Source organism: Neolamprologus brichardi, chromosome 6 (assembly GCF_056152115.1).
Source record: "Neolamprologus brichardi isolate AB-2024 chromosome 6, ASM5615211v1, whole genome shotgun sequence".
NCBI classification, from domain to species: Eukaryota; Metazoa; Chordata; class Actinopteri; order Cichliformes; family Cichlidae; genus Neolamprologus; species Neolamprologus brichardi.
Window position 1 is genome coordinate 31,860,034 of NC_142109.1, and position 70,242 is coordinate 31,930,275.

At 39.9% G+C, this 70,242-nt stretch overlaps 6 protein-coding genes across 9 annotated transcripts in view; 1 reads left to right on the plus strand and 5 right to left on the minus strand.

Annotated features, from left to right (window-relative positions):
* Positions 1-14,628: 14,628 nt before the first annotated feature.
* crybb1l2 (crystallin, beta B1, like 2) lies at positions 14,629-18,878 on the minus strand. The gene is made up of 6 exons (XM_006790579.3): positions 18,800-18,878; positions 17,930-18,030; positions 17,390-17,508; positions 16,785-16,917; positions 16,532-16,674; positions 14,629-15,397 (listed from the first exon to the last, which is right to left on the minus strand). The coding sequence occupies exons 2-6, from the start codon at positions 18,023-18,025 to the stop codon at positions 15,226-15,228; spliced, it is 663 nt and encodes a 220-aa protein (XP_006790642.2). The 5' UTR covers positions 18,026-18,030; positions 18,800-18,878; the 3' UTR covers positions 14,629-15,225.
* A 5,890-nt stretch (positions 18,879-24,768) lies between these two features.
* cryba1l2 (crystallin, beta A1, like 2) lies at positions 24,769-33,815 on the plus strand. Its single transcript, XM_035907692.2, has 6 exons — positions 24,769-24,841; positions 25,073-25,149; positions 25,240-25,358; positions 29,887-30,028; positions 30,250-30,392; positions 33,203-33,815. Exons 2-6 carry the CDS (start codon positions 25,075-25,077, stop codon positions 33,348-33,350), a joined length of 627 nt encoding a protein of 208 aa, XP_035763585.2. The 5' UTR covers positions 24,769-24,841; positions 25,073-25,074; the 3' UTR covers positions 33,351-33,815.
* Positions 33,816-34,376: 561 nt separating this feature from the next.
* Positions 34,377-54,189, minus strand: unc93b1 (unc-93 homolog B1, TLR signaling regulator). Its single transcript, XM_006790577.3, has 13 exons — positions 54,007-54,189; positions 50,919-51,035; positions 50,622-50,763; positions 50,361-50,514; positions 50,116-50,277; positions 47,875-48,004; positions 47,684-47,780; positions 43,825-43,949; positions 42,407-42,589; positions 41,961-42,234; positions 41,763-41,884; positions 41,549-41,671; positions 34,377-37,483 (listed from the first exon to the last, which is right to left on the minus strand). Exons 2-13 carry the CDS (start codon positions 51,033-51,035, stop codon positions 37,238-37,240), a joined length of 1,875 nt encoding a protein of 624 aa, XP_006790640.1. The 5' UTR covers positions 54,007-54,189; the 3' UTR covers positions 34,377-37,237.
* Positions 54,190-55,249: 1,060 nt separating this feature from the next.
* LOC148102607 (uncharacterized) lies at positions 55,250-59,925 on the minus strand. 3 transcript variants are annotated; one of them, XM_087842099.1, is made up of 11 exons: positions 59,680-59,925; positions 58,646-58,741; positions 58,351-58,485; positions 57,971-58,119; positions 57,736-57,872; positions 57,543-57,636; positions 57,284-57,407; positions 56,948-57,165; positions 56,684-56,867; positions 56,322-56,446; positions 55,250-56,150 (listed from the first exon to the last, which is right to left on the minus strand). In XM_087842099.1, the coding sequence occupies exons 2-11, from the start codon at positions 58,677-58,679 to the stop codon at positions 55,815-55,817; spliced, it is 1,536 nt and encodes a 511-aa protein (XP_087698225.1). In that variant the 5' UTR covers positions 58,680-58,741; positions 59,680-59,925; the 3' UTR covers positions 55,250-55,814. The 3 variants fall into 3 exon arrangements, with proteins under 3 accessions (XP_087698225.1, XP_087698227.1, XP_087698228.1); XM_087842101.1 differs by lacking the exon at positions 58,351-58,485 and having other exon boundaries at positions 59,680-59,913; XM_087842102.1 differs by lacking the exons at positions 58,646-58,741; positions 59,680-59,925 and having other exon boundaries at positions 57,971-58,070; positions 58,351-58,414.
* Positions 59,926-63,520: 3,595 nt separating this feature from the next.
* Positions 63,521-67,178, minus strand: timm10 (translocase of inner mitochondrial membrane 10 homolog (yeast)). The gene is made up of 2 exons (XM_087842622.1): positions 66,958-67,178; positions 63,521-64,583 (listed from the first exon to the last, which is right to left on the minus strand). Exons 1-2 carry the CDS (start codon positions 67,026-67,028, stop codon positions 64,388-64,390), a joined length of 267 nt encoding a protein of 88 aa, XP_087698748.1. The 5' UTR covers positions 67,029-67,178; the 3' UTR covers positions 63,521-64,387.
* Positions 67,179-68,011: 833 nt separating this feature from the next.
* Positions 68,012-70,242, minus strand: part of LOC102786758 (uncharacterized) — a 9,688-nt gene continuing 7,457 nt past the window's right edge. For both annotated transcript variants that reach the window (XM_087842624.1, XM_087842623.1), the window contains exon 6: positions 68,012-68,876. In XM_087842624.1, the coding sequence (XP_087698750.1) occupies positions 68,566-68,876 (311 nt within the window). In that variant the 3' untranslated portion in view covers positions 68,012-68,565. The remainder of the gene's footprint in view (positions 68,877-70,242) is intronic.

Sequence of the window (70,242 nt, forward strand, 5' to 3'; positions counted from 1 at the left end):
AGCCATGTTAATCCACCGCTCAGTTCTTGTGTTCCTGTAAATTGTGACAGTTGTCTTGCAGCATGTTTCAGTGGCCTGGTTATTAAATTGCCAGCTGTAGAATGTGTCTGAAGTCCTTGAAGAGGAAACTCGCTACGGTTGTTGTTGCTTTGTGAATGTAGCATGTAGCATGACATCACTCACAGCACTGTAGCAAGCCTGGAGAGAAGGTCGCTGGAAGAAATGGTATCAGTCATAGATAATCCAGACTACACACTGCACCGTTTACTGAACATGTAGAAGAAAACTTTCACACACTTTCTCAGTTCCACTGGCACAAGGACGATATGGGAAATGTTTATTGTTTAAATTGCCTACTTATTATTTTTCTCGTGATGATTTTATTAAATATGTTTCTCTATTTAATTGTGTTCCTATCTTTTGGGTAATTTTTACCTTATTGAGCCACTTGGTCTTTTCATCCACCCAGTGTATCCAAATCAGAATTATAGTGCAAACGTCAGGTACGCTGCAGACAGGTCAACAATCCTTCACAAGACTAAATATACAGAGATGCAACTTATTGTCATTTTAGAATCACTAGTTAACCTAGATAGGACGTACTATATTTTATTTTAGCAAGATATATTCTAATTTATTTAAGTAACTTTGTTCTAGGCTATTGTAGCACTTGAATTTTCCAGCTCCGGGATTGATAGATCACATCTCATCTTTTCTAATCTTATATGGTAGCACTTCTGGGTCTGGGCTATTTTTATATTGTTAGAGAAGACTATCAAAAAAAAAACCATGCTTATCCCTGTAGTGAAGAAAATTTTGAACCCTTGGCTTGTGTCTAAGCCCCACCTTGCAGGTCACACCCAAATTAGTTTTTTCCAGGAAATGTCTCGTTTGTCAATGAGATTATTGCTGAGCAGCAGTGGAAGCTGTCTTTTAACAGAGCTGTTTTTGACACACTGCTCTGCTTTGCTAGCTTTATCAGTTACATCTGATTCCCACAGGGCATAGAGGGTATCGCTATGCCCTGTGGGGCATATGGTAATCAGATCCAAACAAACAGTGGGTCAAAGTGTTCATTTGTGTTAGATGATGTGAGACAAGGTTGCTTGCACTCAGAGGAAGATTTCAATTTTGATATATGTAACATAAAGAACAAACATGAATAATTGATTCAGTTGTTATTTAGGATGCTTTTGTTGCTCCTAATTTAGGATGGATTTCAATATGCAGGCATCCATTCATGTGGATGTTAATGTTTTGCTGCCTTCATTTGGCAGCAAAACATTAACCTGCACTTATGATAACAGCAAGTCCTTGATTTCTGGATAAAACAAAGGCTTTACAAACTAATCTATCCTACAGAGCTGATTTTTAAAAACTAGAGTCAGTTCAAAGACACAGATAAAGTTTACCTGTTCATGTTTATGCGGACTGGCCATGCAATGGAGGCTTGAATAAAAGCCCTTCAAGTAGTTCACCAATACAGTCTTTTTTCTGATTTAGATGTTGCAGAAGTGGATTATTTCCCCAAATTTACAGTGTGGATTAATTGGTCGAGCCAACAATAAAGTCTCAAGATCTCAAGAATATGACTGAGGGGAAAAAATTAAAATTAACAAAATGGCATTTAACAACTACAGAAACTGTCTTACATAATGCTATAGCTGATGGTCTGAGTGTGCGTCAGACCATCAGCATGGTCTGACGCACACTGTTTCTCAAGATGCTGCTTTTATAGTCTGTGGCTGCCAATCTAGCACTAAACTAATTTATAGCAGTGCTTCAAAATAAATTTATAATAGTTTGGTAGTGGAAAAGCATATGGTAAATGGCCTGTATTTGTATAGCGCTTTACTAGTCCCTAAGGACCCCAAAGCGCTTTACACATCCAGTCATCCACCCATTCACACACACATTCACACACAGGTGATGGCAGCTACATTGTAGCCACAGCCACCCTGGGGCGCACTGACAGAGGCGAGGCTGCCGAACACTGGCGCCACCGGGCCCTCTGACCACCACCAGTAGGCAACGGGTGAAGTGTCTTGCCCAAGGACGCAACGAGCCGTGGCTCGAACTAGCAACTTTCCGATTACAAGGCGAACTCCCAACTCTTGAGCCACAATCGCCTCCATATCTAGTCATACTAGGGGAATGTTAATCTGTCTGTTTTCAGTCTGCCTAAAATCAACACATTCTGCAAACATAACCCTCCCTCTGCCCTGAACCCAGATTTCATGAGTGATGGGGTCATATGACACACACTCCACGTGTCAACCCTGCTGTGGCCTAACCCTGCTATAGATGAGGTGCTGAATCACTTTTAACCCCTATCCTGTGCGCAGTCAGGGAAAATGAGTTACTAACCTAGTGTCCAGTTAAGGTACTGAATACCTAAACAGCGCTGGTTTGTTTGTGCCATTCCCCATGCTAATGTTGTGGTTCAGTTGCTGCAGGGATACTCAACCAGATTGAGTAATTTTTTATTTATGACCCCATTTCCAGTTCAGAAGCTGTGTAAAATGTAAATTTAAAAGAAAATGCATTGATTTTCAAATCCCATATACCCATATTTATCCACGGTAAAACACAGAAAACATGTCAAATGTTAAAATGAAGAAAATGGACCATTTTTGGGTGCATACATCACAAATAATCTGTAAATGTCTGGGAAGACAAGAATGAGAGGAAAGTTGTCTCATTTGTGTCTGATATATGATGCTCACCAGTCATATATCATGTTTTGTTGTTTCATGATGCACCAAATGTTTTGAGTTGGTGAAAGTTCCAGTTCATCCTCCGACTCTTATAATAATGTAATAGATGCCTTATGCAGTTTAACATATTTGCAGATGCAGTTCATTGCAGATATTTGCTTCTGAGAAAGTCTGCCTCTCTGAGATGCTCTTTTTATACCCAGTCATGTTACTGAACTGCTGCCACCCACTCAAGCGAAATTATTACTACCAATTGTCAAAGGAGCTTGCAAAGAAAAGCGTCTGGACTTACATTCACATTCACATTTTGGACAGAGAGGACAGATGGTTTGAAAGAGGAGTGAAAGAAGCCATCTATGTCCACTGTGAGCGACCATCTTTGAACAGAGGCGGTGGTTTACGACACCAACTCTCTGCCATCTATAATCCAGTTTTGAGATCCCTTCCCAGACGCCTTAACGCCCACTCACATCCTGGGCCATCTGACCTCAGGAATTCGCATGATAAGGTGGGGCCAGGTTTCACAATGAACTCACCTGAAACTCTGGCTGATTGGGACCCACACCCAGTTTCACACCTTGGCTCAGGCGATTAGAGGATCATCAGGGGGTCCTTCTGTCCCTCTGTGGGGGAAACTCCCACTAGGTTTATATCTGGGACTCCCCACCATTTGACCTTAGAACTGAAGAAGCTTCTCGGATGAGAGGTGAAACGTCTTCAAGTAACTCAAAGAAGTCCAGACGCTTTTCTTTGCAAGCTCCTTTGACTACGATGACCTGGATGACTGAGAACCTTCACAGACATTACTACCAATTATTAAAAATTTCCTTTAGCTGTTTATTTTTAGTACCGCTTATTTTTCACTTTCCTGATGCCAGTTCCAAACTCAAAGGTCCAGGTGTGCCTTTGACTTTTGTGAGAACCATACATTGTTACTCCAGTTTACAACTACGGAGAAGATTACAAACGAATGGTACATTTACTATATCAGGACTTTGCACATTTTATTTATTATGTATTTATTATTTTTATTCATTAACAAAAAATCCTTAAGGAAAAATCCTTAAGGAAGCCTTAAGGAAGCCTTTCACAAGGCTTCCAGTTTGTTTGCACAGTTAAGAGGCTGAGGCAGTAATTAAAGCATAACTCATGAAAACCCCTAACTGATGCTGTGGAGCCCGAGTGTTTCCTCTGCTGAGAGACGTTGCTGAATGCTAACCTGCTGCCAAGCAAACTAAAGATGCAATTGGACACCAATCCTCCCTTTGGAGAGAAACTTGGCAAAACACTGATCCAAACCAAAAACAGCACCATAGAGTTTTTTGGATTGTGTGAAATTGTCTAATAAAGCAAATGAGGAAAGGTTAGCAGAGTGGCAACACATTCAGGTGTAAGGCTAAGTCAAAACACTGCAAATAGGAAAGGTGGCATGTCAGGTTTGAAAGTTACTGGCATATTGCATATATATTTGCTAACATTTTATACAGAAGAAATTACCCAAAGCAACCGGAAAGCTCTGCTATTCTGAGATCTGTTGCCCTATGAGGTTTGAACAATGTAGATTGCTCAGCTCCTTGCATTCCTTTTAGCATGAGTCATCCTATTCATACCACAGTCCCATTCAGGTTTAAGCAGATGAGAAGTTATACATGTAGTTATTGTCCATGAGACCAAAGGAACGACTCTTACAGGACGAGATGTTCCACTTCCTGAGGTCATGGGCATGAATTTGTTTATATAAGGTCTTGAGAGTAGGTGTATTTATTTATACAGTCATCTTTTGGTTGCACAGATTAATTTTGTAGCTTATGTTATTATGTGCACTTTGAGGTCGATACCTACGTGACCCTATCCTTATAGAAGAAATGAGATGAGGAACATTCTTGGCTATCAAAGTGCGAGCACACATCTTATATTCTACATCAGCTTCTAATGATTTATTCCTTCTTCTTAATTCTTTTTCTTCTTCGTGTTTTGGCTGCTCCCCTTTTAGGGGGTTGCAGCAGTGGATCATCAGCCTCCATCTCACCCTATGCCTAGCATCCTCGTCCGTCACACCGAACCTTCTGCATGTCTTTAGCTCATAATGAATTTTCCAATGCTTACTGATGCGAGTGATAAGATAAGATAAGATAACCTTTATTAGTCCCACACGTGGGAAATTTGTGAAGGACTACCTGTGCAAGCAGCCAGCCAGGCAGTCGACATTAAATCCCAATACGGAGTAAAAGTGGAGCTTTACAAACAGATAGTAGGAAAGATTTGCTGAACATGAGTGTATCTGTGTGTGCATGTTAATCCTTTGCTCTCTTTCACTCTTCCCATTATTTAGCAGCATTGTACCTCAAGGAATCATTAAGCTCTCATAAGCCTTCCCATAATCTGCTGCTGAGACAGTCCCAATTCACAGAGTGACATCAGAGGCAGGGCTAGAAATAAGAGTAGCCTCATGTGTGTGTGTGTGTGTGTGTAAGAGAGAGAGAGGAAGCGAAAGTGTGAGAGTGTGTTAGAGTGCGTGCGTGCATGTTTGTGTGTGTGAGGGCCAGCTTGCGCTCTGGTCTACTCACATGTGAAGGCCCATATGTGTGTGTTAACTCGTGTGTCTGTGCATGTGAGTGCGTGCGTGTCAGTCTGACGTCAATACTCCTCCGATCCATATTTAACTGCATAGTGAGGAATGCTCACAGCACCTTGTAGGTGTCTTTTCTTAGTGTATTTATAGAACGAACTAAACTGGGTGCTACTGTGACAGGTGAAGTGTGCCTTTCCCCCCATTATGAATGCTAAAACAAGAGTGTTTATTTCTGGAATGGGTCTGCAAGGAAATGCGTTCTGGTAAAAATGGGTATGACCCTTTTTTTTACATAGAAGTTTGAGTGAATGTTAAAAATATGAGGAAAGTGCATCATCACTTATTAAAATAACTCTATGAAGCCATTTAGCCACTACAAGAAAAAACTCATCCATCAGATGAGGATTCACACGTGTCTCCAGTCTTTCATGTTCCCAGGAAAAACTTTTTTTTTTTTTAAACCAAAACAACTCAAAGTGAACTTATTCATTGAGCTCATTGGATGTGTCTTTACGTGGAGATATATTCACTTTCAGTCAGCTGGAAAACTTCTTCCCATTGGTTTTGCTATTTTTGTTGCTTTTTCCACCTACATGTTAGTGTGGTGATGACTTTGTGCTACATTCATTCATTCTGAGAATTCTCCATTGATTGCACAATATGCATTCATATAATAACATATGATATAATAATTCCTGATGGCTGCTATTACAAATGTAATAATGCTAAATGTATATTTTAGAATAACTAGTTCCAAAAATGACTATAAAAATATTTTTTCTCAATGTTTCTTTTAGCAAGCAAACCTGCATTTGCAGCATTAGTAAATGTCCAACCTAACCTGCTCCACAGAATGTTAGGTTCTAGGTGACATATACAGAATCACTGCTTACTAATGGATTCGTTCTCAGGGGGAAACCATGTTAGAAGATCCCTCAAACCTTAGTGTGTGGTTAGTAATAAGGTCTACAGTTTTAAAAGACTGAAGGTTTAGAAGATAAAAGTACTTGCAATCAACTGGTAAACGTGAATGTGCTTATAGCCAACACCGTGGATTGACTAATCAAATAGATGACCACTTTCACTTGACCGCTTAATCCATTTGGGATGAGTGAAGACAGATAAGGAAAAGGCATCCTGATATCTCTTTATTATTCATGCCCCAGAGGTCCTTATTTGTAATTGCTTTTTAATCTACATTATATTAAATTCAGGAAAAGTAAAGTAGCTTCCGGTGCTACTAATGGAGTAACAAAGCAATTAGTTTTTTAATCAGGCATTTAAGGCAAAAAGGAAAGCATCAACTACCAGGTGGGCAGGGCTTGGCAGAGTCGACCATTTCAGTGAGTAGTATTTTCACATAAATGCATCTGTCCCTAACGTAAGGAAAGGTCATTTGGAAGAACTGAACATATTTTATTGTCATACAGAATATGATCAATCATCTATTTGGTGATCAGACTCTAATGAACCATCATAGCAGGAGTCCCAGCAGTTATAGAAATTAGGACAGGAGCCTTTGGAGTCTTGCTAATGGTGGTGAAGATGAAAATGAAGGCTTGAATCAGGCTTTGAATGACCAGGGTGAGGCAGAGCTGGGGAGAAGGCGGGTTGTACTAATAAGAGTCTGAAAGGCAGAATGACAGAAGAGCACTATTATTCATTTGGAATCACCCAGTGATGAGCCAAAATATTTTATAATAGATTAAACTTGTTAAGTCACATGCTATAGCATTGTTTACAATTAGTATGTTGTCAGGTGGTTGCTAGGCAACACAATGACTACTTAACATCATGCCTAAAGCAGTTTTGTGTTTGTAAACTAGTTATTAAGTTAGGTTCAAACTGATATGAATCTTTTATAAAGAGTTGAGTACACATGGATCAGTTTTGCCCGTTGGTAGGTTTTCTTTTAGTTAATATGTTGAAATATCATATCTGATACATATAAGAACCTTACACATATCAGATTATGAAAGGAGAATGTTGTGGCCGCCATAAAATCTGGTTTATAAAAGTTAGAAAACTTTTTTTAAAATGTGTTTGATAATATTGACACATAAAATTCAGTCCATCTTTCTAAAAAGAAAGATTTGGGCTATAAATTTCTTCACCCATAGTTCCTGTACAGTCCAGATTATCCACTCATTAAACTTATTCATCTTCTCAAACTTTTTTTAATGCATTGGCTGCATTGTTAAAAAATATTATGCTTTATGCCTTTGTGTTAAGGATAAAAAGAGGGTATAAGATAAAAAATTATCTCAAAAGCATTAATTCTGGATAGCAAGGATCGATTTCTTTGAAGCTTTATATGAACTTAGTTATTGTTTTTGTATATTTCAGTTCTAAAGTTAGTTTAAAAGTTAGTTGTCCTTGATTAATGTGATTAATGTGTTAAGAATTGCATATTTAAATGTATTTCAAATAAACTGGTACACTGAAGCATGTTGTTGTACAGACTTAACGATTGCCCAGTCTGTTGTACAGACTGGGCAATCTGTTGTACAGACTGGGCAATCGTGGCTCAAGAGTTTGCAGTTCGTCTTGTAACTGGAAGGTTGCCGGTTCGAGCCCCGGCTCAGACAGTCTCGGTCATTGTGTCCTTGGGCAAGACACTTCACCTACCGCCTACTGGTGATTGCCAGAGGGGCCGATGGCGCGTTATGGCAGCCTCGCTTCTGTCAGTCTGCGCTACAACTGTAGCTTGCCATCACCAGTGTGTGAATGTGAGAGTGAATGAATAGTGGAATTGAAAGCGCTTCGGGTGCCTAGAAAAACACTATATAAATGCAATCCATTATTATTTTTAACATTTCCCATTTCTTAATAATAAAGATTATGTTTTAAGGCAGATGCCAGGAAGCCGAAGTGCTGCAGAGTTATTTGGATCTCTCACAAAAATCCTTGCACATTGAAAATGATGTCAAAATATGTATTTAGAGCCACTCTGCAGTTATGAGAAAAATAAATGGAAAACATGACAACCTTGATGGGCCTATGTATGAAAAGGGAAAAACTTTGAGTGTTATTTAGAAAAAGAAAACATGATGTTGTCGTTAGTGTCTTCGCTAAGATGTGACTTTCAGTATTTTAGAAAACATTTTAATTGAGAACTGATGTGTAGCTGTGAGTCAAATCCCTGAAAAAATCCAAAACATTAAAAACTCTGGTTTTACAAATTAATATATTCAATTAAGGCCACTACCTGTGTCCCATTCTTGAGGGTATGAGTCTACCCACTAACAGTTGTTTTTTTAGTTAGCAGTTGCAGCCGTTTTACATTTTAATTATTGCAAATATTGCAAATATTCTTCTAGTAAATTCATTAATAATACTGAAAATGTCTGAAATATGGAGAGCATTTAATGTCTCATTCTTTAAAATATAAACAATCTCGGTCATCTTTCAGAAAACGACTTGCTGTGTTGTTAGTTTTAGTTTTACTGTCTTTGATATTGTGACCTTGTTTCATCTCTTTATGTTTTGAATCTAGCAAGAATGATTAACAGCAGCTCCCACTTCAGAAGGCTTTGTTGTTGCAACTAGGATGGAAAAACTCAGAAACGAGTAAATTCTTCCAACTCTGACCCAGAATCAGTCAGTGATGACTTTTGAAATGCAAAGATGTATGAATTATTAACGAGCATCTGCAACCCACAACCCTTTAAATTTAACCTCAGGGATTCTAATTTAAGTTCAGGGACTGAACGTGTCTTAAGACTTCATGCTCTAAATCCCTCTCCAATAAACACACACTGTTTATGTATATGATATTTTAATGAGTGCTCCAGATCATTTCAGCAAAAATGATCACCTAAAGTGATTAGTCAGTAACAAAAAACATTTCATGGCCAAATAAATACAAATAAAAATGCAAATATGAAAAAAGGATATAATTATTAAAAAATACAAGATTAATAAAGCTTTTAAAAGAGGTTCTAACAGATGAAGCATAAAGAAATGGAAGCAGTTTTTCCAAGCTCAGTCCACACTTGCAGTGATTGCCAGTCAGTACATTGAGTGTGATATGGCCTGGAGCACCAGCCTAGCACAGAGGTGATGTTAAAAGGCAGCTTTGCCACGAGACCTTTGAAGATGAACAGAAACATATCCCTCTGACGACTTTCAGGCACATAAACGAGAAAGATCGGCTTGCAGAACTGGGGGAACCTATATAGATGACAGCCGGAAGGAGCGTGTTTGGAGGCGTGGTCCCGCTCCTGAAATTCCGATACATAATCTCCAATTGTTAACTGCAGGAATTCAGAGATGCACATAATCAACTTTAAAAACTTTTCAATAATAGAACACGAGACGAGTCTGATGATGATCAAACTTTGATCAAATGATCAAAATTTAAACTACAAATTAGTTAAACTTTGCTCAGATTAGTTTGTACTGTGTGTCTCAAAGATAGGCCTACTGAAACTTTCGTCTTGCGCATCTGCCTTGTCATCGAGTCTTCATGGCCAGGCTGATATTTGGGAGGCACCAAAAATCAAAGCAGCCCTGTCCCACACATTAAGCTTTACTGCCATCCACATACATGAGAACAAATGCACTCACCTGCCAGCTGTTACGAGGTCTTTAGAGGAACTCCAGCCTTTGGCACTTCTGCTCTGCCTGTCATGGTCCCCGTGCCTGCCCAGCCGGCCTCACAAGGCTACACTTGTGTTTTTGCTTTCTCTCTCTCTCTCCCCTACCTCTCTGCCTGGGCGGAGCTCACTGCTGGCTCCCGCCCTTAGCTCACACACCTGTTGGCGATCAGCTGATTTCCCAACTACTATTTGAGGCTGGGCCACAGATCTTCTCATCGCTGGATGATTGTGCTACTAACGTTAGTCTCTCTTCTCAGCTCCCGTGGTCTTGTACCTTTACGCCCTACCTTCGTGACTTGTGAGTGATTTTTTCCCTTTCTTGTTCCAGTTTACCTTCCCGGACCTGTGACCTCCCAGCTGTACGAATGTGTGTGAGTTGGATGTGAGGATGTGAGCGAGCGTGAGAGAGAGAACCTTCCCCTAATCCCTTGGAACCCTGGATTTTTCCCCGTCACTGTATATATTATCGCACTGGTGTGTAAATAAACTGTGCTCTGAGACGTCAACCTGTTCTGCGCTTGAGTCGCTGCTTTCAGATTGTGACACTGCCTTTATTTTTGAACCCAGTTGGCTTAGCTCAGACATATTTCAACAGTGATTTCGTGGGCCTGCTAAAGAGGGCATTCCCGTCCACTCTTTGACTGCATCCTATCATTGTTGGTTCAGCCCTCACTGTTGAAATGAAAGCCATGTTATGAATGATTTGAAACGGCAAACACTGACTCATTGTGCAGCGCTGCACAACAACTGATATAGTCACCTGGGAATGAAACACTGAACCTGACTTGGGCGCTTAACCTAAATTTCACATTTGCAGTTTAAAAAAAAAAAAAAGCAGACACATAAGCATTTGCACTACAAAAAAATCCCTGTATATGTTTAATAATAGACAAATCAAACATACAAGACACGACGCCTCAGCCAGACGATTGTCTGACACTTAATCAAACATAAGTGAAAACTGAAGGCCTCAAAGAGTAGGATTGCAGGTGCATCACACTGGATTTCATCAGAAAGTGCAGGTGTTTGAACTTTAAGGACTTCTTGCATGTTTTATGATCATACAACTAGACGGCATTATTTTGACTGCAAAGAAAGGTGAATGGAAACTGTATCTCTTTACAACAAGGTAGTGCTGAAGGAGAGAAAAGGAAATAAGCTTCAAATTACTTCCTGGAACTGTGACATCAAAATTCCACTGTGCTATATTAGCTATTGTCCTTTTAGATGATGTCATTAGTGTCAATAATCAAATTTTGGTGTCTAATAGAAATTAGAACAATGATCAATGGGCTGGATGTGGTGAAAACTAATGGAGGGAGATATTTCTGTACCATAGCTATCATTTCTGGGTTAATAGTTGAATAATAGCCTAACGCTGTTTACCGAAAGCTGCCTTATTATATTTGCATGATTTCAAACACTCAGCAATACAAAAGCCCTCTTCTATAAAACTGATGTCATTGATGATTCCCTTGATAAACCGCAAAGCATCGATATCGTGTGCAGATTGCATCATGAATGATGGAGTTTGGTATCATGAATATTTCATAAGCTTGAGGGGAAGAAGAAAGCATTGCATAATTTATCACATATGGAAAAGGATGTGCTAAAATGCAGTCATATCTGTCTTTGGTGCTGACGTTGGCACAGCTGGCCATTAATGGTCTCTTTGGTGAGAAAGACCTAAAGTGCTGCTGTAGACAGAGTGCTGCGGTGGCACAGATTTTGATTTTCTTTTATAGGACAAATTGGTCCAAATTGCTTTCCATCAGTACAAATTAAATCTGCATCTTTGGAGCAGGCATTATGCCGGGTGAATACACAGTGGGTGGACTGGGGATAGAAACTGTAAATTGCCTCTAGATGTTCTCTAAAGTAACAGATTTATTGAGATGCTCTATTCGTCGAGTTACTTGGAGTTTATGGAATCAAGAAAAGTTGATTTTCTGAGAAAGGCAGACTCTTCAGACTCTTTGGTGTGGTGTTTAAAAACAGAATCATCAGCCACAGCATTAAAGCCTCGCCCAGTTTTGTGAACGTCTCCCCCGTGATGCCAAAATAGCTCTGATCCATGGGAAGATGGACGCAGGGCATTCGTTTGCCTCCTGTGGTTTGCAGTGGTCGGGGGCTGGCAGTGTATCGTTTAAGTCTCATGTGCTGTGATGTCACCTGTTTTTCTAGTTTTCTAGTTCAGGATTTTAAAAAGGGGAGTCTGTGGGGAATTTTAACAAATAGCTTTTAACATTTATTAAGTCCAAGATACTAAATATGTTTAACATTCTAGTTTGCAAGTCACACAAGTGAGCTGTTGAACTTTACAGCGTGCATGAACATTGTTTTAAATAAAAAGAGGATATTTTTAATGTTCGGTCCTCTCTCAATGATGTTATGAATACGCAAATGTATCTATTTTAAATATATTTGCGAATGTGTCTTACGTCATGGAGAGAGCAGCACAGGTTCAACTATCCACATTACACTTCAGAAAGTTGGTAACTGGGGCAGGATCGACTTCCTCTCCCCTTGCATATACTTGCCTTATTATAGGGGAGCTCCGAAAAAATTTCTACTTCCAGCAAATTAATCTGAAAACAGCTTTCATCTGTCAAACTGTGCAGATGCAGCACTCTGCACAGTGAAAGCTAAAAATCAAAAAGAAGCACAGAACCGTGTTTCTGATCCGCAACCGAGTTTTTTAGCTCTTAAAATATGAAGGGGTTCTTTAATATTGATACGTTGATACCCTCTCTTGCCAACTCAGATCTGAAGTTTATTTTCCTGTTTTGTTATTTTCCCTCTCAGCTGCATGATCAAACACTTCTGGAGATCTGAGATCAGGTTGTATGTGACGTACAAATGCAGCAACCACCATTTTTTGAAGTTTGTCTTACAACTAGCTATCTAGTTGTGCTTCCTCCTGTCTTTTATGTGGATTGTGTACACCTGATCTCATTTCCTCCCAGTTGTCCAATCCCCATTAGCCCGCAGTGTGTGAGTATATAAAGCAGTCTAATTAAATAGCTCGATTTTTGTTAAATCCTGCATCCCTCCCGATTCTGAACTTGGCTCTTTTTCCTTTAGCCATGCAACAAATTAAACTCCATCAATTGCCGACATTTCATACTGGCATCACAAAGGTTTCTGAAACAAAGTGGTAATGAAGCTAAAACCTCTGTACATCTGATTCCAACAACCTCTGTAAAGGTTATTCAAAGATTTAGGCGTGCTGGACCAGCAGTTATGTCAAATATAGATGGAAGAACTGAATCACTCAAGAGTCCATCTGCCCTCGCTGGATGATGTGTCAAGATTAGGCTTAAAACTTTCCTTTTTGCTAAAGCATATAGTTAGGGCTGGACCAGGTGACCCTGAATCCTCCCTTAGTTATGCTGCAATAGATGTAGGCTGCCGGGGGATTCCCATGATGCATTGAGTTTTTCCTTTCCAGTCACCTTTCTCACTCACTATGTGTTAACAGACCTCTCTGCATTGAATCATATCTGTTATTAACCTCTGTCTCTCTTCCACAGCATGTCTTTATCCTGTCTTCCTTCTCTCACCCCAACCGGTCGCAGCAGACGGCCGCCCCTCCCTGAGCCTGGTTCTGCCGGAGGTTTCTTCCTGTTAAAAGGGAGTTTTTCCTTCCCACTGTCGCCAAAGTGCTTGCTCATAGGGGGTCATATGATTGTTGGGTTTTTCTCTGTATCTATGAAGCGCCTTGAGGCGACTTTTGTTGTGATTTGGCGCTATATAAATAAAATTGAATTGAATTGAATTGTGTAGAAAGTGAAGAAAGAAATTACAGTTTATTTAGACTTAGTGTGTTAATCACAGTGGACTGTTTTTCCTCTTCTTTCCTTATACGATGGAGCAGATTTCCTTAAAACGATAATATCCCGGGTTCACATCTCTGACTTTGATCACAGAACTCCCACCAACTTGTTCTTCAAACTTTTTGTTTACAAAGGACAACCAGTCAGAACCAACTTTTCTTAAAGGAATAGATGAGCTGCTTTCAGGCACAGAAGAACCGAGAGGCTGCACCAGTGCACATGTGAACAGAATAGTGATTATTTTTGAACTGTGAGTGATGCAGAGCTACTCTAGCAGAGTCAAAGAGTAAAAACATGTTGATGGACATGATGATGATGATGATGATGCATGTGTTTTGGAGTTTGTGCATGCTTTGTCTCTAGGGGCCACCGTACTAACTATTCCTGAAAACCAGCTTTAAATGGCATGCGGACATCCCTTGGGCCACTCGAGGCTAAGAGAAACGAGTAACAATAGCAACAGTAAAGCTGTGTTTAAACCAGATAAAATTAACTCGGTGTGCTTATTACATGCTGAGTTCCCTTTTTATACACACGAGTGGCAAATGCAAATGCACAGGACTTATTTTGGAAACACTCTAATGGATTACAAGTTAGCTGATGTTCTTTTGTGGCTCTTTAGCCATTGAATCCAGCACAGTGTTCATCAGCTATGATAAATAGTTCCATGATAGCCATGAGAGTGCTTTAAGGCTCCACAGAGTTGTAGACAATGACTGACTCAGCTGATTCTGCTGTGGGGTGTTGCTCCCTCTGTAGACGGCGAAAAAATATTGATTGTAGCAGCTTTAATTTGAGGATCTGTTTTTACTAAACATAACAGGGTTTCATGGTGGGTTCAGTTGTTTTTGTGCATTTGCTAAATATATATGAAATTCTGTTGAATAAAATGTCATTCCAAGTAAAGCAGGTAGTGAGATGATTTATTGGGGTTTAAGGCTGGTGTGGTAGCAGGATCTGAGCAAAGAGCAGTCACCGCCATTTGTCTCTGTGGTTGTTTTCTTCTGTCTCAGTGCCCCCTTCACACAAACAAACAGAAATCTACGCTGGTACCCCTTCAGTCAGGCTCTGACGGGTCGAGCGAGCGCTGACGTTGGTGAGATGTGGAATAATATATGTGAGGGGAGGGAGGGAGGGAGGGGAGGAGAGAGAGGAGAGTGGGGAGCCAGAGGCTGACAAACGGAGACAGCGAGAGAGGAAGAACAAAAATGGAGAGAGCATTTATTGTCAAAAGGAGTCTCTGTGGTTAGCGTAATTATCTCCTCCTAAACTTTGAGTAACTTTTCATTGGCCGCTAAATTACAACTATAAATAACAACCTAATGTACTCCCCCCATCCTGCACTCAAACCGTCAAGAGATTTAAGGACAGAGGAAACATTATTACACCCTCTCCCTCCTCCTCTCCTTCTTTGCTCTTCCTCCTCCACCTCCATCTCTGTGCCCGCCTTCGGCCTCCGCCTCTCCTCCAGTCCCTCTCTTCCTCGCCCTCGGTGGGTTTCACTTGGAGGACATGGTGTAGCAGCCGTGTGGGTGCCACTGCATGTCACGAATGCGCCTAATGGACTGCATCTGGGGGCAGCGGGCACCAAACTCATTGAAATGCCTGTAATCACCCTTCTCCAGCAGAAACTGGCTGCCACGGTAGCCGGGGAACTGGTAACCCACCCAACTGAGGAGAGAAAAAGGGAGAAGAGAGGCAAGGATAGGGAATAAATAGAGAGGGATTACAAGGTTGGACTGCTCAGCGGAGAAAATGTGAGGCAGCAAAGGTGAAACAGAAGCAGCAGACAAGTGAGAAACGTGATGAAAGATGCTAGAAGGACACATGCTAATAATTTAGAGAGAGTAAACATCGAACAAATGATGTCATCGATCTGTTTATCGTGCTTCATCTGCCTTCCAGCTGCGTGTTTGGAGACTGCGGGTAGCAGTCCAAATAAAGTAATCCCAGCAGATAAAACAACAGTGTACGCTGCCTGCCACGCCTCTGGGAGCGCAGACAGAGACACGGAGCTGCTGACGTTCGTGACACCCTCGTGTAGCTGCTGATGAAAAAGCCTCTATTCCTGAGCACATTCCCAGACAGAGTGCTGTTTCTGTCAGTTTAAGAATGACGCCACCGATGTAGAAACGGTACAAGGAGCTGGACTTTTTTTTGACGCAGCTGTTGCAAAAGCAGAGTGTGGTGTTTGTGGTCAGTGCTGCTGAAAAATGCATGATTTATCAACCAGAAGGCTGGAAATGGTAGCAGAGTTACAGCTTCACAGTCAGCCTTAAAGAAAATGCAGGTCTTCTAGATTTCTGTTTGTTCACAAGGCTGATAGCGCTCATATTTGGGGCTTGAAACAGTTCAAGCCTTGGTCTTTCACACTTGCAAAAAACCCCCCCACACTGTTAAGGTTCGCTAATTAAGATGTTATACGTTGTTTATTGAATTCTAAAAGAATAGGAAGTGTAAAAACTTCATGAAAGCTGAGTTTTATGGGGTGCTTTGCAAGCTTGCTGCACCCAAATCAGGCCCACAACTACAAACTCTTGTTTTATACCAATGTTTCATGGTTTTGTTGGAATCATATAGCATATAGCAAGTTAATTTGTGAGCTTTGCATGTGCTGTTAAGCTGACTATTACTTTCAAAAAGATCCAGGTTAGCTTAAGCCCTGTTTCCAGTCTTTATGCAAAGTTAAGCTAGCTGGATGTTGGCTTTAGCCTCATATTTAGCACACTACAGAGTGGTATTATTCTACTCATTTAACTCTTTGGAAAAATGCAATAAGAAGTTGTGATTTCACAAACTACTCACGTTCCACAGCTGACCATGATGCTGCCCACCCTGTCAGTGAAACCATAGGAAAACAGGCTGGGAACGTCATCATCCATGATTTCCATCTTGCGGCCCTTGAACTCTCCAACCTCATACAGGCATATCTTGTGCTTCTCGGGATCCTGCGAGGTGGCGAGCACGAGGAAGGAGGAAAAGAGAATAAGGATGTAAAGAAGGCAAATAAAAGTAGAGCAAACTTCCACCAGTTGAGTGGCTGGAACATAGGACTCACCATGCGGACAGGCCTGAAGGACAGCAGGTAGTCATTCTTCTGGCAGTTGCTCCAAGAGTCCCACCGGGGGTACTCGCCCTTCTCCAAGATGAACGTTTCTCCACAGAAGTTCATCTGCTCAAAACCCACGAAGCTGAGGACGGGGAAAAGGTCAAGAGGAAGAAGAGGAAGGAGAGTGATCATTGAACGTCCCTCAAGAAGAGTCAGCTCACTGATCACACTTAAATGAATGAGCTGACTCCTCTTGAGGAGTGTGCAGCTTGTAAAAATCTTAGAGCATCTTGGCCTCTGCTGCTTTGATTTTTAAATTTGTCCCTTGTTGCACTACTCCTTATCTCCTTGCTTATGCATACTTCCATCACTGGTGCTTTGTGTGCTTTATTATGTTAGCAGCCAAAGTTCTCTCCATTGCTGTACTCTCTGCAAAATCACCCGGGATAAAAGCATCTGCATAATGCCAAATGCAAAGTGGGGAAATGTCGCATAATGGTGGAGTGTAGCTGTTAAATCACCTGCTCTTCTCTTAGAGGAGTGTGGGTGCTGCTGGGTACGACACTAGTACATGTGGGTGTATACGTGTCACAGCACGCAATCGGAATACTTACGGCCCACAGTCGACACGCAGGGAGCGCACCTTGTCCATGCTCAAGTCACACACGTTCATGCACTCGCCGTTGATCTCAATACAGCGGCCCTGGAAATTCTCCTGGTCGTAAACGCACATCTGAACGATTGCAGTGGGGAGCAAAGAAAATAGGAGTGGAGGTCACTGAGGTAGGTTCAGATTCATGGGAAGATATATGAAGCAGGAAGTGTGACACGGGGAGATAAAGATGAAGTGCCAATGTTGTTATGACAGCTAGCGCCACAGTGATTTAACACACTGGGGGGTTTTTTCTGTCAGTTATAGTTGTCAGCCACCCCCTCAAAGAGCTATAAGAACCGGCAGGTCGCGCTAACAGACGTCAGCTCACAAGGTAAAGTGTTACAGTGGTGTGAGGCCAGCTGCTTCCCCCTGTGTGAAAAATGCTGTATGCTGTATTTGTGATGTTTAATCATCTGTTTTACATGTGTGTGTGTGTGTGTGTGTGTGTGTGTGTGTGTGTGTGTGTGTGTGTGTGTGTGTGTATGTGTGTGTACTGTACCTTGTAAGATGTTAAGCCCATCTCAGACGTCTTGGTCTGAGCTGCTTTCCCATCAGTCTGGGAAGCAGACTTGGATTTCTCTCCTCCAGCAGACATGATGACTGGGATAAAAAAAAGAAGCTGTTATAGCTCTAGTTTGACTTTTACTGTCACACTAAGAGGTTGTACAAAAATTCTTTACTTGAGAATAGGGTCTAATGATTTGTTATTCAGGAAACAAGACCTTTAGCTTTCACATGTTCATCTGATCCTGTTGAAGTTGAATTAGGAATGACCAAAAATAGCAAAAATGAGGGTCGTTCTTTACAGACTCTTTTCTTTATACATTGGTTATTTTTACCTTCCTGTTAGAAAAAATGAATGCCCTCAGCTCAGAAGGTTCAAAGATTCATACATCCTGAGTCATTTCTGTACAGTTTCTAAGCATGCTGCATTTACAAAGCTGGCACGTGTGTTGAAGTAATCAGCATTAAAAGAACCAATCAGAAAATGTCCCAAAAACCTTTACACAACTAACATCTACTTCACAACAAAAGCTTAAAAAAAACACTAATCAAAAGCAGATTTTAGTAGGTTGAAGCTTTTCTTGGCTCTGAGTCTGAAATGTTGCACTTTCAATGCTGCATTTGTGAAACCAGCTTGATTCCCAGATCTCCATTGGAATTTAAAATGTAAACATTAGTTTCTAAACTCCGGTGCTTTTTCCTGAATATGCCCAAGTGCGTTTACTGACAGCTGCTGGCTGCGTACAAAAGAAAAATCACATTTTCGCCAACATTTGACTTCAGTTATAATTAGCTTCCTAGATTGTCCCCTGGGTTAGTGAAACGTTTCTATCTTTCTGTTCTGTATGTTTGTCCACTGTCTTACCTGTGGCTGTGTGTGCGTAAAGGAGTAGACTCAGGCCTGAGACTGGTGGTCTGTGTGAGAGTGCGCGGGGCCCCTCGTCGCTTTTATACGCTGGCGCTCAGAGAGAGGGGATTATAGACACAGAAACAAACTCGCTGAGCTCACAGCCCCCACAGAATAGAAATACCCCCATCATCAAAGAGAGAGAGACAGGCAGAAAGAGAGACAGAGCATATGGTTGAAATAATATGAGGAAGAAAATATGAAAAACTCAGATATATCAACATATGTTCGACCTCAGATGACTTAACCGCATCTGGAGATATAATCAGGATCGACTTTTGTTTTAGCCAAATGCTAAAACAAGCAAATTTTGAGAATTTTGAATTTCAAATGAAATCAAATACATTTTTTTTCTCCTCGTCAGTGATCTGCTACATTTTGATAGGTTAACAAAAGACAAAGCAACCTTATAAAAGCTTGCTCATTGTATGAACTCGTGCACCGAGTGAAAGAAAAGACAGTCCAGCTGGAGTAACGTGAGATAATGCACTGTTCTACGCCCTTAAAGTTTCAGTGTAATGACAGCCAAGCTGACCAGGTTCACATTAATGAGCCTATTGCAAAATCATTCCCTCCTGTTCCCTTCAGTACTATAAAAAAAGAGGCGCTGGGAAAAACAATAACAGGAAAAACAATAAGCTGTGAGAAGCAATAACGGTCCAGTGCCTGCACCTCAGGGTGAGCAAAGAGGTTCAAGGTTTGCATGGACAATAATCTGATTCTGTCTCTGTTCATCTCAGTAGGAGAAGGCTTTTATATCAAAGCTTTGCCTTTTTTCCCTGTATGGGTCAGTAAAATATTACAGTGAGTGTTAGCTGGAAAATGTAAAAAGTGTTTGAGATGTTTATTTCAAGAGAACAAGCAAAACAGTCGTAGTTGTAGCAGTTGAGGTCACGTGTTGTGCTTCATCAACGCTTCAGATGACGACAGGAGGGAAATAGGAGGTGCAGCTGAGTGCCACGTGAGATTGTGAGCATTCAGGTAAAACCATTCATGTCTTCAATTCAACGTTCAGACTTATTAATTTTGAAACTTGAATTTGCTCAAATCATTACGCTCAATTAAGCATCGTTGAAAGGTCAGTGGAGGAAGTGATGCAGGAGTGAATCAGACCCAGTGAAGTGGCTGAGGACTGCAGAGAGTCTCTTGAAGGAGAAAAACAAGGGAAGCAGGAAACAGCACAATAATACACATGAAAATGGATTTAGCAGAGCCGTGGAGGGGTCAGCACTTTTACCTCTTTGCTGTTAGCTGGTTCTGGTTTTAAACTGATTGGGGTATTGCATGTAGGTGTCTTCCCACACTCCAAAGACATGTCGGAGACAGATGGACAGAAAACAATTTCTATAAGCAAAAGTGAAAATAAATTCTAGGTCTGGGTGGTGCAGTGGTTAGCAATGTCGCCTGAACCAGCCGGAGTCTTTCTGTGTGAAGTTTGCATGTTCTCGCTGCACCTTTATAGGTTCTCTCTGGGTGCTACAGGTTCCTCCTAGAGTCTAAAGACATGCATGTTACATTAACTGGCGTAGGGATGCACCGATACCGGTATCGGGGCCGATACTGTAAAATGTGTGTGTACTCATACTCGTAAAAGTTAACCGATACCAACTTATTTCATTAATCAGAGGGTGGCTTGTCATTTCTGTTGCCGTTTTTTAGATTGGCCACTAGGGGGCCAATTATTATTTTATTTATTATTTATTTTATAATAATTATTTTGTTTGTTTGTTTACAATATGGACACTAATTTAAAAGTTTAATTTATTCGCAAACCTAATTTGTATTTATTTTATTCCAAACATGTTTGTTTGGAATAAAACAAAAAAAGAATTTGTTTGTTTGTTTGCATATGTTTATTTATTATTCTGAAAGCTCGAGACAGTGCCAATAGTTCAGTGATATTTTGTAAAATTACAATGTGGAGACTCTGCAGTAATTTAACAGAAGTGCTTATTTTTCACTTGAAATTTTTTTGTGGTCATTTTTATTAAGATTTTATTTTTTATCGGCAGAGAATAAAATAAAACCTGTCTTCCAATTCATTGCATTTGTGTGTGTGTGGTAGAAGTATCGTTTTTTTGTACTCTGTATCAGCAAGTACTCAGATCGAAGTATCGGTATCGTATCGGTTTGAAAAAATTGGTATCGTTGCATCCCTAAACTGGCGATTATATTTCACCATAGGTGTGACTGTTATCTGTGTCTCTGAGTTGCTCCTGTGATGGACTGGTGACCTGTCTTTACCTCGCCTTCCTCCCAATCACAGCTGGGAACACATTTAATTTAACCACCTGTTATGCGTCTGTTCCTTAAGCTAAAGATGCAGATTCAATTGTTTTGTTTCTGTTCTGGTTAGAGAAAGCTTTAATGTTTTCTGAACAAAGTTGTACACTCTGTTGTATGATATTTTCCTTTTTTAACTTCCTGCATACAATACCCTTCATAACCTAGATCAAGATTCTTCAAGAATCTTTATTTTATTATATTTAAACCCATAAGATGGTTCATGTAATCCAATAGTCCAATGCGTTGTTTTTGTAATTGGATAAACTATTTCCAGCTGTTCTGAAATTATTTGAAAATTTTGTTCGGATGACCAGTTTTTCTGTTAGCATAATAAACTTATTTTAGATAACACAGTGTGCTGTTGGAACACAGAAGCGATGGCTGCTGAAAATATACCTGTGTATGTTTCATTAAATTTAAGTTACAAGCTATGATTATTGATTCCATTAATTATTATTTACAAACCTTCTGAATAGTGACATATTATAATAGATGAAAGCAAACTGACTTCTTTCAAAAAACAGAGCCATGTCCAACTGGCCGTAAACATACAAGCAGTTGTGTATATAATAAAATTCCCGTTACATTTTAAAGCAGGAAATTAATGCATTTTTCAGCATAAATCTCTTTAACAACCTAACACAACTTCAAATACTATGCAGTATTTATACAAGAGGCAGTCTTTATACAATATAAAGTCAGATCATACATGCAAGGCATGAGTACTAACATGTTTTAGTAGATCTGGCATCGAATAATAAAATAGCCAACAAAACTGTGACATTTTCCATGTGCTTTGATAAAAGAGCCTCTTCAAAGAGCCCATTGATTGATATGTGGAGCACAGCAGATGCATCTTCACAAATGTGAAATACTGTGAATAATGGCTGAATACTGCTTTGATTGATTTTTCTCACTTGGGGAAAAATATGCCACATTAGCTTTGCCTTTAATGACATTGTATGCTTTACTTTTCATACATAGGCTTGTTTTTATATCCCGTGTTTAACAAAGACAGCCCATTTTGCTAAATGACTCAAATCCAGTTTCATCCCCTTCACCTGGAGCTTTTACAACAATTTCTACAATGACTGAAAAACCATCCACTGAACCCTCTATGTGTCTATTTTTCATCATATAATTTGTGAAGCTGACATTTACAGCACAGCACTGAAAAAACTTCTCATATGTGTATCAGTGAAATGAAAGTTTAGTTAATTATAGTTGTGAGTCGACTTAGTTTGTATAGTTATTTCTATAATTTCACTATTGCCAAATATACCTCAAAGGTCTTTACAGTGTGTACAGCAGACAACACCATCTGTCCTTGTTGCTTAAAACATGAAACCTAAACATATTTTTGTTTCAGATGGTTGGGTATATATATATACACACACATATATATACACACACATATATATACACACACATATATATATATATATATATATATATATATATATATATATATATATGTATATATATATATATATATGTGTGTGTATATATATATGTGTGTGTATATATATGTGTGTGTATATACATATATATATACACACACATATATATATATATATATATATATATACATATATATATATATATATATATATATATGTGTGTGTGTATATGTATGTATGTATGTATATATGTATTAGAAGAGAAAAGACGGTGGAGGCAATGCTGTGCCGTGGCCACGTATGGCTGCTAGTTGAAGTGGGCCACTGGTGTTTATTGACTGTTGACATTGACAGAAGTAGTTGGATGAAATCTGAAGTGTACAGAGCTGATCAGACAGTGCAAAGTTGATATTGAAAAGTGCAAGATTGTCACTTGATCTCAGCCCAATAAAACATGCTTTTCAGTCACTGAAGGCAGAGAAGCCCACAACACAGCAGCAACTGAGGGCAGCTGCAGCCTAGCAGAGCATCTCACTGGAGGACACGCAAAATTTCGTGATCTAGATGGGTTTTAAATGTCAGGTAGTCGCTGACTGCCAATCCAGGTATTAAAAATAATAATTACATTTAAAATATTTTTGTCCAATTAGTTTGAGCCTCTGAAAACAAGACTTGATACTTTTGTAAAACCCCTTCTGCTAACAGTAACAAGTATCAGATTTCATGTTTTTTCCCCCCAAAGGTCTGCTTAATGCTTTCTCTCTCCAACACCCAAATGAAACCTCTGTCCAGCCTCATTCATGTCTTTCATGTAAAACAGCAGATCGAAGCACTTTGTCCAAGACATGTTTCTTCTGGACAAATCCACACAGTGTGAGTATATTTTTTTAGAGCACAGCAGGATAAAAAGCTGGGAGTCGTGACTTAGAGGTCTTTGAGTTAGCCACTGCCTTTTCATGTGTGTGTTTTGTGTGTGTTTGCCTGTGTGATGTTAAACACGTTAAGGAGAATTTGAGGCTCTGTTGATGAAATGTCAAGCAGCGAGGGGCTGACCGAAGGAGGTGGATGTTGCTGTGGTGACTGCAGTCCTACGTTTAAAACAACTGAAGGGTCAAAATGTCAAAGGCTCGCAGTGATGTCAAAACGACTTTCCTTGTATTTTTTCACAACTTTTACGCTTTCTTTTATAGAATCTATATAACATGTATTATTAATTAACAGTTATCCATAACGTATTGAATTTAATTATTCGATCCCAATTTCCTCCACTTTTGGAAGCCACCATTTAAACAGACTCCCCGGATGACTCTCCAAATCCTCCTCATTCTCTGCCTATAGCCCCGGCCATTGTTGCTCTATACGATGGCACTGCTGACCTATACGAATAGACTAAAAACAGCCACGCATTCATCGCCCGCATCTCTGTGACTGCGCTCTATATGATCTGCTGAGTCGACAGGCCCCATAGGGTTACAAAGAGAGAGAGAAAGAGAGAGGGAGGTAAGGGGGTGGGCGTGTGGGGGACCTGGAACGCGAGCACTGAGCCCGTGCGTAAATTCGCAGTTGCGCGTGCACAAACCGTTTTTACGCACGACCCCAGGAGCGATCGTTGTCTCACCTGCGGCAATTTTCCCACACTTACCGGAAGTTTTCCTCAAGCTACCTTCAAAATAAATGTTGAGGGGCTCCACATATTAGGCGTCGATATGATTAATATATAAAATACACTCAATATTTGCGAAGTGATTATTTTATTTATCTTCTATAATCAAAATTTACTAATCTCAGAACTTAAAGCTGATGACTTCAGAATGCTTGCTGCTGATGCTGTGAAAGTGATTCAGTAAGTTGTAAATTTGTTTGAATCAGAATAAACAAGCAGGAATAAAAACAACACTAACTTGAGGACTTAAAAATGTAATCGAATATGTCGGCAGGTTAGCTTCTCTGTGACAAGCTGATAGAAAATAATAATAATAATTTTATATATATATATATATATATATATATATATATATATATATAAAATTATTATTATTATTATTATTATTATTATTATTATTATTGTCTAAGAGTATAAAGAGCTAGTGCTGTACTTTAATTTTGAAGAATTTAGCCGGAAGACATCGGTCATGTTCCTGTCCTACTTCAAACACTCACCGCTTTCACGTCATTGGAAAAGAAGGGTGGCACGCGCACACTAACGAGCATGAGCGTCCCGCGTGAACGCCAGTATAAAATAGAACCTCCAGGTTCAGACCAAAGTCTATGCAAACAGCATTTAGAGTGTGAGGAGTGTCAGCAGCGCATCCAGGTAAGATGACCCGGAAATTTCCTGTTTCAAAACTTTCCCACGGGGGTGGTTTAATTGATTAAACGGGCCTGATTGGTCCTATTGCAGATATGAGAAGGTGGAGGTTAAATTTATACAGAAAGAAATCTCAAACAGAAACTGTTGCTGTGATTTTTAAAACTACTCCAGACATGCTGCATTTTAATGCTTGTACATATTCTCATTCATGCTCTTTATCTCTCTTTACTCTAGAAATGAATAGAGTCGTTAGAGCCCACATGACCTCACCTATGATGTTCCCAAGAATGGACACTGCTCCTTTCTTTAAGGTGAATTCAACACTTTTTATTTACACTCATGAATGTAAAGTGTAGACATGCCCAGCTTCATCCATTCTCCGTGTCTCCCCCCGTGCGCAGGTGACTGTGTTTGAGCAGGAGCATTTCCAGGGCAAGTGTCTGGAGTTCACTTCTGAGTGCTGCAACATCCACAACTGTGGTATGGACAACATCCGCTCCATCCGAGTGGAGAGTGGAGCGTGAGTCACACAGCCTGTACGCCTGCAAGTCTCTGTGGACAGCTGACTGTGTGTGTGTGTGTGTGAGTGTGTGTTTATGTAATTGTGTTTCTGTGATACAAGGTTAGAGAATGAGGCACCCACTACCAAACATGCCACCACGAAGGCCACTGCATCCTACATGTAGGGTCCACACACCAAGGCAGTAATGGGGGGTGAAAAGGAGTCTTTTATTTTAAAGACATTCAAATTGCTTTCACCATTTCTGGCTTTAAATGCTGTTATACATCCCTCATCATTCATTCTTTAAGGCCACATGAGGGGTTTTATTTTTATAGCTTGCTGTGCACCTTTTTTTTCATTGCTTGTATGTGAAGGTCAGTGTCAGGATCTCTCGGATAAAGATGATGCTTTTAGAAAGAACTATCTGTTTAGAGTAGCTTTAAAAAAAAATGATATCATCTACCAGTGCTGTTATAATAACCTTTCGTGAAGCTTTACTGGACTGGAAACACTTTTGTGTTACTCAGATATTTAAATTTCTTAATGAGTTTAGATATTTTAGAGCAGGGATGTCAAACATAAGCCTTGGGGGCCCTAATCAACAGACCAAGGACGGGTACACTGGACAGCTTTAAAAAATGTGAAGGACTGTGCAGATTATAAACTTTTTACTGTATTTTCATAGGTTTTACAGCTTCTTCTATTCATAAAGACCTCCTCCGTTGTCCTTCGTACTACAAAGTAGTGAATTAACAGGCAATAAAATATTATCTACTGTAAAACTTCATTAAAAGTGTGAATTAATGAAAACTAGTCTAGTTAATGAGCTACCAGAACTTTTACAGTAATTTTACACATTGATTATGGAAAAACTGAGACGTACTGTTGCAATTGCAATTTTATTTCTTTAATTCTACATTAGTTCATCTCAGGGATTAAATATTTAGTTCAGTGTCCTCCACTGGTCCGGCCCACTTAAGATCAAAGTGTATGTAAAACAAGTTTGACATCCCTGTTGTAGAGTTTGGAGTTATCCGTGGTGAGAAGTAAGTTGAGTACCTGCTTTGAAGTACTTGAGCAGAGTATTTCTATTTATGTGAGTTTATATTTCTTCTTCTTTTGGTATCAAAACATCGTGCTAATTTTCAGCAACAAAAAGATGAAGGTGCTGACTACCCAACCATCATAAACCATTAAATAACCAACTACAGAAGTTGTAAAGGAATCGTCTATTTAAATTACATTTTAAAATTATCCTCTTGCCTGTGACGCTCTGTGTGCATGTACATGATTTTTCTTTTAATTATAATGAAATGAGATGCTTGCTTTGTCCAAAGCTCCAGAAAATGCACTGGACTGTTCTGCGGACAGGAGCAATGGGCCCTTCCAGAAATCATGACCCAAACACAAACAAAACAAAAGCCACAAGCAATTTTGTTCTGAAAGATTTTATGTAGGACATATTTTCCTTATTCAACAGCCACAAGTGGGTGCAGCTAGCTAACATTAACACAGCTGAAGGGGGACACCCTCCTTTCACACTGTCAGGATAGAGACTCTTTCTTCTGCGCGGTGAGGTTAGCGGTGGCAGTGGACAGACAAGAACTGTTCACAACAAGGTTTGTGGATATTTTGGGCTTTTTTTAAGACTTCATTTGATTTTGGGTGAACTGTTCACTTATAAATGTGATTAATAACTTTTTTCCCCTCCATCTGAAAAAAGAGTGACGTATTTCAAATCTTTCAAATTCCTTGTAGCTGTTTTTCGTCTTACCTAGCTCTCACTTTCACTAGCTAGCTGCTAATGGGTGTTTTTAAAGCCTTTATTGCAAAAGAAAATATTGATAGTTAAGCACAAATGTACATTTGCAACATGCCGTTGAATACTGGGCTAAAATTAGCTGTAAAGTTCTGAAAAACTGAGCAGAGCCACACATTCAATCAGTAGCTCCTGTTGTTTTATCATCATTAAAAGGACTGCTCCACTTTTCATTTTCCACTTTAAAGGACACTTTACAGGTTTAAATAGTTTTACACTGTCATGATACATTTAAACTCAGCCAGCCCAGGAGTAATCAGTAGCCCTCACCATCCTGACTCGTGGATTCAAACATTGTGTTCTTGGTTGAGCATGAACGTGTGTGACATTTCCGTCATTTGCAGATTTGTTTGTGTTTATGTAAAACATAACAAGAAGCTCATTTTGATCATATATTCTTAAGGACTTTAATGTGACCCACATATTTGTTCCTAAAATGTATAGAAATGTGTCAGAAAGTTTTATCAGACTCACAACTTGAACTGTGAAGTCAAGTTGTGATTCCTAAAGGAAATGTAGTCCCTTCCTGTGTAAATAATGCAGCTGTCTGCTGGTGACGTCTCACAGGGTCAGAAAGTCTTTGGACTTCTCTTAATTTAGGAGCAGAGCACCAAATGTAACGCTCTGGGACATTTATGCATGTATTTATTCTTAACGCTGAGTGTAAGAGCAAACTTGTGTCTGACGCACTTAGGACCAAATCGTTGCTGCTTGCATCCTCATACGTAACCGCCCAGGCCTTAGTCATGGTGTGTAAAGCCTGCCAGAGTAGTGATTCTCCAAACACATGCTGCTTTCGCCAGTTTTATCTTATCAGTGGAAAAACACACTGAAAAGTAAAAGATGGCGAGCACTGCTTTTCACTAACAGTGCAGTGTCAGCTATTTGTACTCCCTTCCTCTGTGCAAATGTGTTACTATTTTGTGGGAACAAAAGTGGGGACTTAAAACTATATACCAGTTTTTAAATTGCGTTGATAGGCCACGTAAAACCAGAGTCATGATAAAAAAAATATATGCGATGTTTTTTCCTGAATACTATCACTATGTTTACTGCAGGAAGAAACAGTAAAACTGTGTTTTCTAAGGAAAGCACCCAGAAGCACTCTCTGCTTGCAAACAAAAACAAAAAAAACCTTTCCTATTGATGGAAAATTGACCATGTCGACCAATCAGAAAATGATTCTATTAAATCAAGTCACATAAACAATAGTCCCCGCTGGTCACTTTTATCAAAAGGCACAGACTATTGAAAAATGGGCAATGTGACAGCGCCTCAAAAAGTCAAGACATCTCGAACTCTCACGGCTGACCTGGGGAGGGTCAAGTAAAGTTCACTTAAGTGTTTCTATCAAAAATACTCCTCAAAAATTGTTTGCCAGTTTTATTGTGTGGACACAACTCAGATTTTGGTTGCAATTTTTATCTAAGACTAATTTAATTACAAATAGATACTTTTTAAAAACATTGTGTTGCAGCGGTGCAGTAAGCACAGAAGAGAACTATATCTGCCTGAGCTGGAGGCGGCAGAGCTGAAGATGCTTATATTTTTGTTGGGAGTGACCAGGAAGGACAGGATCTGAAATGAATATAACCGAGGATGTAGAGAGCCAAGGCTGAGGCCATGTTGACATGTGCAGAGGAGGGCTAAAGGATGTTAAAAATGGAACTGCCAGGCAGGAGAAGCGAGGAAGACCACAGAGAAAGTTTGTAGATGTATTGAAGGAGGACATATGGGGTCGGTGTAACAGAAGAGGATGCTAGTGTCAGGGGGAGACGGAGGCAGATGATCCGCTGTCCCTAGCAACCTCTGAAATAGCTGAAAGAAGAAGATTGTAGAGCAGTGATCCAAATTTTTAGACTATTTAAAATGAACTACAGGAGAGTAAAAATACCATCAAACATTGTAGCTTGATTACTTCCTCTTTTATCTGTGTTGATATACATTCTTTCAGATACATTTACTGAACATTATCTGAACACTGGGGGGAAAAGTTTGGTTTAGTTTGTTGATACGTTCGAGTTAAACGTTTTTTATGAAGTGTTGATTTGGGTACAAAATCCCATTTCAGAGCAGGTAGGAAAAAACACTGACAGCTGTTTGGTCAATAAAAAAAACTGAAGGTGCAGTGCATTGTGTGACGTTCACTCCATTGTCTTTAAAAAATGTATGTGAGTCAGACTCAAGACAGGCAGTCTTTTATTCACAACTTCTTCTTTCTCAGACATCATTTGGTGGGGAAAAAACACTTTCAGGATTGTTTTTCACTTTTTGGTCCTTTGTCTTGTAGGAATAGGATGACATGTGGGACTGCACAACAATTTTATCCCCGGTGTTTTTGAAGTTCAAACATATCAAACATTCAGATCTCTCTGAATTAGTACGTATTAACGCATTCTTGCTCCACATTAAGTCTTGTTAATGGCTGATAACTCATCGTGGGAAAGTTACATAAGCCGCTGATGATGGCTGAACGTGTTGGTTGTAAATATGAGTTCGAGAATTCTGTTTTTAATTTTGCGTGTGTGCAAAAAAACAGAAAAGAAAAATCCAAAATAGGACACTCACTGCTTACGACATGATGCATCAGCACTCATGAGGCTGACGAGCAGGCCCTCTCATCCTGTCAGATGTCACTTGTCTGATTTATGTTCAGACTGATTTCAAACTGTGCTGATTACCGTTTTTGCTCTGATATTTTTACCTCTGCCACTCTTTTTTTTCCAGCTGGGTGGGTTTTGAGCACCATGATTTCCAAGGCCAACAGTTCATCCTGGAGAGGGGCGAGTACCCCAACTGGGACGCCTACAGCGGCTCTCTGTCCTACCACAACGAGCGCTTCATGTCATTCCGCCCCATCTACTGTGCCGTGAGTAGCAGCAGAGGGAGGAAAGGGTTGGGGGATGCAAAAATGAAAGGGTACAAGATAAGCAGGAGTGAGAGAGATGATGATAGTGAGTGACAGAAGGTGCAGTGAGCCACACAGCGGGTGACTGAGACAGCTCAAAAATAGAAATGAGACAGCTCAGAGCTAAATCTGTGCTCCCTCTGCGCTAACATTAGTCTGTTTCTTTTTCTCTATTTCCAAAGTCTCACCACAGCAGCCGTATGATGATCTTTGAGAGGGAAAACTTCATGGGGCGTTGCACCGAGCTGTGTGACGACTACCCCTCGCTGGAGGCCATGGGCTGGTTCATGCCCGAGGTGGGCTCCATGCATGTGCAGTGTGGCGCGTAAGTCGGACACGTTCCTCCGTAAATCGTCAAGTTTAAGTAAAAGCCAACATGAGTGGCTTCAAAGATGCTTGCTCTCCAAGTGCTTGCACATTGGGCATCTCTTCATAATGTTTCCATCACAATATAAAATACTTTGGGGAGTAAATAAAACTGATTTGAAAGCGGCTGCATAGATAGAGGAGAGTAAAATCCATTAAGAACTGAGACTAAAAACACACCCTGATTTACATGCTCAAGTCACTTTCACACTCCTGAAACGTCTAGAGTCGTTCTTTCTTACATGACTTTTCTTGTGTGGTATTTTCTCTCAACTCGAAATGCTCAATTTGTTTTGAGGATATGCAGGAGGTAGGTCACATGATCCACCATGTCACCAGATTATCTGCTAAACTCTCAAATGGGCCTGACTGTACATTATATGGGTGGCACGGTGGTTAGCACTGTTGCCGCACAGCAAGAAGGTCCTGAGTTCAATTGCACCATCAGGTCTTTCTGTGTGGAGTTTGCATGTTCTCCCCGTGTTTGTGTGGGTCTCCGGGTACTCCGGCTTCCTCCCACCGTCCAAAGACATGCAGCTTGTGGGGATAGGTTAATTGGATACTCCAAATTGCCACTAGGTGTGAATGTGCGAATGAATGTGAGTGCGAATGGTTGTCTGTTCCTGTGTGTTGGCCCTGTGACAGACTGGCGACCTGTCCAGGGTGTACCCCGCCTCTCGCCCTATGACAGCTGGGATAGGCTCCAGCGCCCCCCGCGACCCTGAAAAGGATAAGCGGAAGCGAATGGATGGATGTACATTATATCTTTAATTTGTGCCTCCTCGTCTCGTCTCCACCTTCTGACTGTGACCTAGAAATGATCTCAGATGTCAGTACTGAAAATTGTGTCAGTTACTAAAATGCACTGGAGAGGAGAGAGAAGAGGCTGCAGGTCTTACAAAGACCAAGTGTTTTTACCTCGTATTTTTTTAAAAAAAAGAATATTTTGTTTTAATAGGTTGTTTCAGTGATTTAAGGAGGTCAGCTATGTGACCAAAGCTTCTGTCCTTCAACTTTTCTGTGTAATTTAAAACAGCGGTCCCCAACCTTTTTTGCGCCACGGACCGGTTTATGCCCGACAATATTTTCACGGACCGGCCTTTAAGGTGTCGCGGATAAATACAACAAAATAAAACTAGTACCGAAAAAAAGCTGTATTCATAACACACGTGAAAAGACCCAGGAAAACCAAGTTAACGGTCAAAACGATAACAAAATAACACTGAAAACCGATACAAACCCTGAAAACCATCGATTTCCCATCTGAGCCTCAACTCTCGCGGCCCGGTACCAAACGACTCATGGACCGGTACAGGTCCGAGGCCCGGGGGTTAGGGACCGCTGGGTTAAAAAACAAAGTTTTCTTTCGATACAGTTGATCACAGTTACATCTGAGATCATGAACTACAGCACTATTAAAATTGTAGCTAATAAATTCATGATCGTGTTGTGTCACATCATGTTGAATTGACATTACTTTAAAATTAAGCCCCAATTGCAAATATGTCTTAAATCCATGTGTGAAAAAGGCTTCACTGTCAACGTTCCGAGCAAGACTTTATTCTCTTCTAGGAGACATATTTTTATTTTAAAATACACGCTTAGTGCTCTATTCACACATGAGCTTCAACAAAAGGTTGAGAGAATAAAACTGAGGCTCTGTTCCAAGTTATCTTTTTGACACGTGGATTGCAGAGCAGGAGATGCTTTGCGTCAGCAGTGCTGTCAGTGATGTTTAGGTGAAGATGCTCGCCGATGCACACTCTGAGCAGTGTACTAGGGAGTTAAGAGTGCAACAACTCAGAAGAGAGGAGACTGTAGAGTAAATAAATAATCCGAGCTTAGATCGTACAGTAGCCGGAAGTCAGTCAACAAAGCAACAAACGGGCAAAAACAAAGAAGAAAAAGTGAGAAATACTAGCTGCAGAACGCTGCAAAGTCTGAGTGCGCAGAAGTAAGTAATTAGCTGATGAGAAGCAGGTTCGACTAGGTAAACACAGATGATGCTAATGTGGGCGGGGCAGATCGTTACAAATGTGGAAGAACTAACAAAAAGGAAGTAAAACTTTCTGAACACAAAAACATCCCTAACCGCGACGGGCAGGTGATAAACTCTCTAGCATCTGGTCTGATTGTGTCAAACATTTGCGCTGTCACGTATAGACGGTCGTGTGAATCAGGCAACTGCTTTGGCCAACTGGGAAATATCTCAGCCTGTAGCGTGACATTCAGTCTTTTCTAGATGTCCATGTTTCCCCTGGGGTGAAGTGCAATATCTTTTTATTATCATCTTCAGCCTGGCATCCGTTCTTTTCTTTATGACAGAATGTCTGCAAAATAAAAAAAAAACATTTTAATGAGCATGCTAAAATATGAAGGGTCTACACGGTCTGTTTATCAGGGTAGCGGCTCGTGTGCCGATGTGACAACCTCTCACATTTCTGGTGTGTCCTGTCATATCAGCTGCCGGACTTTGGTGTTATTTATTATGAGTTTCACAGCCTCAAAGAGCAGCTAACATGACATATTTTTGTTTACACATTTCCACTGAATTCGTCATGACACATTTGTTATTTACGACGATTTTTCATCAAAACAAGCCCTCAAATAAAATTGGCATACGGTTATGTGCCTGTCACAGATTTGTTGACTAATCGCTAAAATCATATAGTTGTGCAGTAATATCAAAGATATGTTTGCGTTCATTTAGTCATCCACATAGTGACTGTTCTTAATGAATCTCCTCCTCCTGCCTCTGCGTTTCCACAGCTTTGTGTGCTATGAGTACCCCGGCTACAGAGGCCAGCAGTACATCATGGAGTGTGAGAGGCACAGCGGCGATTACCAGCACTGGAGGAACTGGGGCTCTCACTGTCAGACTCCAAAGATCCAGTCCATCAGACGCATCAAGCACTGAGAGGCGGCAGATCAGGACAGCAGCGGCAGAACAACCTGGGCTCTGGCTAACACCTGTGTGTTCAAATTTAGGGGCCCAAATCATTAACCTACAGTTCTGTGACACAAACCATTAGTGATGTAGCAGCTACCTCTTTATTCCAGCACGTGTATTTGTTGCTCTTAAAAATGAAGTGTGTTGTTTTCCATCCATCCGTTTACACAATACAGGCTCACGGGACGGTTGGAGCCTATCCCAGCTTACATGGGACAAGAGGCCGGGTACATAGAAAGACAAACATTCAGCTAATTTCACAAATATGAGAACCTGAAGAAAACCTCATAGACACAGGGAAAACATGCACACTCCATGCAGAAGGGACCCAGCCGGGCGGTGGATTCAATCCCTGGACTACCTGCTCCACTGCTACCACTATGCCAGCTACGGTTTTCTTTTGGTACATGTAAAATAAAGATCAGAGTGAGAATGTGAGTTATTCCTGTGTTGTGTGAGAATGCAAGACAGTGTTCGGTGTCAAATCAGCTGATCTCCAAAGTGAGCGAGGTGACAGGTGAATAATAATGACTTGATCACATGACTGTGCAAAACTATTAAGGTTAGTCGTACCTGAGCTGAAGAATCAGCACTACGTGTGTGTGCACACCTACAAAGTGTACCTCGTGGCGCAGTAGCTCATCCAGATCAGGGGCCACTAAAATTCACAGGTTATTGTAACGTGTGAAGTACAGAAAGAAAGTGGTACGATTTCTTATTTGTTTTCACTCGTGCACAAACAAAAAAAAATCCAATCCACTGAGAAGTCAAAGCGGTGCTCAAACAGCCATATTTGTCATATTACTGTTGTTACAATAGAAGCGCCAGAAAGGCCCCAACCACACCTTCCTCATGTGGGAGTCAGCTAATGGAAGCAGTCCCTCCATGATCACAAACACTAAGCTCAATATCATCACAAAATAACAGGATGAAAGTGTTACACGACATGTGTGGCAGTGAGATTTCAAGCTATTGCATCATTTTGTATTTTTAATATTTTTTATTATTATTTTATATTTGGAGTTCAATATGAAGAATCGTATGTTACAGCCCAGGTTCATGAACACTCCTAACCTAACCCAAGACATAATTTTGCCATAAATAAACCTAATTACAAGATTTGTGTATAGATGTTAGAGAGGCACATACAAACACTTATATGAACATTAGAATCCAGACAAATACTCTATGATGAGTAGTGATACTAGTGCCCAGTCAACAAATAAACTTAAGATGACAATTGTGTTTAGGTTTGATTCAATTCTGCCCAATACTGTAGGAGGAGCAGTGATTCTTGTAAACTGTGAACAGACTGACAAGTGATAAATACCTCATGTGGCACTGACGTAGCCTATTATTTATAAAAAAAAATATGCTGTGTGACAATAATTGCAAGCCAATTTACTTCAGTCTTGCTGTTCCTTGTACTGGTTACACTCTGGTTACATTTTCAGGTTTCCATGGCAACGACTAGCTGTGACCACTACCTTAACATAAAGTCAGTGACTTTGACAACACACCACCCACTTGTCAGACGTAAACATCACAGTCAACAATAGTTTGATTCAGCACATCTTTTTACTTAAAACTGCATGTTTATACTGGAGAAAAGCACAAAATATATTCTCAGGGTCAGAAATTACATAAACCGAACAACATCAGCACGGCAATAATGCAGCTACGCTCTCTAAAACACTTGCAATACCATATAAAGTTGAATTAAATGTTATATGTCCACCGTAGGATGTTGATTACATTCCCTCCTCCTACAGTTGCTTAAAATAGAAATCTGTACCTTGATGAATATATATATATATATATATATATATATACATATATATATATATATATATATATATATATATATATATATATATATATATATATATATATATGAAGGTTTCTATATGAAAACACTTAGGCTTGCAGATAGGGAATACAGAGTGCTGTCAAGTAAATCTAAAGTTACCTCGGAAACCATAAAAACAAAGTAAAACAAAAGACATTTAAGTAAAAGAGGCACAGTAGGAAGAAGTTTTGTTATATATACACAGCAAAGGCTGCACAGTGATGTGCAGAATTCCCTCATGTTTTGCAGGTGAAATTTATGATGGTGAAGTTACAGCAAGTGTTTCTGCATGCCATAACGGCAAACCAGCCATAGATTGAATAACAGTTTAACTTAAGTCTAAGTTTCCAGTCCAGAGGAACCGCAGTGCCTTAAACTCGTATTCTTTCTTATGGCCAGCAGAGGGTGACTCCTCTGGCTCCAAAGTATTGTCCAATATATTAACATTTGAAAGAAATTGACTGTAATGCTCACTCCATTTGTGACCACAGCAAACACTTTCAAGCATGATGATCCGTTTTTAAAAATACTTAAACTAAAATAGACTGAGTAAGCTTTAGGGTATGGAGACATTGTGTCAAGTCCCTACTTTACGACCATAGTGTTTCTTTGTCAGATCTACCTCTTGCTTGTCACATCACGATTTCTTTTCTGTTTTTTCAGAAAACATAAAAACATGACGATGCCTATGATTATAATATTGAGTTCAGGGCTCTAAAGGGGACTCCACTAACAAAGGATGTCTTCAAGGCACTCACATCCATCTTTTAAATACCCTACACTTTAACATCTTTGGGAGTTTAGCCGTCAGTAGAAATAATCATTCAGCACAGAAAAGCAGTTACTGCTGAGCAAAGAGGTTTCTATGTTAGACCCTTTGATACTTTATTGAAATGATACTGTATGTATGCAGGTACAAAAAGCATATTTGGCCCTTTACTGTTTTGACATGTACAAAACACCAAGTTATGTATGAGTGTTTCTTCATCTAATGTCCCTGTGAGAATGGAATTAGTGGGTTTGCATTTGTAGCACGAACCTTATCTGGACTTAGCATCGTCTTCGGCTAATCGGCAACTTCTAGCAATTATTAGCAGAGCAGAGTTCACAGACACAATGCTAATGTACTCTCAGCTTTAACATGCACTATGCAACTAGTGTCTGGAAGGCCCACCGTATCAGCTGCTACAAACCAAGACGGAGCAAGTAATGTTGCAGGGCTACATGCTAATGTTAGCATATAGCTCGTGTGGCTGTAGTCCTTTCAGTTTGTTTGTTTTCTGAATATTATTTTAGATTTCTAAAATCTATACCTTACTGGGATTACTCATAAAAGACTGAACTATGCACATGCTGCATGCTGCACTTCATCAAACATATATTCAAGCTCATCTTCTGCATCTCACAGCAGACAGCTTCTGACGATGCCTTGTGTGATTCCAGATTCTCTGACCAATGTGCAAACACTATTAAATGAAATACTGAAATTATAAGGAATTAAAACAACAAATATGGGCCTTTTTATGTTGCTTACAAGAGGCAGGCTTGTTTTTCTATCAAAACACGCTTCACCTTGTGATTAAACTCAGAAAATCAATTCCTTCATTTTGTCGCTTGCTTTCAAGTCTTTCTACGCAGATTCTTTTTCAATAATAAACAACAAATTCTGATGAAGAAGAAGCACAAAAGCAAGTGAAATGCTCTCTGCGCTTATCATTTGGTTAGCCAGTCTACATAGAAAGAAAAATGACTCAATTTTGTTGTTTTATCCAGAATATGCTGATGTGTTATAACAATATAGCCGTTAAAGCTGGTGTACTTTTCTTATTGATGATTGTAATTTCACTTAAGCAGTTACCTATAGCTTTCCTTCAAAGTTAGAAAACTATAAACTATTGGGGCTTTTTTCTTAATTTTTATATTTTCCACTGAAAAACAAAAATTTACAGAAATATTAATGAATAAAAGAGCATCCAGTGCTATTTTAACTCTTCCTCTCCTCTTCTCATATCTCTCCGTCCCTCTCGTTCACACGGGCGTCGTCCTGTCCACGGCCCTCGGCTCCTCTTCTCCTGGCTCTGGGTGAGTTAGCTCCCTGATACCAACCCTCTTGGTCCCTTTCCTCCCCGTCCAAATTTTGCACTACATCACAGTCGTCTTCCTCCCTCTCGTCTTCTCTGTCGTCCTCCTCGCTCCCCTCCGAGTCGGACTCATCGGAGTTGTCCTCTTCCAGGTAGCGGTAACCTTTGACCTGAGGACAAAAAGTTGAATTAGTTGCTCTGATGTCAAAACATGTTTCTAGCTTAGTATGCAGTAGCATTTTTCACAATAAAATGCACCGATCCTTGGATTACCTTCTTCCAGAAGAAGGACAAATCAGTTTTTAGCAATTCTAATTAGGGATGCACCGATACCGATACTGGTATCGGGTATCGGGGCCGATACTGTAAAATGTGTGTGTACTCATACTCGTAAAAGTTAACCAATACCATGAACCGATACTAACTTATTTCATTAATCAGAGGGTGGCTTGTCATTTTTGTTGTAGTTTTTTAGATTGGCCACTAGGGGGACATCCCGCGCTAAACAGGCACAGGGTTAGGCGAGTGAGACTGGCAGCTCCAGATAAAAAAGAGAAACTGGAGGCTGCTGTAGCTAGGCTAAACAAAATGTCAGCAGTGTGGACTGGAACAGCCAACTTTAACTCAGGTTTTGGAAAAGCGTTGAAAAATGTCAAGAGAAAATCCACGGGCAGTTAAAATAACAGAGACTCTGACTCATTTTATCGCTCTGGATGACCAGCCGAAGCCAGTCGTGGAAAACATAGGATTCTTCTCAGCATACTTGAGCTGCGATATGAAATTCCCATTTATTATCGGCAGAGAATAAAATAAAACCTGTCTTCCAATTCATTGCATTTGTGTGTGTGTGTGGTAGAAGTATCGGTTTTTGTACTCTGTATCGGCAGATCCAAGTATCGGTATCGTATCGGTTTGAAAAAATTGGTATCGTTGCATCCCTAATTCTAATCTAACCATTAACAAAACGCTATATTCTACTTATATAAAACGCGTATGTAAGCAGACAATCTCTCAACAGCCTGTTCTATCTACTTCTTTTGGTCTACCGTCACTCAGAAACCTCAAAATAAAACTTCCATTTACTTTAATGTAAAACAAGATCCTTCAAATCTTGATTGAAGCGCCTTTTTATATTTTTGCGTGAAAGGCTAAAATCTAAAATCAGCAGAGAAGGAGTCAGCAAAATAAATCAGACTGAATCCACAAAAATGCCATCTCAAGGATTTTCTGTGTGCAAATACTTAATTCTGATAGGTCACTGTTATACACAGCAAAATCCATGTATGGAATATAATATAAATATAACAACAACCATGTGTATTCAGTGACTTCACACATGTTTAAACAGTGACACGGACTTGATAGACATGTAATATTATTTTCAGATATTGTCCTAAAGGACACCTTCATGGGTAATACTGCTCATTCGTTTGCAGATAACTGTAAACTATGTTTGAAAAACTAATTTGCCTTTGGTGTGAGTTTTTTTTCTACAAAAGAAAATGAAGGAAAAAAGGAAAAAATAATGAGCTTATATCTACTCATTCCTCTTCAAAGAAAAAGTTTTTACAGACTGCATGGGGGAGTTTTTGGCATTCCCCAAAGTAATTTCAGCCAGAGCATAAGAAAAATAATCAGCTGCCTCTTAATTAGGGTTTCATTTTTGTCAGATGATCAGAAATACAGGAACATGCATGGATGTCTGTCAAATACGGTAACATGCACTAATTGCCTGTATTGTCTGCTTACAAACACAGTCACCTCCCAAAGGCCCACAGAGACCTTTATGATATGTTCAGTTCCATATCACAGAAAGACTCTGATTGTTGTTGAAATGCGTCACTGCTCAGTTTGTGGTTAGTTGATAAACAACACTGTGTTTAATCTTCTTTAAACGGACTATTTTTTGCCTGCTGCCTTGTTGCAAAACCAAAAATTCAGATCAATCAGAGTATTTGTATTCTGATTTATGTATAATATCTAAGTATATCTTAAATCTAAACTAATATATCATAAAGCCACTATAATATGTCCACAGAAAAGTCGACATACTCGACTCCTCTCGTGTCGAGGAGCTGACGAAGGAACATGAGAAGTTGGAGTCAGGTAGCAAAACGAGCTCCTCGCTGCGTAGCTTCAGCTTACAGTCAATTAAATGTGAATTAAACATGAAGTTGGTCACAGCTGCATAATAAATTGCTACAGCTGTATTTTATTACGTGAGGTTTAACAGTGCTCAGAACATGTTTCATATTTAGGGACACTTTTAATTAAATTGATAACATGGCACAATGTGACAAGATTTTGAACCACGCACACATAATCTATGAAAAGCAGAGAGTCTGGTGAAATGAAATGACTGAAACAACATATGAATACGAGGTTTTAAAGAGTTGCCCTGTGGCCATGGTTTGCATATTCCAGCTGTGTGCCGGTGCCTGTTTTTTGACAGTGAAAACACTTCACGTGTGCATCTTCAATTATAGCCTCTGCCCTTCAGGTGGATTTTAGGAATTGAGGCATCCTCCAGCATGATGTACTGAGACTGATTTCAAGGGGACAAGGAGGCGGATGGAGGACAGAGGAGATGAAATTAGAGAAATGAGAAAAGCCTGCCACACCTGAGTGCAGCAGCTGATCAGCATTCTGCTCATTAATGAAACTGCACTTTGATCCAGCACTACTAAACCACTCCTTACTGGCCACTGTGATCTGTGTTTTCAGGATGAGCCCAGTAAAATTCAAAACGTGACCTTTAATTAGGGATGCAACAATACCGATACTGGTATCGGGTATCGGGGCCGATACTGTAAAATGTGTGTGTACTCATACTCGTAAAAGTTAACCGATACCATGAACCGATACTAACTTATTTCATTAATCAGAGGGTGGCTTGTCATTTCTGTTGTAGTTTTTTAGATTGGCCACTAGGGGGACATCCCGCGCTAAACAGGCACAGGGTTAGGCGAGTGAGACTGGCGGCTCCAGATAAAAAAGAGAAACTGGAGGCTGCTGTAGCTAGACTAAGCAAAGTGTCAGCAGTGTGGACCGGAACAGCCAACTTTAACTCAGGTTTTGGAAAAGCGATGAAAAATGTCAAGAGAAAATCCACGGGCAGTTAAAATAACAGAGGCTCTGACTCATTTTATCGCTCTGGATGACCAGCCAATGCTGGTCGTGGAAAACATAGGATTGCACCGTCTTCTCAGCATACTCGAGCTGCGATATGAAATATAATAAATAAACAGAAGTGTTTATTTATTATTCTGAAAGCTCGAGACAGTGCTAATAGTTCAGTGATATTTTGTTAAATTACAATGTGGACACTGCAATAATTTAACAGAAGTGCTTATTTTTCACTTGAATTTTTTTTTGTGGTCATTTTTATTAAGATTTTATTTTTTATCGGCAGAGAATAAAATAAAACCTGTCTTCCAATTCATTGCATTTGTGTGTGTGTGTGTGTGTGTGGTAGAAGTATGGGTTTTTGTACTCTGTATCGGCAAGTACTCAGATCCAAGTATCGGTATCGTATCGGTTTGAAAAAATTGGTATCGTTGCATCCCTACCTTTAATCATAACCTAGGGTAACTTCTCTGTCTTGTTATGTTTGAGTAATTTTGCCTGTAAGGATGTGGAAGCTTGGTAGGGGTTCTCTGCCATGTTCTAAACTGTTTTCCTCTGTTTGTGACTAGCAGCAGAGCCTAATTAGTTTATAGTCTTCGATGTTTTTATGTTTTTAACACAGAGGATTTCTTTTCTTTTTTTTTTCATGGTTTTGGTGGTGGTGTTGGAGCAGAGGTCCAGGGGTCGAGCCTTGGAGACCCTGAATTCTAGCTTCTTCCTTATTTTATTCCCCTTTTTCCTTCTTTAATTATATAACTTGTTGACTTATAATGATTTATAGCAGAGGAGAGGCCTGTCCATTAGTTCTGACTTAAAGTTTGCTAGTGCCCACTCTTCATGTTACACCGTGTGTCACCTTATACTTCAGGTAAAGACTATAACACACTGTGTGAGCAAAGAAACCGCTCAAGGTTCCCACTGAGTTTGTCATGTCCCCACCGCCCTGCATGCTCTAATCAGGGTTGTTTTTTTTTCCGGAGAGAAAACATGTCGGACAAACTCTCCTGCTGTGTGGAACGTGACAAAACAACTTTGATTTTCCTGAAAACATGCAGAGATCATGTTTGAAAAGGGCTCATTACAAAGACCAGATTCTAGAGACTAGTTACCTTGTGTCGCGGCCGAGGGATGCGAGGCAGTCTGAATGGCACTCTCTTGGCCAGGCGACGCTCCATCACCCAATAGCAAAAGCAAGCCAGCAACAAAGTGACTAGTAGTATGGAAAGTTTTGCCTTAAAGGAAAGTGAAGAAAAAAAAAATAGGTTAGAATAGGAACAAAAAAATGGAGGGAAAAACGAACGACATAAACACCGAGTCACATACCCTCATAGGAAGACCGTACCAAAGGTAGACTATAAAGATGGCGATTGCCTGCCACCAGTGATAGATGGTGTAGACAAAGTCCAGGCGTTCCTTTTCTTCAGCGTACAGCATTCCGAGTAGGGCTGGAACACACGGAGGAACTCATGTTAGCGTCATAGCTGAAGACATGCAAACACAGAGACCATGGATGATACTCACTGCTGACGCCTGTCTTGTTCAGGGCGGTGCCGAGTCCCCATAGCGCAGAGATCACTAGCAGAGGGCCCTCATACTTGAGGCGATTCGGCTCTGGAGAAAATGCCATGAGAACCACCACAAGCACTCCATGCACAAAAGCGCCACTGATGAGACACACCCAGCGTGGAAGCCGTAAGAGGGAAAGGCTAAGGGAGGAAAAGACGGAGGCGGAGAGGCCGTAGACGACGATGAGAAGCCAGAGTTTATTTAGACCCAAAGCACATACACCGTAAGACTGTTGAGAAAGAATGGGGGGGGAGAGATGCATTCTTTCAACATTTTATGACCTGATTCACAACTCTGCTTTCTCTCATGACATCCTTAAATCCTACGTCCTTACATCTGTATTTCCGTTTCTCTTTAACAAACGTAAACTACTGTACAGACAATCTGCATGAGTTTAGTACCAGGGTGAATCCAGTGATGGCAAACAGTGTCTCGAATCCACTGTAGATGAAGAAGGGGCAGAGCAGTCGCAGGCGGTAGTCCCTCAGGTGTTTGAAAGGCAGCTGAAAGATGTTTCCCCAGCCTATACTGCGAAGGTCGATCTCTTCTGTCGGGCGGTAGGCGGCCCCACACAGCCCGAGGAACTGTGAGTAGCAGCGCACAGAGATCACTTTATTTCAGAATCATTTTCAATGGAGCTTGTGCTTCAGTTTGTTTTTGTCCCCTGGTGAGGTTTTAAAAAAGGTCTAAGAATAGAACAAACACAACAGATGCCTGAGAGCAACATTAGCTCTTAAACTAGCAGCTGGTACCCAGTTGGTACAGACTAAAGCCAGTGGAAAAAGTGTTTGAGCATCTATTAGCTTGTTGTTTTAGTCATCGTTTCCAGCAATTCGTCAAACAAATTGTAAGCCAAATGGGTGCTAGCTTCCCAGCAAGAATCCTAATTCACTGACTTTAAATACCAGAGCTCTGAGGCGTTTTCCAGTGCTTTGTTTATATCCTGCAAGTAGCCACAAGAACGGTTATAAAACGTCACCCTACATGGTATAATGTGAGCCTAACAATAATAGAATACTGTAAAACAACTAATATAGAACATTCAAGCACAAAGTTACAGCTAATGAATGTTGTAATCAACTCTGTTACAAGACCACCACAGGCCTTATCTTTGGGGATGCCTGGAGTTGCGGCGCTCTGCTGCATCTCTGTTTACGCTTTATAGTTTGCAGCTTTCCTTACGGTAGCTCTCCTGTGATTTCTTTTATAACATCAATCTGAACGTCTTGTTTATTGAATATTTATAGCTTCTCGTGGGTTACACATGCTAACTGTGAGAGAGGTTCTCAGCTGCACACAACATGCCATATTTTAGACATCAATACAGGTTTGAAAAAGGCTCATTTTTTTTCCCTTTATTTATAAAGATTTGATATTATCTAAGGATTAATTTCTCTTCTCTGTAAATCCAAACATTCTTAAGAAAACTTTGCAAGTCTTTTATCACATGTAATTCCATCTGAAATGGTTTCCTTAGAGCGTTTTTACATTTATCTTTTAATGAGAAAGCGATGTACACGGGGATTTATAAGAATAAGATTACCCTTTCAGCTCGGTGTTAATTCCACCAGAGCATCTTTGGGTACCCAATTCAATTTTCTCTCAGTAATTTGCTCTTTGTTTTGGTTTTATATGCTTGTCTAGTGACTACTTAATGCTGATGTTTTATTGTTGTTTTGCAAGAACGTCACAACAGGAAACGGCGACACAGATTATACAAAAGCCTGTCTAGATAATTAGAAAACAAACACCTAAACAAACTGAATACCTCTGAACTCGAGTCCACGTGTTTATGTGCCTGTGTAGGAAGAGAACTTACAATGATCATGGAGAGGAAGGCAAAGCCCATGAGCACGCTCTCCACTTCGATGAGCAGCATGGAGCTTGGCAGTTTTTTCAGCACGGTGTTGTTGAAGCCAGGGATCAAACCGGTGACTTTAGCACCTGGTTTAGAGACGGGAAAGAAGCCAAACAGCCTGTGTTAATCCTACAGACTGTTAAAGTGTCTGTCTGTACATTTAAGCAACAAACTGTACTTTACAGACTTTACTTTTATTGCAGCCGTACTTTATAAAATTACAAAAATGCTTTAAAAGTCTCTGAGTGGATGAAAGGCAGATAGGAATGCTGATTTAATAAAACCTAACAGAGCTGCAGACTGAAGAAAACAAAGTTCTTTATGCAGTTGTGATGTAAATCGAAGAGATCAGCCACAGTCATGTGATCCTCTACCTCAGGTCTGTTTCCTCCTACTGTTAAAATGTGTGTTTTTTAGCCAGTAAACCTACTTCTGCTTAATGAAAACATCTGAATGGGGAAACTGTGACACAGCCTGTCAGTTGGTGATGTTTCTCTTTAAGTTTCATTTTGAATAATACCAATGTTACCAACTATTTTTATTTTTTTTACCACCTGTTTAGTTTTGCACTGCTGATTTGAAAAAAGCAGCTGTGATCATGGTGCTTAAATAGTACTGAAAGTACTGTGCAAAAATCTTAGAGGCATGCAGCAATTTATTGAACCTGCATAAACAGCTTGAACAGTTCTAGCTTGTGGGCTTTTTGAAGGACATTCAAAGCTCTACTGTTTCTTTTTCTGCCTTTTGTTCTATTTCTATGTCAAGATGATCCCCACTGCTTTAATTCAATTCAATTCAATTTTATTTATATAGCGCCAAATCACAACAAATGTCGCCTCAAGGCGCTTCATAGATACAGAGAAAAGCCCAACAATCATATGACCCCCTATGAGCAAGCACTTTGGCGACAGTGGGAAGGAAAAACTCCCTTTTAACAGGAAGAAACCTCCGGCAGAACCAGGCTCAGGGAGGGGCGGCCATCTGCTGCGACCGGTTGGGGTGAGAGAAGGAAGACAGGATAAAAGACATGCTGTGGAAGAGAGACAGAGGTTAATAACAGATATGATTCAATACAGAGAGGTCTATTAACACATAGTGAGTGAGAAAGGTGACTGGAAAGGAAAAACTCAATGCATCATGGGAATCCCCCGGCAGCCTACATCTATTGCAGCATAACTAAGGGAGGATTCAGGGTCACCTGGTCCAGCCCTAACTATATGCTTTAGCAAAAAGGAAAGTTTTAAGCCTAATCTTAAAAGTAGAGATAGTGTCTGTCTCCCGAATCCAAACTGGAAGCTGGTTCCACAGAAGAGGGGCCTGAAAACTGAAGGCTCTCCCTCCCATTCTACTTTTAAATACTCTAGGAACAACAAGTAGGCCTGCAGAGTGGGAGCGAAGTGCTCTAATAGGGTGATATGGTACTACAAGGTCATTAAGATAAGATGGGGCCTGATTATTTAAGACCTTGTATGTGAGGAGCAGGATTTCGAATTCAATTCTGGATTTAACAGGAAGCCAATGAAGGGAAGCCAAAACAGGAGAAATATGCTCTCTCTTTCTAGTCCCTGTCAGTACTCTTGCTGCAGCATTTTGGATTAACTGAAGGATTTTCAGTGAGTTTTTTGGACATCCTGATAATAATGAATTGCAGTAGTCCAGCCTGGAAGTAATAAATGCATGAACTAGTTTTTCAGCATCACTCTGAGACAGGATATTTCTAATTTTAGAGATGTTGCGCAAATGGAAGAACGCAGTCTTACATATTTGTTTAATATGTGCGTTGAAGGACATATCCTGGTCAAAAATGACTCCAAGGTTCCTCACAGTGTTACTGGAGGCCAAGGTAATGCCATCCAGAGTAAGAATCTGGTTAGATACCATATTTCTAAGCTTTTCAGCGCCGAGTACAATGACCTCAGTTTTATCTGAGTTAAGAAGCAGAAAGTTAGTGGCCATCCAAGTCTTTATGTCTTTAAGACATTCCTGCAGTTTAACTAATTGGTGTGTGTTATCTGGCTTTATGGACAGATAGAGCTGGGTGTCATCTGCATAGCAGTGAAAATGTATGCTATGTCTTCTAATGATGCTGCCTAGGGGAAGCATGTATAATGTAAACAGAATTGGTCCTAGCACTGAACCCTGTGGAACTCCATAATTAACCTCAGTGTGTGAAGAGGACTCTCCATTTACATGCACAAATTGGAGTCTATTAGATAGATATGATACAAACCACTGCAGTGCAATACCTGTAATACCTACAGCATGTTCTAATCGCTCTAACAGGATATTATGGTCAACAGTATCGAACGCTGCACTAAGGTTTAGCAGGACAAGCACAGAGATGAGTCCACTGTCAGAGGCCATAAGAAGATCATTTGTAACCTTCACTAAAGCTGTTTCTGTGCTGTGATGAACTCTGAAACCTGACTGAAACTCTTCAAATAAACCATTCCTCTGCAGATGATCTGTTAGCTGTTTGACAACTACTCTTTCAAGGATTTTTGATATGAAAGGAAGGTTGGAGATTGGCCTATAATTAGCTAAGACTGCTGGGTCTAGAGATGGCTTTTTGAGTAAAGGTTTAACTGCAGCCACCTTGAAGGCCTGTGGTACATAGCCGATTATTAAAGATAGGTTGATCATATATAAGATCGAAGAATTAATCAATGGCAGGACTTCTTTGAGCAGTTTTGTAGGAATGGGGTCTAAAAGACACGTTGATGGTTTGGAGGAAGTAATTATTGAAGTTAACTCAGAAAGATCGATTGGAGAAAAAGAGTCTAACTTAACATCAATGGAACTAAGAGTAGCTGTAGATAATATTACATCTGTGGGATGATTATTGGTAATTTTTTCTCTAATGATAAAAATTTTATTTGCGAAGAAGTTCATGAAGTCATCACTAGTTAACGTTAAAGGGATGGTTGGCTCAAAAGAGCTCTGACTTTAATAATGTTGAGGTTCAGGCTCTGGGGAGACCGATCCTTGATGTGTTTTTCTATCCGGGGTTTTTTTCTGCGCTGGCAGTGCAGGGATCGTTGACATATGGAGTAATTAGGCTGAATCATTACATCACTACCAGTCTTTGTAGATAAGATTGAGTACTGAACATCAGATTTTAAATTTGCGCTGAAAATTGAAAATACAAATTGACATTTTATTGCTTTTTGAAATTCACAAATCCAGCAGACACAGAACAATATGTGGATATTTCAACCTGTTTCCAGCACCTGGTGAGATAACGGGCCTCCAGGTTTGGCTGTAGTTTGGTCTCTGAGAGAAGTGTGTGGCTCTTTTACAAGCCTCTTGCTAATTTTACTTGTAGTGCTTGGATTAAACCAGGTAACAAAGTGGCTGTGTCAGCTTTTTCTTTCTTTTTTTTTAATAATTACGTTCTGCCTAGTCAATATTAACACTCGGGCAACAAAGTGTTTGTTTATGATTACTCTGAATCCTCCAAACACTCCACAAGGCACTAGGGGAACTAATAAAGAGTAAGACGGGAAGACTGATGGACTTCCTCGTGTGTTTTTTACAAAATAAAAAGCAGGGATGGGAGTTAAAATCTCTAAAATATAATTTGTTATAAATAGAAAAAGTTACATGAATTAACTGGTTTTAAATGACAGCCTCACAATTACCAGGATAGATTGTTTTGGAATGATGATGGATTTAGTTGAAAAGTTGATAAACATTCCTATTTCCCATACTCTTCCTCTTAATATTAACATGGAAGTAAATTGAACTTTTATTGCCCCGAGCTTATTATGGTGTATCTGTAGTGAGTCGCTACTGGAAGTGAGGAGGCAAGTGTCTTTACCGCAGTGTTTCACTTGGGCGAGGACGTGGGAGTTATCATGGAGGTAAACGCTGTTGAGGACGAAGGCCATGGGGAACTCGGCGAAGACAAAACTCAGCTGATGCAGAAGAAAAGAAAAAGGTTTGCCCGTTTGTCCGGCAAACAGTATGATATTAATAAAATCATTCATGAGGGAAAGCTGAAAGACTCACATTGAAAATGATGTTAAAGACCGACTGGAAGACGATGATATAGCTGTGGCACGCTCCCTTTGGGAGCTTCTTCTGCTCCTGCACGTGCTCCTCCTTATAGTTGACGCATTCATAGTACTGCTGTGCCATCCTGCGCATATGTGAGAGTGTTTATGGTGTTAGAAAACAAATTGAGAGGCATTTATTTTGTACTTATCTTCAATTAATCACACCTTGTCTCTGTGTATGAAGTGTTTAAATTGATCTATGCTACAAAACCACATCGGCTGTGTCTCTGTTTCACACTTTAACAACTACGCTTTGCCCTATAAATGCTCTATATTCAGGAGGTGTAAAGAACCCGAGAACAAGCTTTACATTCACATTTCCTCTTTTAGGATTTAGCGACTTTATAAAAGACAAAAACACATCAGAGCAACAACAAAAAAAGAAGTATTCTGCCAGCAGCATTTATAATAAAAAGAAAGATCAATACAAACTGAACACGCGGTGACAGAAAAAGGATCTCGGCTTGTAGTCAGCGCAGCACGGCTCAAAGGAAACACAACAAAGAGCCTGGTAAATTGTTCTTTCAGTCTGCCATTGATTAAACTGATACAAGGTTTTGTTACATCTGTTGATGAAAAGACATTTTTAAAAAATGCTCACTCGATGATGCTTTCTGAGAGCTTTATTGTGCCAGAGGGACACGTGAAGTAGGGACGGGTATTCGGTGTCTTCATAGAGCAGCAGCTCTTATCATCCACATGAAGCATGTAAACATTAGACCTTACATCTAGCAGCAATATGGAGCATTGCTCGATTAGCTACTAGGCTCTAAAACTCCAGGAGTCCCATTTTTGCTTGAAGAGCTACAATATGTCTGTGAAGGTTCTCAGTCATCCAGGTCATCGTAGTCAAAGGAGCTTGCAAAGAAAAGCGTCTGGACTTCCTTGAAGACGTTTCACCTCTCATCCGAGAAGCTTCTTCAGTTCTAAGGTCAAATGATGGAGAGTCCCAGATTTAAACCTAGTGGGAGTTTCCCCCCACAGAGGGACAAAAGGACCCCCTGATGATCCTCTAATCGCCTGAGCAAAGGTGTGAAACTGGGTGTGGGTCCCAATCAGCCAGAGTTTCGGGTGAGTTCATTGGGAAACCTGGCCCCACCTTATTATGCGAATTCCTGAGGTCATATGAGCTACATATAGCAAAATGTTCTTTACAGAGCTCTACTACTGCCTACAGTTAAATACTGTAGCTACTCATGATAAACTCTTAGTTTCAAGTAATGATGTCTGCATATAAACAAACAATTCCTGTGAGCCAAAAGTGTTTAGGGCTTCAGACTGCTCTAAACACTTACTGTAGTCTTGGCTGTTTGATGTCACTGTGGCACATGGATCTAACTGTGACCACAGAGGCCTCCGTTTGCTGTTCAAACCTTCTGCTCATGAGCAAGTCAGACAAAAGCTGGGATAGAGACTGGAGAGAGGAGCTGAAACGGCGTGTTTCTCACAGAGGATGAACCGAAGAGCCGCACTAAAGCCTTTTTAAGTTTTTTGGGGTTTTTGTTTTAGATTTCAACCGTCCTCTCTCATCTAAAGATGTGTTGCCTGGGGCTACTCCTTATCCCCTACCCAACCCTGTGGCTTGTTATGTCTTATTATGTTGTGACGTGGACATTCATGTGCTTTTTTGTGCAGAGGAGTTTTTTTGTTTCCTGTTCTCGTGCTGTCCTACCATGGAAGCAAAGCATGAGGGGAGGTCTCTTTTTTTCCTCTTGTACCTTCCCGTTGTGTGGACATTTCGGTGTTTTTCTGTAACGCTACCTATCTCCGACTTGTAACCCCGTGTAATGTTTGTGTCTTGTGTGTAAGGTCGGGGGGGGGGGTCTCCATTTCGCAGCAGGGCAATTTGTATGTGACAAATAAAGGCTTTCATTCATTCATTCATTCATTAAAAGTCTGCTGACTAAGCCCACTACACCACTGTATTGTGCCTCCCATGGAGATTTTGTTCTCTTTCTGCTAGTTTGTTGTTTTACCTGATCGGCCTGTGATTGGCTCGCTTTTAAAAGAATGAATGAGGCAAGAGGAACAGCAGGTTTCTACTTCCCTCACTGGAATAGAATATCCTGAAAGGTTAGTATAGTTTTTGGGGGATTTTTTGTTTGTTTGTTTTTTAATTTCTTTCAATCTTAAGACGCAGCAATGGTTAAGGAAGCACTTCCACCCACCCAAACTTCTACTTCTTCTTTCTCACCGTGTGATATAATTTCCCAAGGAGGCCCACAGGGGCACAATGGCCACACCGATGGCCACAGCCGATGGAACGAGGGTGTAGTAACGCTCCCAATAATTGGTAGAGACGAAGAGAGCGTAGATCCCCGAAGCCAGGAACATCATCCACTTGGTACCTAGAAACCTGGATGTGAGACGGGGTGTTTAAAGGAAGAGCAGGAACATTTATATAAAGACATGTTTTAAAACTTGGGTTTATGTTGCTACCTGATGAGGAGGGGCGTGTACAGGAGGCCTACGATCGGAGTGACGTTAATCCCCATCAGCATCTTCTGGTCGATGTCCTGCAGGCCGAGGTTGCTGTACTTTACCTCACGGTAGGTCGTATCATAGTGGAGGATCAACTGCATCTGCAGGAGGCCTGTTGCACACATGTACGGGTACGGTAAATGTTCACGAGTATTCAAGCTACCCTGTCTGTGTGTGCCTGTTTGCCAGTTTCAGCACCCCATCTTCAGGGAAACTCACCCATGTACACACTGTACACAATCATGGCTCCAATACTGGCTGCAACAACATTCTTGATGATTCCCAGCCTCTTCCTTCGATAGTATTTCTTCTCCTCCTCCTCCTCGTTGTAATCTGCCTGTGGGCCCAAAAACTCCTCCATCTAAAGAAAGAAGGACAAAAAGTTATGCAACACTTAAGCAGAGGCAGAGACGTGTTTATCAAATTAAAATAGGATTGTTCTGATCCGTAGTACTCCGAAACTGATGACCAGAGAAGCTGGATTTATGAAGGTTCTCCGAAATCAGCTGAGCTCACCTGGCCCTGCATGTTGTCTTCGTGGTCCACATTGAGCATTTCGTTCACGTTGCCATTTGGAGGCACAACAAACTGGTCATCATGAGGGATCAAAGCTTCATCGCCAGTTGCCTCCATCTGGTGACCAGAAGAAGCAGCACGCTATGTTAATACTTCACTGCACCTTCTGCCATCATCGAAACCAATCGGCCACCTGCAGCCACCGTGGTTTTCAAGCTGCTGCACATGAACGAAACTCTAATTATAGATGCTTAAAGTTTTCAGAATCAAATTAACTGCAGACGTAAATATCATTAGTGTAATTACTATAATGTTGTATCAAACACACCTGACTCCAAATCACTTTAGATGCATTTTCAGATTTATTTTTTAAGTATTTTGTTCATTTATTTTTGTTTTGAGTACTCTGAGACAAAACAGAACTGGCTAATTTTAGCACATGTATTTATAGCTTGAGAACTGAACACATTATAAAGTGAGACTGTGTTAAAATTCACAAAAATGCATACAGAAGCAGCATTACAGAAGCCATACTTCCTCTTAATTGTTTCTCAACACAACGTGCCAAAACGTTTTAAAGCTTGAAAAGCTATTTTAATACAAATATTAAGAAATCATAGAACAGGGGTGGCAGTTATACAGAGGATATGTTCAGATAAGGGACTACTCACATTCACATCAGGATATAATATTTTCATTTATTTTAAAAACTAGCTGAATGAATACTTTAACACACGACTGTTTAACTTGTTTTATCCAAGTTTTTATTTCAAGTGAAATTATTATATGTAAAAGTCCAACAAAATATTCACATTTAATGAAACATAAAAAAGTGTGTGATGTTGTTTAAAGAAATTAAGTTTCTATGTCCAGAGCAGTATGGCAGGTTGACCTTCCCGTGCACCGTGAGCTGCACGTTTATTACGCGTGCCGATCACGGTGCAGCTACAAAAGTCCAAAACCTTCACATGTGTTTTTGGAGCTAAACAACTGCAGCATTTCTAAACAACTAAAACTAACTAAAACTTGCAACTCTTCTTACATTTTTATGCCTCGGTAGTAATACTGGAACAAGCTGCAGTGCATTTTATAAAAAGCTGGTGACATTTATGACATCACTGCATTTTTTCCGCTTGTAAAGCCGTCCACTGTTCTACGCTGGACCTTTTGAACCAGTTCTGGTGTTGTGCCAAAAACTGATTTCCAATGTTTCCAATGTGTTTTGATGTCTAATGTCTTTACGTATTAGAGGTGGGAATCACCATACATCCCACGATACGATATTATTGCAATTTTTAAAAATATTTTGCGATATTCAGATTCTGTACATAAAGGTAAACTTTATCAATATTCATTTTATCTAATATCAAAGTCTCACACTCAGTCTTTCTCTCATTTCAGTTTTATTGTTGACAAACTGAACGGTTTGTATTACAGTCTAGTCCAACTTAACTGAACGCAACCATCTGGTACAATTATAGCTATTCTGAACTATGCAGTTTATGAAAACTATGCAGCCCCTTCAGCAACTGAAGAATTTGAAAGTAAATTAAAACAAAATATAATTTTACATTAAATAAAAAAGTTTTAAACTTAATTAAAATAAAACATGTCTTAAATTAAAATTAGTGAACTGTCATGTTTATTGCTGCCAAAAAAAAGTTAAACACATTTGGACAGTGAAGGAATGTCAGGATTCCTGCTCAGAAAAAGGATCAACATGCTCTGAAGTCAGAGCACAAAAACCTTTTTTGTAACAAAATATCGATTTCTGCTGTCCCTGTATCGATACATTATTAGCAAACAAAATATCACGATACTACACAGTATCGATTTTTTCCCCCACCCCTATTACGTATGTTGGCAGACTTTGGTGAACAGGATTCACACAGAGGTTATACATGAAATTAAGAAATGGCCTGTTTTGCAAGTCTCTTTATGAGTCTGCATTATTGTACCTACATCATAACCAACTCAGTCTTTTTTGGCCACTGTGCTTTTTTGTTGTTTTGTATAGATTCCTCTGGACTGTACATCTGTGCTGTTAACTATTACTATTTATATCCTCCTGCATAGTTCGTGTGGAGTACCCATAATTTAATTGTGCATGTACAGTGATGATTAAAGTCCTATTCTATTGAACTCTCTTTATACAACCGTTATGTTAAATCGTTGCAGTTTCTGCTGCCCTCTTGGCCAGATCACTTTTTAAAAGAACATGTTTCCTTTCAGTGAGGCTTTTCAACCGAATAAATAAAGGATATATAAAAGTCGCTTTGCCAAAAACCGACACCAGCTTCTACACTGTGACAGGAATGTTGTTTGTAGCTCAAAATAACTTGATGTCATTCATGAGGGATACATTTGACATATGTTTCACATATTAAAGGCCAACAAGTCAATAACAGAAGTTTAAATACACGCAATCACTTTGTGGCCTCGCTCAGTCCCCATGTTTAAGTTGTTAAGTGATAATGTTTTCTGTTTTTGAATTAACAACCTGCCGAATCAGTGGTGAGCACCATACTTGGTGAGTCAAACCCCCAACAAGAGAAAATTAACTTGCATAGGATACAAGAAGTGTTCCTTTGTTTCTTTTAAATTGTATTTACATCACATTCCTTTGCATAATTAATATTATTCTTACTATTACAGGTTACCATTCACAGTTCATGGACTCCCCCTTCTCCTGTAATAAGTGTCTTTTGTTTGTTTTATACTTTTTTTTTTAACCATATTTATAAACTGCATTTTTATAAAAGCAGATGTGATCCATCAAAACACATTTATCGTCAGAAAAGCGTGTCTGTGTTAACAAACCAACCTTTCAAACTCATTCACAAGCCTTTTGTTTGCCTGACTTCTCTTGGAAACTATGAAAGTTAAAGCCGTGCGGGATGGTGTAACTGCGTTTAACCCCCTATTTCAGATTTCTTTGACAGCGTCATATTATGACCCTTGTTATTACTTTCATGAAAGTTTGCATCCGGGTCTTCTTGACGTTTCAGCGTTTCAAAGTTACCAGTCAAACCCACGTTCATAAAACAATCACGACCGTGTTTTGCCATAAACCCTGAAATTCACTTACCGTGTCAGTGGAGCGGGGCTGGAGCAGAATGAAGACGGGGACAGAGACACACGGACATCCCCGCCCCTGTGTCCCTTTCAGACCCTGTTGTCGTTACTTCTCCTTTCTGATATTAGGTGCAGTATAAATAAAAAGTTTCGTGGAGGAAACGAAAGTTAGCGATCTTCACTTCCTCACTTGTGCCTGTTTCTCTTAAAGCCACAGACGCGCTTTTAGGAAACACGCCCACTTCACGCTCTATGTGTATGTGTGTGTGTACATGTTTAGACGTCTTTGTGAGGACTTATGGGGGGGGGGGGGGGGAAGGGGGGACAAAATGCCCGTCCCCACGAGGCTCAAAATGTGATTTTAGGGTTAGAGTTACAATTAGTTTATGGTTAGGTTTAGGCTGATGATTAGACATTCATTTTTGATGGTTAGGGTAAGCGGCTTGGGAAAGCATTATGTCAATGGGATGTCCCCACGAGGATAGCAAACCAGACATGTGTGTGTGTGTCGGAACTTTTAAAGAACTATTAATAATTATTAAGCGCGGTATCACGGGCTGGGGATGGGATGTATAAAATGAATACTGAAGCAAACCGCTTGAAATCCACCGGTTATTATAATTCCGTCTCAGTTGCGCAGTTTGCAGTTCTGTTATAACATCACACACAGCAAAAACTGTAGTGTTGAATCAACTCCCACAGAGTTGATTTTAACATTTTTTCAGGGTTTATATAGCTCCACACTCTACAGAGTTGAATTAACATTTTCAAAATAGTTAATTATTTAACACTTTGTCAGAGTTCCTTCTTTAACTCTTAAAACCAGGTTAAATTAACACTGAGCAAATTATTATTAACACCATGTCTGAGTTAATTTTTAACTCTTAAAACCGGGTTAAATTAACACTGAGCAAATTATTATTAACACCATTTCTGAGTTAATTTTTAACTCTTAAAACCGGGTTAAATTAACACTGAGCAAATTATTATTAACACCATGTCTGAGTTAATTTTTAACTCTTAAAACCGGGTTAAATTAACACTGAGCAAATTATTATTAACACCATGTCTGAGTTAATTTTAACTCACCAAACTGGGTTAAATTAACACTACACAGATTGAAAAATAACACTACTTTAACTCTTTACTCTTTTATTAAGGTAGTTTTAATCCCTAAAAGAACTATTTATGTAATAGATTAACATAACTTTTTAACGACAACAATTACAATTATGAGAATAATTTCAAGAAAACTGTACATTGTCCAAAAACATTTATTATCATGCTTCTTTTTCCCAGAAAGTGAATCAAAACATAATAAATGAAGATATAATGTACAAACTTTCATCTGCAGCACTGTATGAGTTTTGAATGTCAAATGTGCAGACCAATATCAAATGGTCTGCACTACCCTGCAGTTTGGCCACAATGGATGCACACATTTCTTTGGATGAATCCCTTGTAAGTACTGAATCAATGCTCACTGGAAGAACTAGACTCTGGAAGAACACTGGGAGAACTGTGAGGAAGATTTGAGGAATTAAACTGGTCCTCCAAAGCAGGTGAAACTGTGTCATTAGAAAAACAAGCAATGGCTGAAGTTCGGTCATTTTGGTCAACATTGCTGTGAAAACTACTGAGGTGCTTCCTAAAGCCTGCATAAGTTTGGAACTGAAGCCTGCAGCCTGGCTGCCAACAAAATAACTTAAACTTAGGTCCAGGATAATAACCATGTTCACCTCTTAAATGTGAAATCAGCTGCTGCCTGCTGGGATAAGCTCTCTTACACAAAAAACATGTCAGCATTTTAATGATTTTTACTTAGGTTGTGAGAAGAATTTCCTGGTTAAGGATTTTGGCTCTCAGGTCACGAACTCTTGGGGACTCCTTCATTTTCCCCATATCAATATTGTATACTGTTGTCTGCAGAAATGTGTAGAAATTCACAAGTGCAGCATCATAAGACACATTGAACACAAAATGAGCTTTAAAAAGCTCATCAAATGCCCCAAGGGAGCGGCTGGCCTGGCAGGGGATGAGACGCTTGTCTATGGCAACATAGAAGCTGTCGACCTTCCTCTTCTGGCGCCCAACAGCCAGGAGGTATGGCTGCTGACTCTGCTGATTCTGGAGATGCTCTTCCAAACTGCAGCAAGACTGGAGTTGAGACAAAGATACTGAGCATTAGACACAGGAGCAAGTCAGAGATAATAGCATCACAGAAATGAGTATGTAAACCTCCTTTGTAAGCTCAACTGTAATTTGTTTCATTCACCTCTTAACCAGTGACATGGCAACTTATGATAAAAACTATAAATATTAAATTACCTTATGAAAGACTACAAGTCTCTCAACAGCATCAGAGGCGCTGATTTTTTGATACTTTGGTCCTCCTGGAGGTGGCGGAAGGAGATGTAACAGTAACAACAGGGAGGCCATGTCTTGGTCAAAGGCTGCGGCCAAAGAGTCACAAGAATCAATTGACAGCAAATCTTTTAAATGCAATTTTTAAGGAGAACTAGAAAAGCACTTCCTAAGAAAGTTGAAATGTGCTGTCATAAACATTAAACTAACAGCTAAAGAAAACTGATGAAGCAAAGCTAACAGGTGAATGAATTGGTATTTATTAATAGAATCCTGATGCTATTGAACTTTAACTGCTTATAGCAAATCATATTTAACAAACTCACTTGCTGCCTCATCAAGATCACTTCCTGGTGGACTCTCTGCTGACTGCACCAATTGACGCAACTCTACTGTTGAGGTGAGCTGCTTGGCCTCTTTGATGATTTGATACCTAAAGATTGGATCCCATTTCTGAAGCAGCCTGGTAGATATCTCATCATCAAACAGGAGAGTGAAGTCTTGATTCACCTTTAAGAAAGAAAATCTACTACTGCCACATTCATCTTGAAATTTAAAGTGATATTAAAAATTCCACTGAATATTCTCACCAATCCTTTTGTATCCAAGAATCTTGGGAAGATAGACAGGATATCAAGACTTTTGTCAGGATCATTGATGAGCTTCTGACGATGCTGAAAAGTCTCTCTCATCTTCTGGAAAATCAAGAAAGTGTCGGATGTATGGTTCAGCAAAGAGATGGCCTCCTGGCAAGCATCTCCATCAAGCTGCATGTCGACATTAATGGGCCTTTGGTAATTTGGGCCCCCTGAAGAAAAACAAACAAACATAAAAGCATAGGTGCTGAGCAGATAGGTAAATGAAAACAAAATAGTATATAATGTAAATGAGAACATTATCTAGTTTGTGGACACTTAATTTCTTACCTCCTTCTTGAGCAAAGCCAGTGGAGCTACTTGGTGGTGCAGATCCTCTTCTAGTCTTTCTCTGTATCGTTTTCAAACGCCAAGAAATGTATCCAGTGCTGCTTGCAGCATCATAGAAGTGTTCCTAAAATGTAAATACATTCAAAAATAATGTGTTGTCAATCTGAAAATTTTCAGAACTTAAATGTCAACGCACACAAATCCCAATGATGCACAGCATGAAAATTATGTAAACAAAGTGCAATAATAGTGACTATACATAGCCTTTCTTGGAGTATGGGTCTTTCAGGGATGGGAACAATGTCACTACCCCTAGCGCGTACTGTTCTCTAACAGCTTTGGTGGGGAGGTGCCTGTAAAACGATTTTAAATTAGCATGCTTAAGTAATGGCAAAATAGTAACTTGTGCTATTTAAAAATAAAAATAAAATGCACAAATAGAACACACATACCCATGGCAATCAATCATGTGAGCCACTATTATATTGACCATTTTTCTTCTGGTAGCATCTGTTAGAGTTTGTGTTGTGTGATATTCCTGGAGAACCTCTTCACCACCTGAATTGGTTCCAAGTACACCTTCAATTAACTTGAGAAAAAAAGATGCAAAAAGTGAGGAATAGCTTTTCTACATATTAAGAATAATGAAGTAGAAAAAAAACTATGAGAACTGAGTTTTGTCACAACCTTTTTAGCAGATGCTACATCAACAGTACCCTGAACTCTTGTTTTCTTCCTGGGACCCTCATCTAGAAGTATAGTTGATGTACTTGCATTTGAGCTGAAGCTTGAGTCAGAACAATCAGATGCAGAAGACAAGGAGCAATCAGAAAATTCTAAAAGGAAAAAACAACATTATTCTGTAAGGTGTAGAAAAAAAATCTGGCTGCAGATTTTTAACTAACAAAGCAACATCACACTGCAGACCTGACTCCTTTAAATTAACTGATCTCAATGTTCAAACAGCTGATTGGTCAAATTGTGTGCTCCTGATTATTTGGAACAACGAGCAGCCACACAGCCCTTCCCCATGTCTGGTGTTGAGCTTGCCCCTTTAAATTTCTCACCATCACTTGAGAAAACTGTTAGGACCACAGTGCCTTGGCTGATAAGGTCACTGAAAATCACTTCATCAACTTCTGTCCCTGTTGCATCTTTGTACGCTACTTTTGCATCAGGTGGCAGGCAAAATCTCTCGATGACTGGAAAAGATAAGAGATATCTGAGTGCACCTTTTAAGTAAACTGTTCTTGCCTCACATTCACTAAAGTGATACACCACTGTATGATTCAAGAGACTTGGCGAAACGCCCTACAAAAAATTCTGTCCCCCCAACTAAAATTAGGTAAGATATAAACAAACCTTTTTCATGAAACTGCATAAACTCAACCTGCATCAACCTCTTCCAACTTCACATACTTCTGCTGTTGGCAGTATCGAACCTGGACCAGCATTTTACTGAGACAAAATAATAACAAAAATGGCATACTAGTAAGTATTTGACATTTAGAGCAATTCAAGCAAAAATGATTAAAACACTGACATATACTGTACATGGTGATTAAAACTGACCATGCGTTTGAATTTCACTGCAATAACATTTAATGTTATCAAATAAACCTGTGTCTGTCCATGCAGCAGTCCAATTGATACACAACACAATACAAAATACATGTTAATCTATGGTGTAGTTTACACCAGACACGGAGTGCTACGAAGCGATTGTTTCGGTATCTGGTCTATTTTTTGCGTGGGCCACGCATGTTCCGCAGGAAGTTACACCAAGACACACAAGACAATCCAGGCAATTTTGAAGATAAAAGCTATTCTCCAAAATAAAATACTGCGATTGACAAATGCGATCAGATTCGTGTATGAAAAGAGACAATAGAGATGAAAATAAACACATCGCAAAGGAGGGGAGAGCCTAACTGACTATGTTTGGGGCGGGTGTCTCAAAGGGAGAAGAGAGTGAGACAGAGAGAGAGACAGATTAGAGACAAGTCAACGATGAACGATGTCAAAGTAAAAGCAGGAGTGACTAAAACAAGCTCTCTTCAATTATTTTGGGATGTTATTTACTTATCAATTGTGAAAAAATTGCTCTGAATAAACAGAGGAGCAAAAACGCTCATGAACTGGCGTGGAGAAAGACGTGTCTGTGTGAACAGGGGAAAAGCTGAACGTGGCGCGGCGCTTCCACGTGCAGTGTCTACCGTCACTCACGAGTAAAAAGACTGCAACATTAACATTAGCATTGGAGGCTAAATAGAATTTTCGACACATCTCCTCCTCTATTAAAGCTCGTTTTCAGCAACCGAACACCAAGAAGCATCAAGAAAACCTCACTGCACCGATAGAATACCGTGAATTTTATATAAGTTTGAATTACTTACCGTTTGTGTAAAATACTCCAAGCAGCAACACGGCAGGTATCCACCACGGTGTAACCAGCAGAAGCACATGGAAAATCGGCCCGGCAGAGCAAACTATTAATTGATCCACGGGTTTACCTGGGCAGAAGCCCAGGGGCCTACCAAGATAAATAACTCTCTTCAGAGTTCATTTGCCTGGACTTGAATAACACTGTTTAATAACTCCAACACTGAACACTATTTGAATCAGAATGTGTTAAAATGACACTTTGAGAGTGGAAATCAACTCTAACATGTTTAACCCTGAAATTTTAACACTCCAGTTTTTGCTGTGCACGTGTTGTTCTGTTGAGCGGTGGGAGCAACAATGTCTCACACTTGCTCGGTTTGGTTGATTCAGAGCGACCCACCAGATGGCTTTGCACAGTGCGAAAGCTGCAGTGAACTCATTAATTATACATTATAAAAAATAACATGCATTGCGGTTCCTGCTCTGGTGACGTCATGCTGGTACACAGGAGTAAAAATGCACAAACTTTACTTATTCTAGAGAAAGATCTTTAGATCCAGACACTGCCTGCATTATGAATAGAAAGCTGAAAGCCGGTTTCAGTTGCTGCTTGTTTGTGGCTCTCTCTGCCTTCAGTAACTGAAAAGCATGCTCTATTGGTCACGAATAAACACTAGTGGCACGGTTCCACTGCCAGCCATACATGCTCCAACTATAACACTGTCGCTACCATGTCTGACAGATGGTGCCGTGTTTGAGATCTTAAGGCGCGTCTCTCCTTCGACGCACTGGTTTTCACTTGTCCAAAATGACTTTTAGTTTTAGCCAAGCAGGATCTTTGACATGCTTTTTTGCAAAGTTTAATCTAGCCTTCCTCTTCTTGTGTAACCAGTGGTTTGCTTCATGTTTTAAACCCTCTATATCTGCATCTGTTGATTATAGATATGATTAATCAGCCTTCCTCCTTGAGCGCGGTCGTCCCTGGCTAGAAGTTGTAAAGCAGTTTCTCTTAAACTAGGAAAGAGTTCTATGATCATGTTTCACAGAAAATTTTATATCAACAAAACTTTTAGAACCTTTTTTTTCAAAATGTAGAAAAACATTGTGTTGTATCTGTAATAATCCCATGAGATTTCATTGTATTTCATCTTATAGTTACTGTATATTCATTCACACACACTCTGTTGTCCACATTAGGGCTGCCACAAACGATTATTTTGATAGTCGACTAGTCACCGATTATTTTTGCGATTTGTCGACTAATCAGATCATCATCCATTGGACGTAAAACTTACAGCTTATTGCACCGGCATGCATCTGCTCTTATATAACTATCATTAGCTTACAGCTTTAAGTGTTTAAGCTATGTGCTAACTAAAAATAAAGACAAGATGATAGTTTATTACATTTTAATGAAATTTGCAGATTGTTTCAGTGAAGCTTAATAAACTCAGCCTTCTGCTCATTGCTATCTAAATGATAACAGGACTCCGGAGTATATTCTCGAGCATCTCACACTTCTAATAATCAGCTGTCTGCTTGACGTTTATTCAGTTGTGTAAAAACTATAACTTTAATCTCAGCCAAACCGATTTACTCAGGAACAAATAAAATACTGAAAAAAGCCAAACAATAACATCTTTAAGTTATTAAAGTGACTAACTTAAGTGACTAACCTGAGTAGTGAAAGATGGCCGTGGGTTTGAAAATGGTTTGCCGGGAGTCCGGTGTTCTCACAGGCTCTAGTGAGCGTTAAACCCCGGCTAGCTATCGAGCTAGTGGGTAAAAGACGTCTCCGAAAACGTCGGAGCGCTTTTGAAAATATGTGGTGTCTTGATAAACTGAGCAGATATTTGAGGTTTACACAGCTACATTCTCGCCTGAAAATATGTTAAACGTTTATTTTGTGACCCAGAAAGAGTAATAAGAGAAATATTAAAACTAACTAGCTGCCGCCATTGTTGTAAACTGAGCTGGGCCGCATATGCGGTAGGAGTGCCTAAATCAGCAATCAAATCTATTAACCAGCTAAACTTTGATTTTATTTGGAAACGCAAAACCCACTATATCAGGCAAGGTAATTTAGTCAAACAATTTGGAGATGGAGGTTTGCAAGCTATTGAATTTGACAGCTTAAATGGCACCCTAAAAATAAATTGGCTTAGGTCATTTTTAAGAAGTCAAAATAGTCTTTGGTTTCACATTCCAAGCAAAATATTCTCTGATCTAGGCGGAATTAATCTTTTACTTAGATGTGATTTTGACATAAAAAAAACTCCCCATAAAGCTCTCTTCCTTTCACCAGCAAGTTTTATTATACTGGAAATTAATATACAAACATAACTACAGCCCACACAACACTCCCCTATGGAACTGTCGCTACATAAACATTGGAAACAAATCAATCTTTATAAAAAAATGGTACGATAAGGGCATCTGGTCAGTGATGCATTTGTTAAATGATAGAGGTAAAATTTTATTAGAAGATTTCACCACCAATTATAATCTGCAAATAAATAACAAAGAATTTCAAAAAATTACTAAGGCTATCCCTCAAAACATTCTGTGTACAGCATATAATCTTTTTCAAAACCCTGACTATAGATCCCCTGACCTCCCTGAACTCTTGGTAAATGGGCATAACATTACAGCTAACAGTCTGAAAAACTCCCAAATTAGGGAATTATTTACTAATGTTTTTTTCCCTTATAGATGCAATCCAAATTCCATCTCACATCTGTTCTCCGGTGATCAAAAGAAAGAGATCAGAAAAAATTACCTAAAACTTCCCATTCCTCCCAAAGCTAAGGAGGTCCACTACAAAATACTCTCTGGTATTTACCCTTCCAAAGAATTTCTCAGACGTCGCTTTGGTATTGATAATAATTCTTGCTCTTTTTGTGATGGGGATATTGAATCAACAGAACATTTATTTTATGATTGTATATTCTGTAAAGCCCTGTGGAACGATGTGCACTACTGGCTCTTTCCAAAGATTCCAAACTTACTTGAATTTTCTAAAAATGATATTATTTTTGGTTATCTAAGAAAAGAAAAGAAGCTTGACAATGTTTTAAATGTAATAATTATTATGGGGAAATTCTTCATTCACAAATGTCGTTTTCTGAAAACAAAGCCGTCCTTTTTTACTTTTCACAAAGAACTCTGCCTCTTACTCTCATCTGTTAAATTTATGGACAAAAAACAAGCTCTGGTTCTGAATCATATGATTATTGAACTAGATCTGCTAGAAAACCCCTAAGGTATAATGTCTTTTTTTTTCTTTTCTTTTTTTTTTTATTGTTGTTGTTTGTTTGTTTTGATTCTGTTTGGGTTTGGTTTTATTTATTTATTTGTTGTTGTTTGTACTTCCTGTTCATTACCTATCTTCTATATGCTGGAATTCAGCCTGTTCTGATAATATTTCATGTTGGAAAATAGAATCTTTGTAGAGATTGCCATAATTGTTGTGCATTTCTGTGCAAATAAAAAAAAAAACAAAAAAAAACCCCTGAGCTGGGCCGTGCTATGAATTCTGGGACACAGCTTCTTCTTCTTCTGGGTTTAACGGCAGCTGGCATCCTTGTACATGCAGTGCTGCCATCTTCTGTTTCAGTTCGTTATTACACTCTTAAATCCCACTTCTTATTCCTGCGTCTTTTGGGATCTTACAAAGCTTCAAACGACGCATCGACTATTAAATCAGTCATTGACGATTTTGATAGTCGACGTAATCGTGACTAATCGACTAATCGTGGCAGCCCTAGTCCACATACTGCACAAGAGTGAAGTCGAACCATACCACAAACCTCGTGTGAGGCCCAGAATAAATTCTTCCAACACTCATGAAGCTAGGCTACACGATGACAGCGCTTTATTAGAGTTAACAGCACACTGTGCAGCTTCTCTGCAGTGCAGATGAAAAGCTGTGTCACTGTGGTTTAAACATGAAGAAAAAGAGACACGCACGCTAAAACATGGTCCACTGACACACAGCACAACAGTCTACACAAGCATGACAAAATGAACAAAGTTCAGCCATTGTTATTTTTTTTATCTGAGCTGTTAAAGACAAAGAACCAACCAGGGTCAAAAGAGTAAACTATGAATAGTACAAAAAAAACATTTTGGCTCAGCCCATAATGAATTCTGTGCATGCCCTGACCCATGATTCGCTGTTTCTGAGGTGTTGCACAGGACTGACAACTGTAAATAAACTAGTTCCACGGGTTGAGCTGCAGCTTTGCAAAGAGTCTATATTTACTTTCAGTGCCTTCCAAAACCAAACAAGAAAAATCTGACCCCAGTTCAAAGGGTGAATTGAGATAAAGATTAAAGTTGAATCATTCTTTGCATTTGTCTGGACCTGTCACATGTAACCAGGTTTCTAGCTTTCTGATGTTAAGCGTCAGAGGCCTTTCTCCTTTTCAGTCAGATTTTCAGGTGACTTCGAGAGTCCAGGCTCAACGTACAGAAAGTGGAAAAGATCCAGAGTGTCTGGTCCACATGTCCTTATGCTGCTGATCCACCAAGTTTCTGAGGAAGAGGCAGTTTCTCTCAGCGGGCCCTCGACAGCATTAACTCCACACTTTTTTATTTTTATTTCCCACCCTTTAATTAAAATACAAGTCTCTCATTGTTTGAAGCCACGCATGCTAACCCCATCCCCATGACCTTTTGATCCCACATCATTCTCCACTTTGTTTTCTTCATCCGCGTCTATCCGCTCCCCACAGCCGCCTTCCTCATCATTTCCTCGTCCTGGACGGAGAGCTCCGTCAGCTTGCGTCCTAGCCGCTCGTGAAGGTCCAGATATTTGGCCACGCAGCGGTCCAGGCAGACCGACTCACCCTTGGTCAGCTCTGCCTCCTTATAATGTGGCGGTACGCACTTCCTGTGGCAGGCATTAGTCATTCTGAGAGGAAAGGAAGGAAACAGTCAAGATTCTTCAGTAGGAAGAGTGATGATAAAAAGACATTTTTAAAACATAACAAACGTGTTACTACATGATGCATTCATGCATAAGCACCTTATTGTGGGGTCCCCATTATGACTTGCTTACAACAGTCACTTAGTAAAACAGAACAGCGCCATCTGCTGGAGTTATTTTGTGAACCTAAAGTTGGCTCTGAATACTCACCTTTTAAAATTCATATTTTCATATGACCTGATATAATAGTTATTTCATTTCATAAAGATGTTAAATTAACCAACTTTTAGGTCAAGAAAAGGTGCATTTAAGAGGAGTATTTAGAATTTCTGCAAATAAAATGTATTCTGGCTCATGTCACAGCAGAAATGTGCTTCCCAGTGTTGACACAGATCCTTCATCAGAGCAGGGAGAGACACAGATTCAGTTTAATTATATACTTCAAAGAAGAACTAGCAAAAAGTTAAATGGTAACTAATTACTTCCTTTGTCCTCATAGTCTTCACAGGGATAAGCCCCGAGGACAGAATTTCATACATCCTTGCCCAACAAACACCACATGACCACCGACAGACATTAAACCCAGTTCCTCTTCACTGCAGGAGCTTCACAAAGAGACCAAACTCAAAACACATGAAAGTCATCAACCTCTCATTTCATGGTGCTGAATGAGTCTATCCAACAGCACTTCATCTAGCCAAATGTCTTTTAATACAACAGCATGCTCATCAGAAGAAGCCTTCTGCAGGTCACCATCACCGTTTGCCTTAGGAGACACAGTGATGGTGACCCAATAGGACCTTACCGCTTATTCTGATAAATCACATTTCAGTGGATTATTTCTTTAACCCGATTAAAATTATTGGTTAGTTTCTTCACATCCAGCCCCAGGATTCAAAAAACTGCAACAAGGCAGACGATAAGCCACGAACGCCTCTAACTGCCTGAAAGACCCAGTTACTGTCACTGTTGTGGTGAAGAAAGAAACTGTTAAACTGTTAAAAACAGGCATTTTACACTATGTACTTGTAAAAGTATTGCCAGCATTGGGATACCAATAAAATCCCCTAAATCTGAACCATCAACTTACTGACGTGTCAAAATGTTTCCTGTAAAAAGATACTAAACATAACAAACAAACATAACATGCCTTGCCTACCACCAGACCCAACTAAACAGAACAGCCCATCTGACAACGTCCAACAACTGTGTGACGCCATCACGTCAATACAGACCAAAATCTCTGAGGAATGTTTCCACCATTTATTTTATATCTATGCTAAAGGCAAAAGGGGAATTATCACGTATGAGCAAGCACCAATCAGGTGGCCAGTAACATATTTTTAATGGCTCTAAGATGTTGCCAGGTATCATATGAATGTTGAGAAATTTTTAACTAGAATTTGATAGAATTATTGCTCACTTCCATCCACAAAATGTAAACAAACATTAGTATTTGGTTTATGGAGTGATGTCAATAACTGGGCACCAATCAAATTACTGCAGAAGAAAATCCCAGCAAGATGATAGAGAACCAAGAGCCAATCAAACCTCAGTCAAAAAAGTAAAGCAAGCAAACTGCTTGTTTGTTGCTCTGAATGGTTGAACAAACCCATAACTCATTGCTCATGTATATTTATTCGTCTCTCTCAAGCCGAACACACCTGCATAAAAATACATAAACTATTTTCTTTGGCAACTGACTGAATCTGACTCAGGCTCAGTGGATTTTAACTGCAAGACTTTATTAAAAGCACATGAATGTATAATTTGTGCAAGGTCATGAAAGGATAAATATCGTCTTTTCTTCATTCAGAGATGCAGGTCTGTACTGCAAAGGTTTCTTCCAAGTATAAAAATGCTTGTGAAATGAATGTACTCTTACACGAGTGACGGCATTTAAGTCGATTACTGTGTTATGACACAAGGACACACATCTTTATATTATGAGAAAAAGCCGTACTGTGCTTATACTGGAAAATTGTGACATGTGAAGTTAATTCAGTGAGTTAAGCACTAAACTCAGGTCTTTAATTTTTAGTCTATATATCTCTTTTTAAAATAAATGCTATCCCACACTGGATTTAACCCTTGCCAGCCTTTAGTAGAAGCCACCCTTTGCCTTAAACATGCCGGCTGGTGGGCCTTTATAATAATGAGCTTCACCAGCAGGACACTGACTTTATCAGGTGTTGCTCGCATTAACGATGAGCTGTACAGGCTCAGCTTCACTAAACTAATTATCTTTGCACATTATTCTGGCACAATGTAAATAAATGTAAGTTTGACACATAAAAGCCGCGACACTTCACAGCAGACTGCTGTGGCTAGCTGAGAGGTTAGCTTGTTTGGGCTTTACCGGTTGTACATGTCAGCCATCATCTCCACCTCCAGCTCCGCCGCCAGCTGCTGCGCCTTCACAGGATCCATGGCTCCGCTTCAGTTCTGCTCTCACCGGGTCTCGAACTACAAACACGCCGTCCCGCTGAGCCTCTCCTCCGGACAGCAAGCAAGGAGCACTACCCGCTGCTTCTGTAACCTTCAAACCTGCGCGAAAACACGTGCGTACCGTTTCCCTCACACACACTTCCGGTGACAATAAAGTTGGATTCAAAAAGCAGAAATCGGAGCGAGCAGGAAGCGCGCCCTCTACCGGTGTGTGTGTGTATTTCTATTTGTCCAAAGTAAGATAGAGCCTCACAGGGAAATGAAGGACAAAAAACGCGCTCAAGTTCAAACTGAACATCAGAATGAGGAAGAAAGTTGGTTTGTTCTGTATTTCTGAAACTTCTGTCTCCATTTATTTATTCATGCTATTTGTATTTTAATCTATTAGTACATATTATGTGGACACCAGAGAAAGAATTTCATTGTACAGAGAAATGCTTTTCTTTGTACACATGACAATAAACGCTTTGAATCTTCTGAGATGTTCCAATACAGAGAGATCAGAAAAAGATCAAATGTCCAGTGAGCACCAGTTCTCTGGGTAAAAATTAAATGTAGATGGCAGAGGACAAAGGAAAACGGGCAGACTGCTGCAAGCTGATGAGAAGGCAACAGTAACTCGACTACAAACCCAATGCTTGGTTTTGGGGTTCGAAAAAACTGCTTCGTAATTGGACGTCTCTGTTTCTTCTGCAGTATTTGGATGGTTCTGGCAGAATTTGGTGTAAACATAAAAGCATAGATTTACCTTGCTTTGTGTGTCAAGTCCATCCCTTTATGACCACAGTGTACAAATCTGATGTCTGCTTCCAGCAAGACACTCAAAGGGCCTCCATAGATACCAGAGCTCAATCCAAAGTATTGCATTATAAATGTGTAACTCATAAATCTGGGGAGCCAACCAGCTGTAACATGTGATGCTGTCATGTCAATATAGACCAAAATGGAAAAGGAAGATTTCCAGCACTTTGTTAAATCTATGCCAATTAGAAGTCTAGCAAAATGTAACTAATAATGTGGCCAGTGAGTGTATATTCTGTAGTGTCCTCTTGTGTTCAGCTATGGTGCTTTTTAAAGAAAGCAAGCTGTCACATGAAAACGTTTAATAAACCATAATTATATTATGTACTGATGTACATAAAACAGTTTTACAAATATAGACTTAAAACAACAGATCTTTTCCACAATGGAAACATACAGAGGGACATCACTGAAGGCCACTCAAGTGCCTTTTCCTCTATTCATCGGACAATTTTGCTGAAAATGTAAAATTTATAAAATTGACAAAAGAAACTTTTTCTTTAGAATATTATTAAAGGAAATTAAACATCTTTTTGAACCGTATACAGAAGGAACTAAACGAAAACCCAAAGCGGTGAAAACATGAAGTGAAGAATGTAAAAATGAATCTTTATACGCAACTTCATGTGACGTGAACATAAATACAACCAGAACGGAGGCAGCATTAGAGTGAGAGCCGACCACTGGACGGGGTAAAAAAATATACACGTACATGACGTTACTCTGCCTCGTCTCCAGTCACGTCAATTTCATTCACATCGTCTTCCTCATCTTCATTCGGAGTCATGTCTATGTTGTTGAGGAACCCCTCACACTCTCTGGTCTGAGATGCTTTTTCTGGGGAGCAAACCAGAACATCCACCTCTTCTTCTTCCTCCTCCTCTTTTCCCTTTTTGTCTGTACTGGTCATCTTCACGGTCAATGGCTGCAACATGAAGTCCAAAGCTGTCTTTTCTTCAGGCAGGAGGGCATCACTGTGAGAGGAGCAGTCATCATTGAGGAATGGCGACCCCGTTGAATGAGATTTCCCTGTGCCACACAGAAGGAGACTGTGAGGGTAGCAGGAGCATGTGCGTGCATGTTTGTGTGCAAGCAGAAAGAGGCATACTCACACTTTCCAATGATAAATAACTGATCAATAGTCAGCTGCCTCTATAGCCAGCAGTGAGCTTTTGACGTTAGTGTCTCATCTGCAAACACCGTCAGCAAATGAAACATGTGATCAGCTGCCTTTCAAGTGATTCTGTTCTTGTTCTGCTCTGCAGCCCTGGAGAGCTCAGCACACCAGCATCATCTCAGTCGAGTGGCCACTGAGCTCACAGTGCATCTCCAGACCAAACAAGAACTTTAATCACCAGCTGAAGTCAAAGACAGTGGAGCAGAAGTCCATCCACCTAGACCAGGGTGTGAAACTCCAGGCCTCAGGTTTTAGATGTGTCCTTGATCCATCACAGCTGATTTAAATGGCTAAATCCCCTCCTCAACATCTCTTTACGTTCTCCAGAGGCCTGGAAATGAACTAATCATTTGATTCAGGTGTGTTGACCCAGAGTGATATCTAAAACCTGCAGGACACTGGACGCTGACCGCCACAAGAGCGACCTGGTCAGGCTGCCACCTAGTCTTGGTCCTCCACGGGAAGGACCAGGGTCGGGTGGTTAGTTTGAAAATAACAGTTAGTAGATGACAGGAACCTGCACAGCCAAATGGAAAGAAAGCTTTATGGCATGCTTTAAATGCTCGAGTGCCATCTCACTGTTGTGACAGATAACTGAGGACATAAAAAAGGAAGAAACTAAATAGCAAAAGCAAACATGGACACATGCCTACAGAGAGAATTTTACAGTGTTTCCTACACAAAACTCTGCATTCACTGCATTCCGGTCGCAGCAGATGGCCCCGCCCCTCCCTGAGCCTGGTTCTGCCAGAGGTTTCTTCCTGTTAAAAGGGAGTTTTTCCTTCCCACTGTCGCCAAAGTGCTTGCTCATAGGGGGTCATATGATTGTTGGGTTTTTCTCTGTATCTATGAAGCGCTTTGAGGCGACTTTTGTTGTGATTTGGCGCTATATAAATAAAATTGAATTGAATTCTCATTCCAAGGTAGATTTTTTATTTTAATGTAGTAGATCCACTGAGAAACGAAGGTGCCGTCCAACCAGACTGCAGGACAAACAGCACTTAAGTACATGTCGTTCATGCGCTGGATTGTGCAACAGCACGTTTTTAAAAAAATGGCCGTATTAAGGCTGATGTCTGAACAGCTACTGAAATTCTGAGCAGACTTAAAAAGACAAAAAATATTAAAACGTAAATTTGCTCTAGTGCAAGGTTTAAACTGAAATGATATTCAGTTGTTTTATTAGTTTTTTCTCTTTTTTATGTCTAAATCTGCATC

Bases quoted from the DNA above. Each gene is read 5' to 3' on its own strand.
- crybb1l2 (XM_006790579.3), bottom strand. From the start codon at position 18,025: ATGTCTGCTGGAGGAGAGAAATCCAAGTCTGCTTCCCAGACTGATGGG. The intron at 16,675-16,784 runs GTGAGTCCTATG...GCCACCTCGCAG, and splicing joins CCTTCAGGCCTGTCCGCATG to GATCCCGAGAAGCACAAGAT. The intron at 15,398-16,531 runs GTGAGTAGTTTG...TTCTCTCCTCAG, and splicing joins ATCATGGTCAGCTGTGGAAC to TTGGGTGGGTTACCAGTTCC.
- cryba1l2 (XM_035907692.2), top strand. From the start codon at position 25,075: ATGAATAGAGTCGTTAGAGCCCACATGACCTCACCTATGATGTTCCCA. The intron at 25,359-29,886 runs GTGAGTCACACA...TTTTTTTTCCAG, and splicing joins ATCCGAGTGGAGAGTGGAGC to CTGGGTGGGTTTTGAGCACC. The intron at 30,393-33,202 runs GTAAGTCGGACA...GCGTTTCCACAG, and splicing joins ATGCATGTGCAGTGTGGCGC to CTTTGTGTGCTATGAGTACC.
- unc93b1 (XM_006790577.3), bottom strand. From the start codon at position 51,035: ATGGAGGCAACTGGCGATGAAGCTTTGATCCCTCATGATGACCAGTTT. The intron at 47,781-47,874 runs GTGAGTCTTTCA...CTTCTGCATCAG, and splicing joins TCTTTAACATCATTTTCAAT to CTGAGTTTTGTCTTCGCCGA. The intron at 41,672-41,762 runs GTATGTGACTCG...CTTTCCTTTAAG, and splicing joins GGTACGGTCTTCCTATGAGG to GCAAAACTTTCCATACTACT.
- LOC148102607 (XM_087842099.1), bottom strand. From the start codon at position 58,679: ATGCAGGTTGAGTTTATGCAGTTTCATGAAAAAG. The intron at 58,120-58,350 runs GTGAGAAATTTA...TTTTCCTTTTAG, and splicing joins AACAGTTTTCTCAAGTGATG to AATTTTCTGATTGCTCCTTG. The intron at 56,447-56,683 runs GTGAGTTTGTTA...CTTTGGCCGCAG, and splicing joins TGATCTTGATGAGGCAGCAA to CCTTTGACCAAGACATGGCC.
- timm10 (XM_087842622.1), bottom strand. From the start codon at position 67,028: ATGGATCCTGTGAAGGCGCAGCAGCTGGCGGCGGAGCTGGAGGTGGAG. The intron at 64,584-66,957 runs GTAAAGCCCAAA...CTTTCCTCTCAG, and splicing joins ATGGCTGACATGTACAACCG to AATGACTAATGCCTGCCACA.